At 42.7% G+C, this 72089-nt stretch overlaps 3 protein-coding genes across 5 annotated transcripts; all 3 read left to right on the top strand.

The window, feature by feature from the left end:
• The first annotated feature begins 29307 nt into the window (after positions 1-29307).
• On the top strand, positions 29308-31607 carry LOC127293074 (transcription factor bHLH18). Its single transcript, XM_051322626.2, has 4 exons — positions 29308-29433; positions 29577-29691; positions 29781-30677; positions 30800-31607. The coding sequence occupies exons 2-4, from the start codon at positions 29665-29667 to the stop codon at positions 30872-30874; spliced, it is 999 nt and encodes a 332-aa protein (XP_051178586.1). The 5' UTR covers positions 29308-29433; positions 29577-29664; the 3' UTR covers positions 30875-31607.
• A 7153-nt stretch (positions 31608-38760) lies between these two features.
• Positions 38761-46841, top strand: LOC127293073 (uncharacterized). Of its 3 annotated transcripts, XM_071818679.1 has the most exons (8): positions 38761-39128; positions 39278-39342; positions 39426-39509; positions 39745-42354; positions 42871-42986; positions 43236-43311; positions 43413-43541; positions 43663-46841. In XM_071818679.1, exons 1-4 carry the CDS (start codon positions 38858-38860, stop codon positions 39865-39867), a joined length of 543 nt encoding a protein of 180 aa, XP_071674780.1. In that variant the 5' UTR covers positions 38761-38857; the 3' UTR covers positions 39868-42354; positions 42871-42986; positions 43236-43311; positions 43413-43541; positions 43663-46841. The 3 variants fall into 3 exon arrangements, with proteins under 3 accessions (XP_071674780.1, XP_071674779.1, XP_071674778.1); XM_071818678.1 differs by having other exon boundaries at positions 42871-43311; positions 43413-43537; positions 43663-46839; XM_071818677.1 differs by having other exon boundaries at positions 42871-43311; positions 43663-46839.
• Positions 46842-62609: 15768 nt separating this feature from the next.
• LOC139839005 (uncharacterized) lies at positions 62610-63404 on the top strand. Its single transcript, XM_071829037.1, has one exon. It carries the CDS (start codon positions 62610-62612, stop codon positions 63402-63404), a length of 795 nt encoding a protein of 264 aa, XP_071685138.1.
• The last annotated feature ends 8685 nt before the right edge of the window (positions 63405-72089 follow it).

Raw genomic sequence — 72089 nt, 5'->3', positions numbered from 1 at the left:
TTTGCGTCGCGCGGCGGACGCGAGACTGATCGTTTTTTGTCCGCGCGTCCGTTTGCACCTTGGGGTGGCTCCAGCGGCGCGATGCATTTTCGCGTTTGCATGAAATATGAAGTTTCGAAACAACAAAATAATATTCAACGAAGTCATAGTTATTATATTTAAATTTTAAAAAGTCTGCATGCAAATAAGATAGTACTCCTCTAGGCATGATCTGCATGGCCAGCCAATGTCCATTGATGCTCAATCAGATCCGTTTGCAGCTGTTTGGAGACGTTCTCGTCAGTGACTTCTACATTCCTATGTAGATAGTCCTGCCAAGATGAAGCTCCAGGAAGTGGCGCAACCAGCTCACCTTGGAAATCCCACTGGTTCTCATTGCGGCCATCAGGACGCTCGTTCTCAACGATCATGTTGTGCATGATCACGCAGCATGTCATCACCTCATGCATGGTCTTCAGCGACCATGTTCTTGCCGGGTGACGGACAATTGCCCACCGAGCTTGGAGCACACCAAACCCGCGCTCCACATCTTTCCTGCAAGCCTCTTGCATCTTCGCAAACCTTCTCGTCTTCTCGGAGTTTGGATTACGGACAGTCTTCACCAATGTGGTCCAGTCAGGGTAGATGCCATCAGCAAGATAATATAGCTTGTCATATGCATTTCCATTGATCTCATAGCTCACCCGGGGAGCTTTGCCTTGCATGAGCCGGTTGAAAACCGGTGATCGGTGCAACACATTGATGTCATTGTTGGAACCGGCCATGCCAAAAAATGAATGCCAAATCCATAAATCTTGAGATATGACAGCTTCAAGAATGACAGTTCTTCCTTCCTCATGCCCGCTGTACGCACCCTGCCATCCAAATGGACAGTTTTTCCACTGCCAGTGCATGCAATCTATGCTGTCAATCATTCCTGGGAAGCCTCTAGACTCGTTGATAGACAGGAGGCGCCTTGTATCCTCAACAGTTGGCTCCCTACAGTAATACTCTCCGAATACGGCAATCACGGCTTGGCAAAACCTGTACATGGCCTCAAGACAGGTGCTCTCACCCATTCGAAGATACTCATCGAATATATCCGCAGGCATTCCATATGAGAGCGTGCGAATAGCCGCGCAACATTTTTGGTAGGAGGTGAAGCCTAACGCACCTGTTGCATCGCGCCTACATTGAAAGTAGGGGTCGTAGTTTCTGACGCCCCGTAGAATGATCAAGAACATGTCCCTTGACATCCTGTATCGGCGCCGAAAATATTTTTCCGGGAAGATCGGATTGGTGAGGTGAAAGTAGTCCTTGTGGAGGCGGGCCTGCCCTTCCACTCTGTTGCGCAACAGGTTTTTGGAGCGCCCCTTCACAGAGCCCCGGTGCTGCGGCCCCGGGTTAGAGGTGAACTCGTGGATCATGGAGGCCGCAGTAGTTGCCAATGTCTGCGTCGACTCATCGGACTCCTCATCGGAAGAGGAGTCGACGACCTCCGCGCGGAACTTATCCAACATCTGCCACATGTCCATCTGCGTGGGTACAAATTGCGGATCAATGGCCACGCACAACAGCGCCGAAAACACGAGTAGAAACCTACCGGCGCAATTGACCGAACAGGTCGTGGGCGGCGCGGAAGGGCGGCGCAACCGGGAGCGTTTCGCCCGAAAATAGCCGGCAGGTACGCGGCGGAGCACGCTCCTGCTCTCCCACGCGGCAAGAACAGAGCCGACGCCGACTACTGCGGTGCTACCGCCGTACGGCGGCGCTAGGGGTGGGGGTGGTGCCGTCACACTAGGGCAGGAAAGAAGGGGAACAAGAAGCAAATCGAAGCGGTCGATTTCGCTGTCCCTGACATGCGGGACCGGGTAAGAAATGGAGGACGCTCGGAGCGACCGCCGAGCGTCCGCCGCGACGCAAACCTGGCGCATATTTGGGCCAGGTTTGCGTCTCCGCGGACGGCCCGGTCACTTTGCGTCGCCCCGCTGAAACAGGCCCCAGACGCATTTCCGGTCACGGTGGACGAAAACGGCCGCTCAGCGACCGTTTGCGTCGCGCCGCTGGAGATGCCCTCACCACCGAGAAAGGTACTGTACAGCTAATTGTATAGTTCGGTACATCCCAACTCCCAAGACAGATCTCTCCAATATTACCCGTCTACGAGTTGGTAGAGATTTTCAGCTCCGGCAGCCGCCAACTCGATCATCTGCTTCCTAGCTCGAAAAGATTTTAGCGACATGCAATTACATAATATGCTATTATTATCAAACTCTGTACTGGATCTTCGATCCTGGGCACTGCTGATTTTCTTCGTCGTCAGGTGCCGGCTGGGTCTCCCCCGCGCGCGCATATCTCGATCGTGTTCCTGTGATCGCACGTAGTCCGGCCTCTATATCATAACTAGCAAATCGAATCAAATACTGCACCATGGCTATATGTTTATAGATTAATTAGCATCTCTCCTGCTCCAACTTTATCTTGTAGCAGATGATGTCGAATGTGAACACCAATTTATTGGTGAAGCCTAAAGCACACCCTCAGTCGATACCGTGCATATAGCCACCCAAGATGACATGGCTGTTTTTTTTCAAAGGAATATAAAATATTTGAAATATTTCATTCGGGTCACGGGTCCATTTTGTGAAAATACATTTTAAAATGTTAAAGAAATTCTAAAATGTTAAAGAAATTCGGGTCACGGGACAAGTTCGCCGAGTTCGTCGACGGCGTCGAGCCGGCGCAGTTGCAGCTACGGGAGGCCAGCTGCAACTTCTGCCGTTGGACCGTGGAGGTCCTTTTCGACGGGCAGGGCAAGATGTACCTGCACACGGGGTGGGACAAGTTCGCCCGTGACCTCGACCTCGAGTCCGGCTGCCAGCTCACCTTCCTCTACGAGGGGGACGGCGAGATGATTGTCAAGGTGTTCGACGACACAGCCTGCCGCAGGCAATACCACACCGACGACTCCGGATCCGACACCGATAGTTAGAACGTTGAGTGTTCTTTCTTTGCAGCGAATCTGGCTACGGGCCAATTGAAGCCGCTAGTGGAGGTTTCTGGATGTTCGCCTCATCGGTAGAACCAACAAGGGCACCATCTCCTCCCGCTGGATTTTCCAGTTTGGGTGATTGGGTGTGCCCTCGAATGTTCTTTCTTGGCAGCGAACATACGGAAATCAACACAACTGGCTTCTTCTTTTTTAAAATTTTATATTTGTGTCCACCATGGTTCAAATTATGTGTTAGTTTGTGTAAACCATGTTCCAAACTATGTGTTAGTTTGTGTAAAATCATGTTTCAAAATGTTATATTTGAAACTATGTTTAAATAAAGAAGAGGGAAAAAAGGAAAAAATGCGTCGCCCCGCTGGAGCAGACCCCAGACGCAAACGGACGCGCGGACAAAAACGGTCATTTTTGCGTCCGCAGCGCGACGCAAACAGACGCTCGCGGACATTAAAATGCGTCGCCCCGCTGGAGATGCCTTCAGGTTTAGCTCTTTCGATCTATGGGTCACATCTTCTGCGATGGTTGCTTCTTTGGTATGCTAGTCCTTTGGGGTCTTAACATGTCAGCTTCTCATGTATCTACTACAACAAGATCTACTACGAAAAGCATTTTTCGGCTCAGGTAGGGAGCTACTCTTTTTGTCCTATTATTTTGGGAAGACCATTCTTAAGACCTGCTGGTGATAATTAATATGATGAAATGCAACTCTAAATTGCCACTCTTGCAAAACAAGGCTAAGGAGCACTTCCCAAGGAAGAGGCCAAAGGTTACCAATGGAATCTCAATAAGGCCACACTATGGCATTAATGCGTGGAGTACAAAAATACATAAAAGGTATTAAAAGCATAGCTATATGGATATAAGGAGAGCGTTTATGAGAGGTAACCCGTTATGTATCTTTATTTTTTTAATACTCTGCTTTAGAGTTTTAGGTTTGTGTTTTTCACCTTTTTTTAATGAAGTGTCAGATAATATCTTTGGGTCTTATTGGATATTCTAGCTTATGGAGCTAATGATCCCCTCAACTTGGTACCTAGTGTCCAAGTTCTGTAAATTCGTTTGAAGCTCATAAATTTTCAGAAAAAATACCTAATGAACATCACTACACCTTTACTCAACATGGATGACACTATAGTCCTTGGGTCGGCGCACCCCCTTATGTTTCATATTAGTCATGCACGACTTTGAATTTTGCCTTCTTATTTTTTGTTCCTTGTTCATTGTGGTTGTGTGTACTAGAAATGCAGAAGCCATGTGCAAACTTTAGTTAATTGTATCGTCTTGATGCAATGTATAAAATAGTCTTTGTCGGAAAATAAACTTGTCAGCAAACTTTTTCACACATTTTCCGTAGAATGGCAGCAAAAAAAAAAAAGTGATTGCTGGTTTAACTCTAGTTTCTTTTTTGCGTGGATGGTATGTATGACTCTAATTAAATAGCACTTGCAGTCCAATTACCTCAACTCGCCATCCTTTTTTATGGGTTCAGAAGTGCTGGGCACTAGGCTAAATTGATTCTCTTTTAGCACATGGATCAATGCTTGCATGATCACACCATGAGCGCCTCTGCCCCCACTTGTCATGCACAGATCACACTTAACCCTAGACACCCTTGTAATGAGGTGTGTTGATCATGGTGTCCACTAGACCAACATGGCAATACAATGTTGCAAGTTGGTGCGCCAAATAGGCAAATTGTAGTACTAGAGTATTCCTCACAAGTTAATATACAATATATACCACCTGACAAGTCGGCTTGTCTAGCTGCACTTGTAAGATATCTAGTTGTCCTGACAAAAACAAATAATATAGTTAGATATAGTTAACATTGTTTGGCAATTGTCACTGACCATCTAGGCTGGTTCCGGTGGTGGTTTTCCTGTGATATAGGAATGTGTGAAATCTTATAGGAGCGCTCAACCAGGTACGAGCATTACCTATATCATACGGCCGGGGCACACAGACTGTCTTGGAGAGGTATTACCGTGCCATCTAGTAGTACTCCATGCAAGTAAACCCCGCATCTTCCGCCAAAGTACAGTCGAAGATAGCACGGCGCCAGATGTTTAGGTGTGCTTGGCAGCAGAGACCACTTGTACAAGAAAACCTGACTGCACAACGCATCAACTGTTGTTGCTATGCTCCGTTCAATCCAATTGCCAGAAACCAGTTGTAACTCTTAAGAAAAGGTAGCACACCACATGGCCGTGTAGAGAAGGTTCAGGTTTCTTAATCAGTGCTTCGCGATCTTCGAGATCTGTTGTGATATCTTGGATTGGCAGCAGCAGGAATCTTGATCAACAGCTTTGATAATGCAGATCATTAGTTAAGCTAATTCAGGTTGGAGTATGCAATTAGAGGATTTTAATAATGTTGTTGGGCAGTTTTATTAGATTGCTGGCTGTCACTGGGGAGGTACAAAAGAAAGTACCAATCATGTTGCTTGTAAACTCAATAAGTTGGCTGATCCATTATAGTAAATGGGATGTCGTGTAGGATTGTGATGGTTAGGCACACATGTGAGATATAGTAGCCAGCTCTAGATTTATGAGCTTTTGTCCAAAGCTTCAAGGGATCATCTTCGTAGAGGAAAGCCAACGGGAAGCGTAAGATCCCTGAAGATCGAATCTTCCTGCTTTGGATGGATACAGACAGACAGATGGTAGGTTACGTGGATCGGAGCCTGGAAGAATTCTGCATGCATTTGTGCGAACTGAAAGAGATGCAAACTCCATGGCCAACAGAAAAAACTATGTATCGGATGGTCTCTCTATTTTACTTTCCTGTTCTAAGTTTCAACGCTGTGGAACCTGACCGTGAGATCATCATCAGGGTCGATCATGTGTTCGTCGAATTTACATCAGTACATCACTATTGAACATGGTAAGACAACTCTTCACTTTCTTTTTATCAGATCTTATCGTAGCATCAAGCTAATATAACCCCAAGAATTCAAACCCGCTGGGCTTTGTGTACTATGTAGCACGCAACAAACGCATCGCATGCATGAAGTTACCAATCATGGAAGTAAAATACTACTACTTGTAAATACTCTATGGGGTTTGCTCCGGTACAACCCCCTCCCCTTCAAACTTAATAAAGGTAAATATTCTCTTTAGCCCTTAATTACCTAATTATTCGCGTGAGCCCCAAATTTTTACTCACGGCGTGGGTCGAGTTTATCCTGGAGAATGACAATGAAACCTACCAGTTGATCGATTCAAGTGCGCTGCATTCGTGTGTGTGCTAGCTACAAAGCAACGAAAGAGTAAAGACAGTAGTTGATTGAGTAGCTAGCTAGCTTGGCTACGTAGTATAATCGGACGGCCGGAGGCCAGCTTTGGACAGCGGAGAATCGCTCGACTACGTCGTCGTCTTCATTGCCGGACAATACTCAGCGACAGGGGCTTGACCAGCTTTCTCTTTGTACAGCTCGAGGTCCCCACCGGCTCTCTGCTCACAATTACCGGCTTCGCCTCCTCTACTTGCAGACACTAGAGCTCGTGCCGGCCAGCACCTGCTGGCGCATCACTTACCACCGGCGAGAGTAACGGGATGCCGACTACCATTGCCCAGGACGCTCCACCGCGGTGAGGGAGAGCTGCCGCAATGGGCAAGCCGGAAGCGCGTGCGCTGTCGCCGTTAACTCCCATCGTGTTAGCGCTCGTCACGCTCCGCGCTGGAGACGATATGTTCCTTTTCGTGGACTCTGCATTCACCGGCAAGAAAAAGCCACGGTGTCCGTCGTGAAGGTAGCGTCGTGGAGATCATGTCCTTTGTTTGTGGTGACATACGTAGGTAGAAGAGCCATATTTGTAATACAGGTTTTAATAGGGTCAGATCTTATTTTAAAATCAACTAAACACCTCAGTTATGAAGAGGTACGATTTAATCTCCACCGTTTATATTACTGAGTTTGGGGGAGGGGGTTGTACCGAAGCAAACCCCATACTCTATATTGTGGAAAAACCCATTGGGAAACAGGTCATAGCACATAAACAAGCAAGATGGCCAGCTCCATATAGTTGGGAGATAATCCTAACCTAATGCATTATTCATTGTGGCTGTTTAGAATTAAAAAGATGCATTCAGCCTCCAGCTAGCTGTTGTGCCTGAAATAATTTGTAGTTTTCTCCTGCAAAGTAGGATCTCCGTACGTGTCCGCATTATACCGTGGTGGTCCGTATACTCAAGTAAAGTACTCTACTTAAGGACTCCGAGACTAAACTAAAAGATCTGTATGATCCTCTCGTTTAAAAGATCTGTATGCGGGTCTGAATTACTCTAAGCCATGTCAGCACAATATCTTCTTGCAGGGATGCAGAAATTCCGTTTTGGGCATATTCTCATGTTCAAATTTTCCATTAAGAAGTGGAAACTGGAGCCGTAGTGTCGAAAATCGACATGAAAATGATATTTGGAACATATATATATTAGTTGGATCATGACGTGTTGGTCTGAAATTTTCTTCTGACGCAGGTGGATCTTTCTCGTGGAGCCAACACATAGGCATATCATCCTTGTTAACTGAGCTGAGATTTCTTTCTCGATATAAAAAGCTGCAAATTGTTGGTGATGCTTACCTCGGATATGCATCGATCATTCTTGATATACCGCAAAAGGATGTGTATCTACATTGTTGACTAAAATACTAGTAAAAGTTTCTCATATTGCATTTCGAAATCAAGGAAAGAAGAAAAGGAGCAACGCCATTCAGAAAGGATTTTAAAAAGTTCAACAACAAAAAGGTAACTTTTTAGACTTTCAAAACTTAGAAAATGCTTACACTTTATTATCCAAACGATAATGTAGCTAGCACATGTTGGTTCCCATTTTATATGGAAAAGAATCACTGCGAGTTTTACACAGGTTGATCTATACTGGAACCGAGTCTAACATTCTGGGATATTTTGTTGGGAGAATCATCTGAGTTTCACTTTCACCCCACATTTGATAAGCATGCATGATTAAGCTCGCGAGGACATGGCGTTGGACCCGGATCAAGCAAGATCGATCAACCACCTGGTAATTTTGACTTCACGTACTAGTTCGAGTACGTATCTACCCTGAAAATCTTTGGCCATGTGAGTATATCTTTGAACCACTGACTCCTCTAACTCTCCTCCTCCTAGATTGCTATGGTTTTGCCCCAAATGAACGCAAAAGGCGGCGCTTGGGGTGTAGCTTGCGTGGTGCTATGCATGGAAGGCAACAAGGCTTACCAGCAGATCGGAGGTTATTTTAGAGCGCAGAGGATCGGAGTTAGGAGGAGCATAGCGGATATGGATTGGTTGTTGCCTTGCTGGTGGCGAAGATTTTCTCCAGACAGCGAATCCCCCGCAGCGGCGTTTTGTTATTCAGAGAACAGATGAGAGAACCATGATTCCTGGGACTCTTATAAAACCTTAAACACGAATGGCTGCTCTCCCAGATTTCATATTAGGGTTTTGTCGCCTTCTCCTAATGTGGGTTTTGTCTCTTAATTGTTCATACAGTATTGTCTAGACGTGCTTTTTATTATCTTTGGCGACCAGGACCATCGAGCGATCTGAAGAACAAAGGGCGGAAACGGGGAAGCTGCTGAGATACAGGGTATTCAACATGTTAATGTTGCACCAATTAATGGTTGGTGGTGCATTGGCAGACGCGTAATGTGTAAAGTAGGGCGGTGTTGGATCGTAGTAATCGAAACCCTGCTTAATTCTGACAAATCATTACCTAGCGAAATGCAGAAATGTAGCAACTAGTAGAAAATAAAACGTAATCAATATACAACCAACAGTCCAAAATGGATGATTAGGTCTTTCCCTTTCATGGTTATCAATGAACTTCAGTGACAACTGACAGGAGACCCCCCATTCTCTACTCGGCTGATGTGATGTTTGTAATAGTAATACACACAAGTCACACCTGATCTGTCCAAAAGGAAAATATACATAGAAGTCTATGTGCCCCAAAATTAAATTGATAAAGCCAAATCGACCAGTCCAAAGATACATTGTTTTCACCAGCAAAAAAAAAGATACGGAGTACATTGTTTTCAAAAAGTTCATGTAACAAAGTAGACCGAAGATCAAGGTAAATAAGAAATGGAGAGCAAATCCACAAACACACTAAAAGGCACCCCTCCCCTGTAGCACCAACACGAGCATCAACCTGTGGGAGCAACCTCTTGCCACACGATGGGTTAGTGGTTTGAAAAATTGAAGAAACAAAACACACATGGTGAGAAGTAGCTTGGCATAATCGACATATCTAGGATAAGGAAGGCCGGAACTTGGAGCACCCTAAGGAAAGTAAAAGGAAGCAAGCTTGAGGCATTCTAGCCGGCTTGAAGGCTAGCTTGATAAAACATCAAAATCTAGGATAAAAATTAACAGAGGTTGGATTACCTTAGAAAAAAACTAATAGGAGTCACGCTTGGGACACCCTAGCCCGTGCGTGAAGGCTACCTTATAACACCGACATCCCAGTTCGTCGAGAACCCCCCCCCCCCCCCCCACCACCCCACCCGAATGTGACTTTGCCGTTTTAATCCGCATGTAAATTTATATGGCCTACAATTCTGATATTTGTCCCTTATTGAATAAAAAAAATGGTTGATGGCACATTATGAGTCGTAGAAATGGGCATGACTGAGGAATTTTTGTCTTGAACCGTAGCTATGTGACATCAACTTCACGTTTTTTTGCGCGGGTAATTCCTAGAAAACCCTAGGTTTTTCACATTGGAAAACACTCGATGTTGAATTTGCTAGAGGGTAAAGACCGAGAGTGGAGAAATGGAGGCCGAGCTACATGTAGCTCTTTATATTTATAAAATTTGAAAATCATATTTTTAAGTTTTAAGAAATTCTATAAAAAAACCACGGTGTAGCCAATGATGGAATCTACAAACATGCAAAATTTCAATGTAAAATTCTTAGTACCTAAGGCTACACAAAAATGATAAATGCGTGGATATGAGAATAGTGAATAGTGCACATTTTAAAACTATAAAACTGTCAGATTTTGTCATTTTTGTGTCGTCTATAATAAAAAGAATTTCACATTGAGATTTTGCACTTCTGTAGATTTCATCATTTTCTAGATTTTTTTCAGAATTTTTTTAAACTTAGAACTATGAATTCTAATTTTTTAAAAATAAAGGGATACATGTAGCTCGGACTCCGTTTGCAATTTTCGGTAAAGACTGTGTTATGAAACATTTTCCAGAGCAACAACCTTCATTCTTCTTAAAACACTGTCTGCGCGTTCTTGGCAATTGAAGCTTGCTGTTTTTGATAGACTGCGGAATATAATTGTATTGATATGCGGTAATTGGTAATTACATTGAGCCTCTTGGGCTGTTTATATAGTACTAGAGACTTGGAGGACAAGAAGCCTAGTAGAGATAGAATTGGAGTACAATCTTAAACTGCCTAATATAGCCTAGACGTGATATACTCTAACACCCCCCCGCAGTCGGATCGGTAGTGACGCGAATACAGCAAGAGCGTCACGGACGGTCCGACTGGAGCATAAGCCGAAGGCGCCGACTGGAGAGGGGGCCGGTGGATGATAGCCCTTGATGCCGATGTCGATGTAGCCGGTAGCCAGGGCGTTGTAGTCGCGGTCGATGGAGTCGTGTGTGATTTAATCGCCGTTGATGAAGTTGTTGATGTTGATGTTGATGTGGTCGGTGTCGTCTTGAGCCCGGGGGAAGTCGCCATAGTGATAAAATAAAAGGCGGCTGCAGCGGTAGTCAACTCGAGGTAGACGTAGCTGGATTTGTGGTAGTTGAGGTAGGCGACACGCTGCGCCGAACTTGCCGGGCTCGGGAGCGCGCCGGGGACGAAGGCACGCACCGGTGTTGCCGGTACCGGGCGTGTGAAGACAGGGACCACCATGAGCCATGCGCGCCAGAGTTGGATGGAGTAGCAGAGAAGGCCTCCGTGTACGGTCGGTTGCGCGCCGTATGCGCCGGAGTAGACGAAGTGGTTGCAAGAAGAAAATTGAGCACATGCGGTGCAAACAAAAAATTAGACTGCAACTCTGGCCGTATGGTCATTGTGGACGAAGATGATGAGGTGGTTGTCGATGGCGATTGAAGTGTAGCGATAGTAGATGTCGGGTATCGAACCCGTTTTATTCATCTACATGCAGGAGCGCGGCGACGCAGAACCCGTTGGCGTTGACGAAGACCTTGATTGGTGATGACGGCGACGATGCAGTACGTGCGGCACAGTGGTTGGTGTAGATGGTGGTTGGCGATGATGACCAGCGACGATGATGCGGCCCTTTGTTGATGGCGAGGCGCATAGTTGGGACGGGTGTCCCGGTTGGTGTTGGCGAAGATGATCCGACATGGTGGCGGCGTGCGGTCGAACAAGTCGGCGACGGCGCATGAAGGCATGGCGCGTGATGATAACATGACGAGCAGGCTATTTGGTGGCTAAAGAAAAATAGAGAAAGAAATAGATCTAAAACAAAATTTGCTAAACTACGAAACTAATCTAAAGAAAAACTAGCTACGAGATCTGATGCCCCCGGCGGAGATCACGGAGATCGATCTCCCCGGGGGCGGCGGAAGCGGTGGGTGGCTAAACCCTAGGTCGCTGAAAGAACCGCTCTGATACCATGATAGACTGCGGAATATAATTGTATTGATATGCGGTAATTGGTAATTACATTGAGCCTCTTGGACTGTTTATATAGTACTAGAGACTTGGAGGACAAGAAGCCTAGTAGAGATAGAATTGGAGTACAAGATATACTCTAACAGTTTTGAAAACGAAATATCCTTTCTAAAGCATTTTGTGAAGTTAAGGAGCCGCCAAAGTCAGAGCCGGGATGGCGAGAGAGAGCTAGTCATGGGACGCAGTACAATCACTCTCTGTAAAGTTAGCTTTTGATCGGTAGCCACCACCATGACCAGGTCCAAAATCAGGGATGGCGACCGCGTACCAGCTGGTAGCGCTCGCCTGTAGAGGTGACACGGCGAGGAGTAGGCCCAAGAATCCGGGAGCGAGCTAGCCCGCGCGCGAGACGCGGCACGTCTGAATCGTCGCCGCCGATTCGCCGAGGAGAAGAAGAAGAAGAATTAGAAGCCGCAAAAACCCAAAACGTGCAACACGACGCCCCCATCCCGCGTCAGTCAGCTCGCGCTGCCGCGTTGGTCAAGGCCGCGGGACGGCCGCACCGGTGGAGCAGCCGACGGGCGCCCCGTGTACACGCGAGACATACAGTGAGATATTTCTTCCGCGCGCGGCCGCGATCGGGGGAACGGCCGCGCGACCGGACGCCGGTGCGCGCGCGGTCCAGCAAGTCCAACTAATAACCAGCCAGCGCTTTCCCAGGTCGGCACGTACGGTAGGACTCAGTCGTCGTCGTCGTCCTCCTCCTCGAGCTCGGGTTGGTGATGGCTAAAGGCGATTGAGCCATGCCCATGCCTCCAACATTCTCGCTGATCGTGTGGCCACGGGCACTCCCGCCGGCATCGGTTGTTTTCCCATCGGCTTTCGGCTTATGTCGGCAGGGTCGATCGGGGATACTCAGTCGTCGTGCTGCCGCTACTACCTAGCTAGACTCGACGCGCGTGACGATCGATCGCCAATCCGGTATAACTCAACTTGGACATCGATCTGTCAGGAGAAAGAAACCAGACGAAAGGGACACTCACCACTGACTGTGTGGAAATTTGGGAGTGATCCATGGGAGCTTAATTAGCCAGCCTTCTAGATGATCCGGACCTTTTGGTCGTACCAGCATGCTATCACATCATCATTTGCGCGCGCGCGGAGGAATTCGGCCGCCATTTTCAGCTTCGCATGGCTGATGGGGATGGGGACTCGATCGTAAGCGTGGAGGTGGCAGCACCACAACCGAACCAAAATAACAGCATTCTTTATTGGAGGAAGTGCTACATTTTAATAATATATTCCTGGGCATGACAGGGAGATGAATATGCGATGAAGAACAATGCATGTGCAGTTTCCCCCCCCCCCCCCCCCCCATTTGAAGTCCATGACACGGGAGACACTTTAGAGTCTACGGATAGATATTTAGGGTCTACATATAGACGTTTCCAGTCTAGGAGAAACCATAGAGCCACCGCCACCAACGTTCCCACGGCCTACGCTCCCATCGTCACCGCCGAAAGAAGCGCCGATCAAAGGCTGTGCGGCTGGCAGCGGTGGCGGGCTCTCTTCCCCTCATGTGACAGGTGGCAGCAGGGGCCTCCTCCTTCTCGCATGGTGGGATCTCCGACTAGAACTTCGCGGTGTCTGTGGACGGCATGGCTCTTCTGGCGGAGATGGACATTGGGGCAGCAGCCCTGTACTTTCTAGGCATCTTTGGTGGCCGTGTGAAGATGGTGTTTCTGCTTGACACATGATCTCATTGATCGAGTCGTTGATGAGTTTCACAAGGATCCTCCGGAAATATTCATTGGGCGTTTAACGCGTGTAGATTGCTAGATTAGATGAGATTTGGTCATGTGCCTCCTTATTTCAGCCCTTGCGGCTTCAGGAGGGCATGACACGAAGCTTCATTACTTGTTGACATTATGGATATGTTATTGTTTACATTTCCATGGTGAAGACAGTTTGGAGAATGTGATGGCGGCTGAGGTCTAAGGCCTAGTAATGGTAGACCGAGCCTTCTAGGCGAAGAGGACTTCGCTTGGTGATTTCTGTCTCATCGCAGCGGGCACCGGAAAGCGGGACGGCAACACATGAGAAGTAAAATGTTTTATCTTTCAGGATGAAAACCAAAGGTCTTGCCTTAATTGATTGTGTCTACAAAGAAACATGATGAGGTTCATGTGAAATAAGGACGCAAAGCTCGGCCCCGACCCGGCTCTGGCGGTGGTGGCGGTACCCCCTCCATTGAATCAACGAGGGGGAGAAGAGAGTTTCCGCGGCAACATTCCATGGGAGGTGATGAAGCGCCGGTGGAGGAAGCCGGGCGGCACGACTACTTGGCCTGGACCTGAGGCTTTTCGTCGGTAGCCATGGAGGATTCGGTGGAGCGGTGGCGGCCTCTGCCCCCGGTAACGGTTTGGCGGTGGTACGCATGATCCGCGCTGCTGTCCTCTTCCCTGGTGATCCGGCAGGAGGGATTAGCGGCGTGGGGGCTGCTGATCTTGCTTTGTTTTTGGTGGCGGTCTTCGGGTTTCTCGCATGCGAGGATGAAGATCTTCCGGATGTCTGTTTGCTTTGATCTGGCTGGAGAGATGAGTTTCGGAAAGCTCCGCTAGCGAATGGAATAGTGCATCTTTTTCCTGGAGTTTGTTGGATCGGGTGGTATTCGGTCGCGCGAACCCATGTTTTTATTCCGACCGTTTGGTTCCGGAGGGAGCGGCTCGAAGCTTTATTCTGTGTTGACATCAGGTGACTTTTCGGTCCATGGTGAAGTCAAAAGAAGGAATATCATGAAGGCCGGATTGGTGGCCTGGTTAAAGGAGGTTCGAGTCAACGTGATGCTGAGGGATCTGCTTGGCGTTTCGGGCTCTGCGGCTGTGGTATGCATGTGGGGGTGGCAGCACAGGGGCAGTTCAGAGTCTTACCTCTCAGGGTGAAAACCCAAGGTCTGACCTTAACTGGTTATGCCTAGCAATGATCTTGTTGGAGGCATTGTTTTGAGAGTGGGGACTATCTTCAGGGTGAAAACCTAAGACCTTTGGTCGGGCGACGATGGCGCTGGTGCACTGTTCCCTTCTTGGTTGTACTTTAGGTGTTGTCACGGTGGTGGTTGTATTGCTGTTGCTAGGTCTAGAAGGCTGTAGCAGGACTTTTATTTGTTAGTTTTCTTTACTCTTTTTCGACTGTGTGCATCTGTACTGCTACTAGGGTGGGACGTTGTTGTAGAGGCTAGGTGTAATTGGTATCTTTTGATATTAATATATTCCCTTATCTAAAAATGTGAAAACATGCAGAAGAACGGCATATGATTGTCCACACGGCTTCCTGAATTCCTTGAAGACCCAAACTCTACGTGGTTTCTGAATTATCTGCTCCAAATTTTATACTTTTGAGGATACTTATTTTATCCATTAGTCTTAAACAATAGGCAAATATAGCTGTAAGGGAATCAAAATCTGCCAGTCCATACCAGTCCCTTTTGACTTAACCGTGCGCGCAACTTTCCCATGATCCCCCCTTCGATCACTTTGGTGGAGTAGTACTGGCATCGCCCATGAACCTTCCTCCCATAACCAAATAAAATACATACTCCGTATATCATATCATATCCACAGGGTGATCGAATAAGTTACTGTGATACCCTGTTCATGAGACATTATAGCCTAAGATGCCCATGCTGATGCTGATCCTGGAAAAAAAAATGGAGAAAATTACTGCAGAGATCAAGAAGCAAGTTGAAGGCCTGTCTAAGCTAGCTCATGTGGCCAGATCCAGTCAGGCCGCCAGTGAATTATATTTCCCAGCTTGATGATCAAATCACTCGAACCTCAACGTACAACACATGATCAAACAGTTTTTCTTCTGGTCCTCGTCACCTCCAGCGTGGACATGACCAATGCCAGGCAGTTTAGGTGACTTGTTTAATAGAGGGATCCCTAATTACCCTCTTTGTCATGCAGGCATGTGCCCCCATGTACAAACAAGCCGGTACCAGAGCCCAAACCTTAAGGTTGCATCTATCACAGGCCATGAGGTGGCCTCAAATGAAGATAAGCCTCATATATGCAATAATGTGTTTTTTATATGTGCCCCCTTGTCGTACGGTTTTTATCTTTGGAACAATAAAATTGAAGTAGTTGGTTGGATCTGCAGGTCTTGCAGATAGATGCATTGCTAGGAGAGGTATGGGAATTGACTTCATGGGTGCTAACGTTCAGAGTATGGGTGTTTTGATCCTAAGAGAGATTGCATGCTGTAGTGTTCCTGTGCACCCGGTAACAGATCAAAAGAACCAATTTGCAAGTTGAGGTGAGATCCGGTGTATTGTACTGTATTTGCCACCTACCAAGCAGATATTTTCAGTGCTTCTGGGATGTAAATGTATTGAGGTATTTTCCTCTGTATTTTTTTTACAAAGATCATATATCAATATGTTGGAGATACCAATTACACCTAGCCTCCGTAAAAATGTATTGTACTAGCGGCATTACGAATGCACACAGCTAAAAAAAAGAATTACATATAAAAAAATCCGCTACAGTGATCATTCCTTGAAGCAGCAGAACCAATTACATAAAACTGACAATGTTCTCACTCTCAAATCAACGCTTTCAACGAGGATATTGCCAGGCACAACCAATTAAGCCCAGACATTGAATTTTCACCCTGAAAGGTAATACTATGAACTTCTCTTGTGTGGTCGCCCCCACTAGCATATCGATGCTCCAAGTTACGAATCACCAAGCCAATTCCTCATCGCCACCGGAGTCGAACCACCATCGCTAGTCCTCAGATCTCGGCTTTCATAACATTCTCCACCAGAACTATAGAACGAGAATGTACCCCATGATATTAACAGCCAGCTGAGCTTCGAAGAGCTCCCTCTGAAACCAAACGGTGAGAGAGAAAACTCGGGTGGGCACGACCGAATCCCGCCTAATCCAGCAGTCTCTAGTGGAGTACTCCGGTGGTGCCTTTTGGGACACGCCAGATCAATGAGGTCAGGCAACCGGTAAGTCTTCATCTTGATAGGAGGAGAAACCCTAGGACCGCTACCATTATTCGCGAGATTGGCAGGCCCCTACGTCGCTCGTCGCCTCCATTCCGGATTGGCCTGAGAGGAAAGAGGCAATCCAGGCGCAAGGTTGCAATGTCAGCGATCCGAGGAGCCGCCAGGCCACGTCGCCTCGGCCGTGGCTGAACCAATCTGGCCAGATCGGCTTTAGCCTAGATCTCGGCACGATGATCTTGTACGCCACCATGCTCATTGAAGACTCGCTAGGGGCGGACCGCCTCGTCGTCACCGCCACACCAACGTAGGGCCTCAGGCCCCGGACGTAAAGCCATGCCGCCATGTGTTCCCATCGGAGTTCCCCCAACTCACGAGGAATCCCAGCAGGTCGCACCTCGCCATCCCAGCCGCCGTCTTTGATGCGGAGGGTGCCGCTACCGCTGCCGGCAAGGGTAGCGGTGGCGTCCAATGGGGCGTGGGTGGGGGCAGTAGGGGGTTTGAGGTGGGATGGCGGCTCTCCGCTGCCTGCAAGGGTACCGGTGGCGGATAGTGGGGCAGGGGTGGATGCAGTAGGGGGTTTGAGGTGGGAGAGCGTCTCCAGAGCCGCCCGGAAGGGAGCGACTCGAGAGGGTCGACTTGGGAGGATGTTTGCTAATTTTCCTCTGTATTAGATGTAGTTACTACAATTATGCTACACATGGACGCATGGATATGCAGGGTAACGTAGCATTCTATTTAAATGATGTATTTGGTTAACCATATGATTATGCACACGCACGAATTGTTAAGACTTTACTTAGCACGGCCAACGGTGCAAATCACATGTTTAGATCTCCAACTTGGCACAACATGTGTTCATTATTCTCTCTCCCCATGGTTGAAGTAACTTGGGGCGTTAACTCTTGCTAAAAGTTCGGAGCCAGATCACGCAATATTCAGTGGCCCTCTTTAAAATTTCTCAACCCCTTCTCTCACATCAACGGTTGGGAGTCCATGTTCGAAAAAGATTCAAATAACACTGAGAAAATCTTGAACAAATCCCTTGATTAGATCGTTTTATAAATCCAGCTTGCTTTGCCCATTGAAAATTGATTTTTCATTATATTAAGCTGTTAACTAATCCTATTGGTCGGCCTCAATATACACTTGCTTGTCCCCATGTGAGTTGGGCCCAAGGCATCATCAAAATCCACCAACAAATCTTTCTGGTGGGCAACAGGTTGCACTTGCACATATTATTTTGTTGCTCGTTAGTTGATTTGTTTGTTCCCAGGTTTAGTGACGGGCGTCTCCACTTTCGGCTGGGTGCTGAACGCTGAGTAGCAAAAACAAAATTTAATCGGTTGAAACCGCAAATATATCAAAACTAGTGTTGGTACTCAAACATAGAGCGAGGAGGCCGGCTCAAAATTATATTTGGTCAATGTGTCATGACTTCTATGGGAATTCATATCAATAGGAATAGCTAGTTTTTACGTTGGCTCGCCAAGTTTATCACAACCCTCTTTCTTTATCTAACCTTGAAACCGGCTATTCTTAAAAGGCATAGACCAAGATCGAATGTGCCATTGATAAGAAATAAAAATATCCAAAGATTTTCCATCGCACTACAACAAGTGGTCCTCCGAGCTGGGCGAATACTATGCAACTCACCCCACAATAGTCATGATACGTCTCAAACGTATCTATAATTTCTTATGTTCCATGCTAGTTTTATAACAATACTCACATGATTTATATGTATTTTATATCAATTATGACATTTATTGTACTAACCTATTAACAAGATGCCACAGTGTCAGTTTCTGTTTATTATGTCTGTTTATTGCAGAAAAGGCCAAAAAACCAAAGTGCTCGGAAAAATCCAGAAAAATCACATAAATTCTATTTCGCCGGAAGACTCACGGAGCCAGAAGGGCAAGCCAGGGGGAGGCCCAGGGCCTCCACACCATAGGCCGGCGCGACCAGAGGGGTGGCCGCCCCACCCTATGGGGTGGGCCCCTCGGGACTCTTCCGACTCCGCCTCTTCGCCTATATAAGCCCTCGTGACCTAAAAACTCGACACCAATTGACGAAACTCCAGAAAGACTCCAGGGGCGCCGCCGCCATCGCGAAACTCCAATTCGGGGGACAGAAGTCTCTGTTCCGGCACGCCGCCGGGACGGGGAATTGCCCCCGGAGTCATCTCCATCGACATCACCGCCATCTTCATCGCCGTTGCTGTCTCCTATGATGAGGAGGGAGTAGTTCTCCCCCGAGGCTGAGGGCTCTACCGTTAGCTATGTGGTTCATCTCTCTCTCCCATGTGATCTTTATGTGATCATGAGCTTTGTATCACTATTAATCTATGTGCTACTCTAGTGATATTATTAAAGTAGTCTATTCCTCCTCCATGATGTAATGTTGACAGTGTGTGCATCATGTAGTACTTGGCATAGGTTATGATTGTAATCTCTTGTAGATTATGAAGTTAACTATTACTATGATAGTATCGATGCGATCTATTCCCCCTTTCATAGCTATTGTTGACAATGTGTATGCTATGTTAGTACTCGGTCTAAATTGCAACGGTCTATTATGCACTCTAGAGGTTACTTTAATATGAACTCCGGATGTTGTGGAGCTTGTTTACTCCGGCTTGAGGTGTGCTTTTGTAGCCCTACACAATGAATGGTGTTTGTTATCCAACAAGAGAGTGTAGAAAGTAGCATTTATTTATTCAGTTATGTGATCAATGTTGAGAGTGTCCACTAGTGAAAGTATGATCCCTAGGCCTTGTTTCTAAGCATTGAAACACCGTTTTCAACAAGTTCTGATACATGTTTGCTTGCTGCCATTTTGATTTCAGATTGCAATTACTACTTACAATCATCCATATTACTTGTATTTCACTATCTCTTCGCCGAACTAGTGCACATATACATTTGACAAGTGTATTAGGTGTGTTGGGGACACAAGAGACTTCTTGTATCGTAATTGCAGGGTTGCTTGAGAGGGATATCTTTGACCTCTACCTCCCTGAGTTCGATAAACCTTGGGTGATTCACTTAAGGGAAACTTGTCTTTGTTCTACAAACATCTGCTCTTGGAGGCCCAACACTGTCTACAGGAATAGAAGCGTGCGTAGACATCAAGCTATTTTCTGGCGCCGTTGCCAGGGAGGTAAGGTAAAAGGTATTCACATCCTCCGACTACTAAGCTATTTCCTAGCACTGTTACCGGTGTGTGAGTGCTCGAAGCTATTTCCTTTAGATCCTGCAATTGCATCTTTTTGTTTCTTATTTTTATTTTTCACTAGTTAGGCATAATGGAAAATAATAGTGAGCTTTTTAATGTATTTCCTGAAATAAGACATGAATTGTGTGATGCAAAAATTAAAAAACCTATGGAACCTTATTTGCATGCTAGTAGCAATGTTATTAGTATGAACGCAATTACTGCTAATGCTATGGAGAAGTCTAAGCTTGGGGAAGCTAGTTTTTATGATCTTTTTAGCTTCCCATCTTTAGAGGAGAAAATTTGCTCTGATAATACTTTATCTCCCATATGCGATAACTCTAATATGCTTGTGATATTTTAAATCCACCTACTGAAAGTATTCCTTTCAAGATACCCATGAAAATTATTGAACGTGTTATGGATAACCGCTATAAAGGGGATGGAACTGTCCATCCTGGAGATCATTTACTGTTTTTGCATGAATTATGCGCGTTATTGAAGTGTGCAGGTATCTCTATGGATGAAGTGAGGAAGAAACTATTCTCTATGTCGCTGTCTAGTAAAGCGGCGCATTGGTATAAACTGCTGAAGGATGGGCATTCTCTTGGTTGGGAGGAAATTGTACCTCCTTTTATTCTAAATTTTATCCTCCTCATGAAGTGCATATTGATAGGAATTACATTTATAACTTTTATCCTCGTGATGGAGAGAGTATTTTCCAAGCATGGGGGAGATTGAAGTCACTAATGCTCAAATGTCCCATTCATGAGCTCCCCCGTAATGTTATTATTAATAATTTTTATGCAAGGCTTTCAGGACACCACAAGGACTATCTAGATGCCTGTTTGGAGGGATCTTTCACAAGCAAGGAGGTTGAAGCTAGGTGGGATCTTCTTGAAAGAATTCAGGAGAATACTGAAGATTGGGAGAACGACAAAGGTAAAGAATCAGGTATAAATTATGATTATGAATGCATTGAAACTTTTATGGATACTGATAAATTTCGAAATATGAGTGCTACTTATGGTCTTGACTCTCAAGTTGTTGCAAATCTTTATAAAGCTTTTGCCTCTCATTTTGAATTGCCTAGGAAGAATTTTGATAAGTATCATGAACCTTTTAAAGACGCTTGTATGAAAGATGAAACTGTTATTAATGATTGCAATAAACATGCCCAAACTTCTGAAAATACTATTTCTTATAAGCATGTTAATTTTTGTGGAATGCATAGACCTTGTGGAATTAATCAAATCGAAGATGAATATTGTATCCAACATAGGAATGAAAAAACTAGAAAGTGGTTTAGGGCTCTAGATGATCTTGGTGAAAAAGTTTGTGCACTCTATCCTTTTATTTGTGAACTTTGCCATAGAGTGGGTCATTTTAATTTTCAATGCTCCTCCAATGATAATTCGAACCCCATGAGTGCTGCAAATTTGTATTGTGATGATGAAATCCTTCTTAATTAGCATGATAAACTTACTTTATTTTTGGGGTGTGAAGAGTTATCAAGAAAAATTTCTCTGTTAGATATGAGTGACCTTGATATTAATAGTGTCCTGCATGGGTGTCTTTCTTATTGCATTGATAATTGCCATACAAATACTTACATACAAAATATTTTAGAAGATGACACTTTGCCAAAATATGATAGGACCGCTGTGTGTTTTAAACTTATTAATGAAAAGGAGGAATCTTCCCAAGTTTCTTCTATTGTTTCTGGAAATAAATCAGGTTATGTGGAGAAGCCTCCCTTCAAGCCTCTTCCTCCTAAAGAAGGGAACGAGGAGAAGGAAAAGAAGAAGAAGAAGAAGGGAACGAAGAAGAAGAAGACGGGAAATAAAAAGAAAGAGGTAACAACATATCCCTGCGTGTATGAGATAACGATAGGTAACCGTAAGTATGTTGCTCCTAATGATTATTATGATAATGAATCTGAGTACAATGATCTTCCTATGCCCTTTACCTACATTAGTGATCATGATTTGAAAGAGCACACTACTTTTGATATTGAAAATCTTTGGGAAACTAATTCTGAAAATGATGATGTTAATAATTGCCATAGTATTAGTATTATCCATGCTTCTTCCCATAATGATATAGAAAGCTCTAAGCTTGGGGATGAGGTGTTTGAAAATCCTTTTGCTACTGATGATTATATGTTTGATACATCTCCTTCTAGTAACAATGATGGTAAGGTTACAGATGAACATACTATGGAAGATAACTATTCTATTTCTTATGATGACACTATGCCTCCAATCTTTGACAATTATTATAAAGAATGCTATGACATAGGTTATAATTACCCTTATGAAACTTGTCATAGTTATGATGGGAATGCCAAAAACAATTCCCTTAGTATGCAACTTGTTTACCATGTTCAAATTCTTGATAATGATCCTGTTCCAATTACTATTAATGAGAATAATTCTTCTTATGCCAAAATTAATGATACTTTTATGCATATGAACCATGATAAGAATGTTTTAAGTGATGGTTATATTGTTGAATTTGTTCATGATACTACTGAAAGTTATTATGAGAGAGGGAAACATGGTTATATGCATCTTAATAATATTAAGTTTCCCCTCTTTATGTTGAGAATCTTGAAGTTGCGCTTGTGTTGCCTTTCTATGCTTGTTGCGTTATGCTTACATGACTTATTTATTTACAAGATTCCTTTTCATAGGAAGTGGGTTAGGCTTAAATTTGTTTCATACTTTCTTTTTGATGCTCTCTTTGCTTCAACTCTCATCCTTATGTGAGCATCATTAAAATTACTGAGCCCATCTTAATGGCTATAAAGAAAGCACTTCTTGGGAGATAACCCATGTTTTTATTTTGCTACTGTTTTGTTGTGTCTTGGAAGTTGTTACTACTGTAGCAACCTCTCCTTATCTTTATTTTATTGCATTGTTGTGCCAAGTAAAGTCTTTGATAATAAGGTTGATACTAGATTTGGATTTCTGCGCAGAAACAGATTTCTTGCTGTCACGAATTTGAGTAGAATTCTCTGTAGGTAATCTGCCAATTTACGTGAGTGATCCTCAGATATGTACGCAACTTTCATTCAATTTGAGCTTTTTCATCTTAGCAAGTTAAGTGCCCCAGAAAAATTCATCTTTACGGACTGTTCTGTTTCGACAGATTCTGCCTTTTATTTCGCATTGCCTGTTTTGCTATGTTTGATGGATTTCTTTGTTCCATTAGCTTTTAGTAGCTTTGTGCAATGTCCAGAAGTGTTAAGAATGATTATGTCACCTCTGAATATGTGAGTTTTTGATTATGCACTAACCCTCTAATGAAGTCTATGAGAAGTTTGGTGTGAAGGAAGTTTTCAAGGGTCAAGAGAGGAGGATGATATAATATGATCAAGAAGAGTGAAAAGTCTAAGCTTGGGGATGCCCCCGTGGTTTATCCCTGCATATTTCAAGAAGACTCAAGCATCTAAGCTTGGGGATGCCCAAGGCATCCCCTTCTTCATCGACAACTTATCAGGTCACCTCTAGTGAAACTATATTTTTATTCCATCACATCTTATATGCTTTACTTGGAGCATCTGTATCTTTTTATTCTTGTTTTTGTTTGAATAAAATCGGATCCTGGCATTCTTTGTTTGGGAGAGAGACACGCTCCGCTCGTTCATGTGAACACTGGTGTTCTTAGCTTTACTTTTAATGTTCATGGCGAAGGTTGAAACTGCTGCATTTATTGTTATTTGGTTGGAAACAGAAAATGCTTCATGTGGTAATTGGTATATGGTCTCAAATAATTTGATACTTGGCAATTGTTTTGCTCAAATAGATCATGTTTAAGCTCTTGCATCATGTACTTTGAACCTATTAATGGAGAACTACCATAGATCTTGTTGAAATTTGGTTTGCATGATTGGTCTCTCTAAAGTCTAGATATTTTCTGGTAAAGTGTTTGAACAACAAGGAAGACGGTGTAGAGTCTTATAATGCTTGCAATATGTTCTTATGTAAGTTTTGTTGTACCGATTCATACTTGTGTTTGCTTCAAACAACCTTGCTAGCCAAAGCCTTGTACTGAGAGGGAATACTTCTCGTGCATCCAAAACCTGGAGCCAAAACCTATGCCATTTGTGCCCACCATACCTACCTACTATGTGGTATTTCTCTGCCATTCCAAAGTAAATTGCTTGAGTGCTACCTTTAAAATTTCATTCCTTGTATTTGCAATATATAGCTCATGGGAAAGTAGCTTAAAAACTATTGTGGTAAAGAATATGTAGCTTATGTATCTTATTTCTTATAAGTTGCTTGTTGAGCTGTAACCATGTTTCTAGGGACGCCATCAACTATTTCACCTTTGTTGAATATCATGTGAGTTGCTATGCATGTTCGTCTTGTCTGAAGTAAGGGTGATTTATCATGATCAAATGGTTTGAGTATGCATATTGTTAGAAAAGAACATTGGGCCGCTAACTAAAGCCATGAACCATGGTGGAAGTTTCACTTTGGACATCAATCCTCAATCTCTTATGAGAATATTATCTGTTGTTGAATGCTTATGTATTAAAGAGGAGTCCATTATCTGTTTTCTATGTTGTCTCGGTATGGATGTCTAAGTTGAGAATAATCAAAAGCGAGAAATCCAATGCGAACTTTCTCCTTAGACCTTTGTACAGGCGGCATAGAGGTACCCCTTTGTGACACTTGGTTGAAACATATGCTATGCAATGATAATCCATGTAAATCCAAGCTAATTAGGACAAGGTGCAGGCACTATTGGTATACTATTCATGAGGCTTGCAACTTATAGGATGTCTTATGCATAACACATATGAATTATTACTACCGTTGACAAAATTGTTTCTATGTTTTCAAAATAAAAGCTCTAGCACAAATATAGCAATCCATGCTTCCCTCTGCGAAGGGCCTTTCTTTTACTTTATGTTGAGTCAGTTTACCTACTTCTTTCTATCTTAGAAGCAAACACTTGTGTCAACTGTGTGCATTGATTCCTACATACTTGCTTATTTGCATTCATCATATTACTTTGTGTTGACAATTATCCATGAGATATACGTGTTGAAGTTGAAAGCAACTGCTGAAACTTATATCTTCCTTTATGTTGCTTCAAAACCTTCTACTAAGAATCTATTGCTTCATGAGTTAACTCCTATGCAAGTCTTATTGATGCTTGTTTTGAAAGTACTATTCATGAAAAGTCTTTGCTATATGATTCAGTTGTTTAGTCATTATCTTTACCATTGCTTTGAATCATATCATTCATCTCATATGCTTTACAATAGTATGATCAAGATTATGTAAGTAGCATGTCACTTCAGAAATTATCCTTGTTATCGTTTACCTACTCGAGGGCGAGTAGGAACTAAGCTTGGGGATGCTTGATACGTCTCAAATGTATCTATAATTTCTTATGTTCCATGCTAGTTTTATGACAATACTCACATGATTTATATGCACTTTATATCATATTATGGCATTTATTGGACTAACCTATTAACAAGATGCCACAGTGCCAGTTTCTGTTTATTATGTCTGTTTATTGCTCGGAAAAATCCAGAAAAATCACATAAATTCTATTTCGCCGGAAGACTCACGGAGCCAGAAGGGCAAGCCAGGGAGAGGTCCAGGGCCTCCACACCATAGGCCGGCGCGGCCAGAGGGGTGGTCGCCCCACCCTATGGGGTGGGCCCCTCGGGACTCTTCCGACTCCGCCTCTTCGCCTATATAAGCCCTCGTTACCTAAAAACTCGACACCAATTGACGAAACTCCAGAAAGACTCCAGGGACGCCGCCGCCATTGCGAAACTCCAATTCGGGGGACAGAAATCTCTGTTCCGGCACGCCGCCGGGATGGGGAATTGCCCCCGGAGTCATCTCCATCGACACCACCGCCATCTTCATCGCCGTTGCTGTCTCCTATGATGAGGAGGGAGTAGTTCTCCCCCGAGGCTGAGGGCTCTACCGGTAGCTATGTGGTTCATCTCTCTCTCCCATGTGATCTTTATGTGATCATGAGCTTTGTATCACTATTAATCTATGTGCTACTCTAGTGATTTTATTAAAGTAGTCTATTCCTCCTCCATGATGTAATGTTGACAGTATGTGCATCATGTAGTACTTGGCGTAGGTTATGATTGTAATCTCTTGTAGATTATGAAGTTAACTATTATTATGATAGTATTGATGCGATCTATTCCCCCTTTCATAGCTATTGTTGACAGTGTGTATGTTATGTTAGTACTCGGTCTAAATTGCAACGGTCTATTATGCACTCTAGAGGTTACTTTAATATGAACTCCGGATGTTGTGAAGCTTGTTTACTACAGCTTGAGGTGTGCTTTTGTAGCCCTACACAATGAATGGTGTTTGTTATCCAACAAGAGAGTGTAGAAAGTAGCATTTATTTATTCAGTTATGTGATCAATGTTGAGAGTGTCCACTAGTGAAAGTATGATCCCTAGGCCTTATTTCTAAGCATTGAAACACCGTTTCCAACAAGTTCTGCTACATGTTTGCTTGCTGCCATTTTTATTTCAGATTGCAATTACTACTTACAATCATTCATATTACTTGTATTTCACTATCTCTTCGCCGAACTAGTGCACCTATACATCTGACAAGTGTATTAGATGTGTTGGGGATACAAGAGACTTCTTGTATCGTAATTGCAGGGTTGCTTGAAAGGGATATCTTTGACCTCTACCTCCCTGAGTTCGATAAACCTTGGTTGATTCACTTAGGGAAACTTGTTGCTGTTCTACAAACCTCTGCTCTTGGAGGCCCAACACTGTCTACAGGAATAGAAGCGTGCGTAGACATCAAGTCACTTCAACACACTAATGGTATATAACGTATAATGCCCAATTTTAGTAAAACTATAAATTTTTTATCTCTAGTTTTGTTCCTCCAACTATTCGGTGTGCTCAGTTTTATCTCCAAACTCAACTAGCAGACAAGACTATTAACTTTCAATACCGGAAGTATTTCTCGTTAGCTGCGGTAAAAGTGGTATGCCAAATAAGGAGATGGCGATTTTGCAAACATGGTGATTTGTTGACAAATTCAATTAGGAAACTAAAAACCCTATTATTTTAGGAAATAATGGAAACTAAAATTATTGTCGGAGTATCAGAAAGAAAATTAGATTATAAAATTAGGCACTAATTCTAATACCTAACTCCTCAATGGAAAAAATATCGAAAGCCAAAAAAAATCCTAGTGGTAGTAAGAAATAAAACAATGACTACTAATGAATCTTATGAAAGAATAACACATATAACAACTCACAATACTATTGGAAAACATCATAGTCAAACAATTTACAACTACTAGTCGGACAAACAGAAACTACTCAGCATAGCTAAACGAATATGGAAACATAGGATAAAAGAAGGAAATCTCAAATATCCAAATAAATAAGATAAGTTCCATGAATTGTTTTAAACTAAGAAGTTCAAAATAGGTGGAATAATTGACTAGTATGCATTTCTGGCTCCCGAGCTCAAGTGATCCTTCTATTTTTTTTTAACTGGAAATCATGTTCAATTAAAAGCTTTCAAATTTGTAAAATAATCTGGATGTACTCAATGATATATCCTACAAATATGATATATCCTACAAATATGAATAGTCTCAAATTAAAATAGTTTGTATTCCAGTTAAGAAATAAATAGAAAGTATGTATCTGAGTAGAGTGAACAATGCATGTTTTAAGCACTAAATAATTATTGGATTTCCTTTTTTGTGTACCTAGGAATTACCAGAACTTATGGTTGTGATGTTGCAAGATGGTAGCATATATCCTGGACTACATCTAGATTTGTTTTATAATTTTTTGTAATTTTGACACATGAAATTTGATCTTTCTTAGAGATAACTAGATCTTGGGAGCCAAAGAAAATCTTCGATAATTAACACTATATTAAAAACAAAATAAAATTCAACAAAGGTCTAGATAAATGAAGGAACATTCATAAAAATCAAGAAAAATAGTGAAATTATTTTTATTAGCTATTTTAAATACCTATTTTCCCATCGCTTTCACTTTTAAAATATTTATATTTCAAAAAAAAGGATACACATTTCGCCCATAAATCATGTTTTCTTCAAATTGACACTTTTTCCTTATGTTATGTAACTTCATATTACACTTTAATTCCATAATCATTATTTTAGCTTTTCCAATCGTTTTTATTTTATCTCCTAATTTGGTCACTATGTGTGGAAAATTATTCTTCTATTCTTTGGCTGGGCTTAGAGACCCATTATGTTTGGTTGCCAATCTAACATGTAATGAATTTTATATGAACAAAAACTACACAAGAAAACCTCGACAGACCAAAAGAAGACCCTTTCCTTCTATTAAAGAGCTTGTAGAAATTAAAATGTGCGCCTGGGTATTACAAGGGCATATATTGTAAAGTTGTGAAACCAGTTTCATTTCCATCAAACAAAGAAGTTTCTATAGATATAATTTATTCCTACAATGGGAAAATCCAAAACCGAATTTAATGGCTTTTGTTTCTTGTCTACATTGCAAATTCAATTGACTATGCTTTCAAAGTACGAAGATAAGTAATACAATATCTTCCTCTAATTTTGGTGCATTATGGGGGGGGGAGCTCTAGAAACAATTTACTGAGATGAAAATATCTAATTCACAATATATTGCCTGTCCTCTGGAATTTATTGTTTTGGACATTAGAGGTGTTCAAAATGTACCTTTTACCACTGGTTTCTTTTGAAGTATATAAAAAGTGTAACTTGTAGAAGAATTTTGAGAGAATACACACATGATTTTCATTTATCCAATCAAAATACATTTGAAGACATTAGTATGTACTGACTATATTCCCGTCTGAAATGACGGGTTTCACCAAACTTAAGGGAGTATGTCATATCGTATCAAACATCATTTTTTTATTTTTGTGAAATCACATGTCACATACATATATAACTGATTGGATCCATGTAAGTGTTTATTGTTATATTTGAGAATTTTGAATGCTTGCTTGCCTCCCGCTGAAAACGGACAGAAATATATTTGCTGGTGATACGGACAATCTCCAAAATCAAGTTCAAGTAGGCTCAAACTATTCCTGTACAACCCACAGGCCCGTGCGACGCAACACCAACCGAACACTGCTAGAAACGACAAAAGCAGAACCAAATATTTCGGATCCTCGGTGTGTATATTTCACACATCCTCTGGCCGATCTCCTTGACATCACCATGAAGTAATACAACGAATTGATATATCCTTCTGAGCCAATAAAAATGCTGCGGAGAGAAAGTGGGAGAGCAATAATCTATAGTACCAGCTAGACTGGCAAAATACAACCACGATGGCCCCTCGAAATCTTTTTTATAAAAGGGGCACGTACACGGGATAGGTGACTCAAGCCAGCCACCATTCGTACAGTCTAAGAGGCTCGAACCAAGGAGTAGTTCACACCCAACCAAGAGGCCTTAAAATAGTCTCATTCCCCTAATCCCAAAGGTTATATAAGCTGGTGCGGCTTGCGTCGTCTTCCATTGGTGCGAAGCAAAGGAAAGGGACCAAGCTGACCTCTCTCTCTCTCTCTCTCCGAAGGTTGGTCTCTCTAGTTCTTGGCCTCAGCTTCTTCCTCCTCCCTCCCTCCACTCATAATCAACACACATGCACAGAGACGTCGCAACAGCCTCAGCTCGAGCTTACACATTGCATTTTTACTAACTGCTGTGCGTTCTGATCAGGATTCAGGCCAACTCATAAAGAAACAATTTGCCATCTTTAGCTTGGAAGCGATCGAGGCGTTTAGATCGAACAAATTTATATCTCCGAATGGCGACTCAGTGGTTCTCCAATATGGTAATTTACTCATCATCTTCTCTTTGTTATATGATTGCACTAGCAGTCACCTTGTGACTAATCGTGTGTGGTCTTTTTTTGGCGCGCAGGTGATGGACGAGCCGAGCTTCTTCCACCAGTGGCAGTCGGACGCGTCGCTGGAGCAGTACACGGAGCAGCAGATCGCCGTGGCGTTCGGGCAGGGTGAGCTGGAGGCTGCTGCGCTGATGCACCAGCAGGAGCAGCAGTACGAGCACCGGCCGTGCAAGGCGGCCAAGCTGAACACCACCAGCTGGGACTCGTGCATCACGGAGCAGGGCTCCCCCGCCGACTCCTCCTCCCCGACCATCCTCTCCTTCGGCGGCAGCAACGCCTTCGCCAAGACGGCGCCTCAGCCCCCCACCGCCGCCTACTACGGCGTCAAGCCCAAGCAGGAGGTCGACGCCGCGGCGGCCGTGGCACCGTTCCACAAGCGGAGCTACGACGCCATGGTCGCCGCCGAGCCCGCCAGGGCGGCGCCGATAACACGCCCCGCCGCACAGAACCAGGACCACATCCTGGCCGAGCGGAAGCGCCGCGAGAAGCTCAGCGAGCGCTTCATCGCGCTGTCCAAGATCGTGCCGGGCCTCAAGAAGATGGACAAGGCGTCCGTGCTGGGCGACGCCATCAAGTACGTCAAGACGCTGCAGGAGCAGGTCAAGGGCATGGAGGAGGTGGCCCGGAGGCGGCCGGTGGAGTCCGCGGTGCTGGTCAAGAAGTCCCAGCTAACCGCCGACGAGGACGACGGGTCGTCCTGCGATGAGAACTTCGAGGGCGCCGAGGCCGGCCTGCCGGAGATCGAGGCACGGATGTCGGACCGCACCGTGCTCGTCAAGATCCACTGCGAGAACCGCAAGGGCGCACTCATCGCCGCCCTGACCGAGGTGGAGAGCCTCGGCCTCGCCATCATGAACACCAATGTGCTCCCCTTCACCGCCTCCACCCTCGACATCACCATCATGGCCACGGTCAGCTCTCTCAATCATCTCATCTCTTCTTAATTTATTACTTGTACATGTGAACACAAATTAATTAACATTTAGATGGTCTTACACTCTTACTGATGTGTTATTCTGATGATAATCTGCAGGCCAGTGATGACTTCTCCTTATCTGTCAAGGACATCGTCAGGAAGCTAAATCAAGCCTTCAAGTTGTCCCGGTGAAGGACCTGCTGCCTCCTGATCATCAAGTCTAATTTAGATCTTTGGTTTCTATTTCCCTCCTTTTTTTCATCATTAGCCTAGGCTAATGGTTTTAGGTTCTTCCCTGCTGGTGCTTCTGAAGAGAGTTTGCTTGCAGTCCCCAACACAGTGCCCCTCAAAGATAGCCATTTCCACCTTTTTTTTGCCTAAACACCTAGTTACACTTCTATTCTCAACCTCCTTTTTTGCATGGTTTGATCTAATCACTCCATGTTCTTGGGAGAGACTAGACTGTTAACTAAGAGACATGTCTTTATCTAGGGCTAGTTACCAAGGGGAGTTTGACTTCTACAAACCTCATTTTTCATTTCTCCCCTTCACTTCATGATTTTGCCCTGTCACCCTGTTTTTTCAATGAGAGGATTGAGTTTTTCAAACCCAAACACACCTTTGCCGTCCTCTCAATCCTACCACCAAAAAGGCTTCAGATATCTGTGGAGAAAATGGCGTCGTCTTTTTTTTCAGCACTGATGGTGGACTTTTGCAAGCCTTCGATTCAGAAGTAGTAGAGCAGGGTGTTCCTGTTTTTCAGGGTACTAGTACAAGTTGGTCCCAGCTTTGATGAACCCTTTGCTTGTAGTTTCCTTGTGAGTTTTGTTGTAACAGGATCAAGATGTAGCTCCATCTGTACCCTCTTGTTTGCTTGCATACAAGTACAAAGAATAAATAAATATATGCTCGGTTGTTAACTTCATGGATCTCTTGGTTACATGTCCTTTCAGCTAAGATATGTCTTTCTTAATATTGAAATATATCTGCCCGAATTGTTTATGTGCCAGAATCGTTAAACGATCTTGTATATTTGCCTGGATAGCACTATCATATTTATTACCTGTCCACAAATCAATACCAAATTACAAGGAGGGCTCTTCTCTTTTCATACATAAAAATAATAATGGAACCATACATTTCAGACTAGGAACATAGGGCACGTGTGTGTGTATGTAGATTAAAACGGCGGCGTTGCTCTATTCATGCAGAACCGATCGTATTCAGACTGTTTTACAGTTTCTCCCTCAAAGTGCAAGGTGCTTTATATCTTGCACAGGTATATCAGTTTAAACAACTGTGCCTGATTCAACTCATTTTTTCGTTTAAGAATGGTCCATAATTCATGTTACTATACAAGAAGGTGCTTAACAAGTATATCAGTTTAAGGACCGGTGCTTGATACAGCTCATTTCTCGGTAAAGAAATTCATGTTGCTATAGAACAACCATCTGTGCAACCTAGTTGGCAGGATCGACGATCTATTTATAAGCCCATGTATTGTAAATGCCCTGAGGCAGTATAGGAAATCGATCTTGGGAACAATTGAAAATGAGATAAGTGCAAGGTGCTTATTTCTTGCACAATTATCAGTTTAGAGACCGGTGCCTGATATAACTCATTTTTCGGTAAAGTATGGTAGGGAGTACATAATTCATGTTACTATACAACAACCATCCGTGCAACCTACTTAACAAGATCGATGCCGATCTATTTTACTAGACATCTCTCTTAAGCATCTGTACTGTAAATGTTCTAAGGCAGTATAGGAAATCTTGGGAACAATTGTAAATGAGATACACTCCTAACGAAACTCAATTCCATGTGGTATTGTTCTCAACTCTACCCCCAATACTACATCTCATTGTTCTCATCATATATTTTGTTGGGAACTTAAAAGCCTGCAACCTTCAGCATGACAACATGAGATGCTTTTGGAGTTCCCAACTTGGAAGGATACTAGTAATATAGTAGTACCCCTACAACCTTAACATATTTTGCTGTGCCACGTTACAGCTAAGTGGCTTGACAACTAAGCCCTACCATCTCCCCCAATCTGGCGATTAGTCAACTAGAAACCTACCTTGCTGTGTTGCAAGCAGGGCTTATTTGCAAGCCAGAGCATCTGATGAAATCTCTCACTGTATTTGTTAAGCCCACACAACCACTAAATCTGAGCAAGTGGTGGGGGCAACCTCTGCATTTCTGCAAGAGCAGTTTTGTCTTACGTGAATTTCTCGCTGAGGCATGATTGAGGTAGCAAGGCAGGATCCTATTTTTTGCTGGGCCAATGGGCTGGGCAAGATCTGACTGAAAGACTTGCCCTGGGATTACCTGCATTTTTAGATTGCTGAAACCGTCGCTCTCAAACACCGTCACTGATCGCGATGTTGTCCCCTGGAATTAGCTGCTCAACCAATGGAAATCACCCGGTTTGGTCGCCGGTAAGCAACATAATCAATACTTCTGTGGAAACTCGTAAGTAGCATAATTTTAGATGAAACATTGTGAGAAATGGTTTCATGTCCTGCCAAAAGAACTGGCTTAATCTTGTTTCCCGGGTCAAAGAGAGGAGGAGAAACATTTTGAGCAGCGAGGACAGGAGGATCCAGTGAGGAGGTGTTGACGCGTAACCGGAGGTTGAGATCGAACGGTCGGCCACGTTGAATCAGCCTACACACGGCCGGCGCTAGAAAAGAAAGAGAGGCAATTAGAACGTTGGGAGCTTAATAGGCAAAGAAACAGCGGCGAGCGAGCGTTTCAGACGCGTGTTTGGTTTCGACAGTAGCATGGCTGTAGCCTGTAGGCTGGTCAAGTGGTCATCGCCTGAATCATCCATGTTGTGAATTTGTAACGTCTATGCTCTGCGTCGACTTCGGTTCATAAAAACAGGAGGTCACTCAGTAGAGCATCTCCATTTCGAAAAAAAACTCAGTAGACCATCTGGATTTTATCGCAAAGTTGTGCAGGTATTGCCTTTTCTTCAAGTGACCCAGTGACGATTGCTGTTCACTAGTGCTGGTGAGCTTTTTCTGGTGGGGTTCTGTTCACTTAGAAAAAAAAAGAACAGAAAAAAGGCTAACATGTTCCCAGTCGTCCCAAACTCCATCAAACGGCCCATGCATGGCGAACCCTATTCTCCGCTCAACGCGGACTTTATCTCGTTCTCCGCGTACCCGTTTGTCGGATGGGCCTGGCCCAGCAAGTCTTCGCTTACGCGCAGGTGTTCTTTAAGTTCCCGACTCGTTCTTCGTGTTCCATCACGTTTACCTAGGTTCTTCTGCCTTTGATTATAGCCGTTTTTATTCCTTTTTAGTTATTTTCTTGTTTTCTTTCGTTCAATTCTTTTTTATCTAAACGCTTTTTTCCTTCTGATTTTTCTTCGATTTTCTCGGGTTTTATGAACTTCAAAAAATTTGAACATTTTTTAATTTTGAACCTTTTAATTTGAACAAATTTTATTTACACATTTTTCGTATTTGAATATCTATAAATCTGAATTGTTTTAGTCTAAACATTTTCTCAGATTCGAACTTTAAAAAACATTTTTTTAGATTTGAACATATTTATAATTATTTTTAAAAAAACCCAAAATTAAAGGAAATAAAAAAAGAGATGCGGTACCTTTTATTGACACATATTTGGAGCGGACCAAAAGGAAGAACTTCGGGCGGAACTACGCTCACTCCCTTTTAGTCAGATCTGGTTGAGGTGTAGTGAGTTTCTCTTTTCTCTTTCTCGTCTCCCTTCTATTTTTTGTTGGATTCTTCGTCTAGTTATTCGCTTCCAGCGACGAGCGCCATGGTTTTATTCGTTTCCCCTTTAATTTAGGTTTTGCTTGTCGGTTTTTGTGAACTTTTTAAATTTTGAACCTTTTCAAATCTAAACAATTTTGAAGTTTGACTTATTTAGATTTGAACTTTTTTGAATTGTATTTGAACGATTCTTAATTTTGAACATTTTTTAATCTGAACAATTTTCGAGTTTAACTATTTTGAATTTGAACAATTCTTAAGTTTGAACATTTTTAGTTTTGAATTTTTTAATATGAACATTTTTTAGTTTGAACTTCGTATTTGATCTTTTTTTTGAATTTTGAATAATTTTTATTTCGAACATTTTTCAATTTGAAACGATTTTCATAATTAATTTTTTTAAAATTTGAACATTTTTTATATTTGAAGTTTGAACTATTCTTTTTTTTTTTGAAATTTTGACAACTTTATTACTCAATCAACACACGGTCCTTAACAATTACAGGAATGATAAACACAGGAGGGTTCGAAAACCAGAAAACTTTAACCCTCTCCAAAGAACCATGGCGAGCAAGCTCATGTGCAGCCTCATTAGCTTCTCGCGGGCAATGTCGTATCCTTGCCTTGCCAAGCACCGTCAACAGGTGCCTACAATCATCAATAACCACCGCACTAGTGCCTCTGAACTATTCTAATTTGCTCGTGCGAATATAGAAATCCAATCGCAAAAAAATGAAAGTCACTCGGAGACACTTGAACCGAGAATTGACACATTCACGCACAAGCAAATCGTGTGACAGTGAAAGAAATACGCGTTGGCAACTTAAATGGACCAAGCCCATAAATACCGATGGTTTGTACAAGGGTATGCGGAGCCAATGGTCCGCTCCACTTAAAGAGGACAATAGGCTCTCCCCCCATGCATTTCGGCTGTTGGATTTGCTGCGTGACATCTAATACATCATACCTAAGCCCAAGTCCAAGTCCAATGGCCTACTCATGTCCTCGCACATCTCGAACTTCGGTAACGACCTCTTAGAATTGAAGAATTTTATATTTAACGAAGGTATTCAGTGTGAGTTTAAAAGGAAAAAAATAGGGTTTTCCTTTATGTTACATTCCATATAAAATAATCCATTGACTCTAGTCTTTTGAAAAAGTTTCATTCTGCTTGTGATGCAACATGCCGTGCATATACAAACAAGAATGAATCAATTGCGCATAACATTTCAATTTTGCGTTTTTCCTATCCATGTACTCTTGGAATTCTATGCATGATAATTTCAACTTGTCGTGCCTCTAGAAAATGCAATTTCCCAAGCATGTCTAACCAACTACCATATTATTCAATGTAACCACAAAAAAACTGGATTAAACGTGAACCGTTACGTACGGGACTCTAGGAGGAGGCGATGCGAAGGCGGCCAGTCCATTTAGGGTGACATCGTTGATCCGCTTCACCTCTGGTGGCCTTGGGGTCTTGAAGGTGTGGCGGACCACAGCCTCTCGTCGGGGGGAGGGTTTTTGTTTTTTGTTAGGTTGTGTTGATTGTCTTCTTCGGGATGGTGAGGTGGGGTTACATCCTAAAGTCAGAATGAAGTTCTTCTCGTCCTATCCTCGCTCTGATAGTGCGTCAAGCATCGGTGGAGGGCGCGTGGAATCGTGTGCCCGGTGGATCTCCTAGGATATGGTCGATTTTCGTGGTCGTTGGTGTGGTTTCGTATTAGTCTCTTCCAATGGTGTTCCGTGGAATTAGCTGCTCAACCAATGGAAATCACCCGGTTTGGCCCCCGGTAAGCAACATGTAATGACCTTGGATCGGGTAGGATCCTAAGTCTCTGGGATTAACATGCTAGTCCCTGGATCATAAGCTAGCACTCACAGTCGATGAAATATCATGTAAAACACAATGTCATTATTACACGAATCTAATAAATACAGAGTTTAATTTATTACAACTTTGCATAGCTCAAGGCTAGCTCAAATAAAAGCGACGAAAAACTTAAGATAAATTAAGTCCATCAACGCCACATGCTCATTGAGTGTAGACCCGCGATCCTAGCGCACCTTTCATCAACCTTCGTATTCTGCACATGAGTGCAGCCAATAGAATTGGTCAATACTTTGAATGTATGACAAATTACACCAAGAAGGGGGAAATTGACTAAATCTACATGCGAGGCAGATAAGAGGAGGCTTGAGGTATATTTGTGTAAAGCCAATTTTCACAAAGTTAGAGAGAAAATCTTTTACCCTACTTTGCAAAATTTTGATAAATAATATTGGCCGAGTGGAGCACATGGATATTACACACCAAGTGTCCAAATCAACCTAACACTTGGATATGACACACCAAGTCCCGAGCACTTGGATATTACACACCAAGTTTCCAAAAAACCCCACTTATGAACGATATTACACACGCCATAGGGTTTTAAAAACTTCTTTGAAAAGAGAGAGGAAATCATTTAGAGGCTCCATCCTTCAGATGCTCAAATTGTCCTTTTACCGTGGACACGGCTGATCGATCAGGTTAACACTCTCGAGAGGTTGCGCTCTTTACCCACAATTCACAACCAAGCCTTTTTGCCAAAATTGTTCATCTTCATTAAGGCCAGGACTAGGTCACGACGAAGCTTTTCCTTAGTAGCCCCTCTACCTTCCGGATCCGCCAGTGCCCAAAATTCCTCCCAATGGCGGTACCCAGGCGAGGTTTCCCAATAAGTACTTAGCCAAGACAGAGCCCATATTGTATTGTGGTTGCACTAGAAGCTTCTGACATCTGGAACATGGCAGACTTCTTTGATCCTGGGCGGCAGTCCTCCACCAATCTCCACTCGTTGTCCCGACAAAACCATTCCACCCAGAAGAAAACTTTGTTTTATTTTGAAAAAGACTTTTGGGAGTAAAGTTGCGCTCATAAACAGAGCTCAGGTACTTAGAAATTTTCTTTTGTACCCATCCGTATTTATATGGCACTTAGAAAAATTTAGGGATTCCTATGACCATGATATCAAGTGGAAATATTTCTAAGTAATATTTCTACTCATGGCAATCTACAAAATAGCACGCGAACTTGTAAAATATTTACCAAGTAAAATCTACCAAAACATTCTACACATGCATACTAATCATTTGAAGGAAAAAAGACATGCATAGTAGAAAAATTGGGACAAACATATGAACAAAGGTGTAACCTGCCTTGATCCGAACAGCACTCTAAACAATATTTCTCCTCAGCAGCACTCGCGCACTCCGCACAATCTATCGCAAAGGTAAAAATAATAATTTTAATGAATAATCAATGCAACAATAATGTTTCACACTATATGCATGCATGCAATTATGATATAAAATACTTAAATTTTGACCAAAAATATTATGCATCAAGTCTAACATGCAGGGACATCCCACACATTGATTTCCAACATGTATTAACTAAATAACTCCAATTATGTTCAAGATGAGGTTTAATATCCAATATTACAAACGTGAAAATTAGTTACTTATAATTTGAAAATTCCAACTCCAAAGTGTAGATAATAAGATTCTGAAACTAAAGAAAAAAGAATCGATCAAAACGGAGTTACGGTTATTTAATTATAATTTTCGGAAGTATTCAGATTTTGGTGTTTTAAGCGGAGACGTGGCGCGTCCCGATGCATCGGATCTTGATTAGACGGATGTGGCGCTCCTCGGCTTCAGGTTCGGCTGGACTTCGGCTGGCGGCTTGGCTCGCTTCAGCTTGGCTCGGCTTCAGTGGCTCCGGCGACACGTGAACAATTTAACATGCTAATATACTAAATTCAACTTTTAACTGATAAATTCAAAAATTCTTTAATTTGCAAAATTAGTATCAGCGGGTAAAGAATTTAATTACGAATCCATCGCAAGAACAAACATCTAAATATAAGGTCCAGATTTAAAGTTACAAATTTTTGAAGTCTAACATGAGACATGAGCTAGCAGTTTTCTGATCCGATAGATCACATACGCGACGCGATTTTTTTTTATTTTTTTTTAAAGGGTGACAGATTTGAAAATTCTATAATAAGAAAATTTTACACCAGCAGATAGAGAATTTAACCATCAAACTAATGTAAAAAAATTAACTAAAACGAAGATCTAAATTTAAAGTTATGTTTTTTTCAAAGTTTTGCCGTGAGCTAGTAAGCATTGGAATTGAGAACAAGCAAAAGCAAGTGCGTGACCGCTTGCCCTATCTGGGAGCGCTCCGCGATAGACTCGCGTGCGCGGGTTGGGCGTTGGGCGATAGACACCTCGCGTGACTTGGCCGGCGCCCTGACGCACCGTGGAGTGCCAGTGAGCTCCCTCGCATCTCTTCGTCTCCATTCTTTTCTTCCTCTCCCTTTTCCCTCTGAATAATCCACTTCTTTTGTAGGAGCAGATTTGGGGCTCCATGGGCATGGAGCAGCACCGTCGGCAGATTACTCTCCCGTTCGTCTCGCTGCCGCCACTCCTCCGACCCTCGCCAACCGTCTGGCTCATCTCTTTTTCACTGGGAGCAACGAGCACAGCCGTGCGACGGACGAGTGACATAGCCCTGCAACGAGCGCCCGGCGACTGCTCCTTCATCCCCATCAGCCAGGTCACCACGCTGGTACCTCCGCTCCCACCTGTGCAAGCCACCTCGTCGGCACGTCCGTCCTCACCGGTCAATGCGATATTAGGTGCCCCTGGTCTCCCATTTCCTCTCCTCCTCCCCCCCTCCTCACATTCTTATATCCCCTTCCCAATTCATGTGTGATGTATTTTGTTCTTAATTTTGGTTAATTCATTACATAGTTCATTGTTGTTTCCCGTGTGATTGGTATGCTAGCTACGGATTGTTCTGTGAGCATCAATCAGTCTGGATGGACAAATCTCTCATCAAACATTGGCAAGGTTATTTTCTCATGGAATTGAACAATAAAAGCCTATATGGTTCTTTGATCCGACTAATTTGGAGGCCAATGATTCTTTTTCAGGACAAAAGAGGTGGACACATTCATTGGGAGGCTTTTAGATATTCACTCAAAGATGGTGTGCCTTTACAATTGCCTTACACCAAGGTATTTGTTTTCAGCTTAACCTGAAAACATTTTTTTGCTTACAGGGTCATTCAAATTCTTCTTTATACAAGGATAGGGTTTATTCATATGACTAGCTTTTGCGATGATCTTTTGGATAATCTAACCATGAACTTAACTCTGTCAAGAAGGGCATTACGAGCCTTCTGAATTACTCAAATTATGTTTGTCTTGTTTCTGTGTGGATTCATTTGTATGTTTATGTTTATGTGCTCAGAACCAAATGAACTGCTCATCTAGCAGTTGGAGCAAACCTACAAAGCTAGAGCACGAGAAAATGATGACGTGCATAACCTTTTCTATTTCTATAGCATTTTCTTATCTACTGCAGATTCTATAATGTATAATCTTAGATTCTTAGGTATACCTTTCAGCTGTAACATCCCTGTTTACCAGCTGGGTAAAGCTGTACTTCCTCTGTCCCAAAATATAAGATGTTTTAATTGGCTAAAATAGCCTACCAAAATATCTTATATAATGGAACTGAGATAGTAGAATATATATTTTTGTGTAATACATGCTTTTGCTGCCGAATTTTCGCCAATAGCACATCACAGGTATTTGCAAGGAGACACACAATTCTACTTGGTGCTGTTATTCGTACATTTGTTGCCCTTCTGCAACCATCATTGAGAAGGCTCGGCTATGTGAAATTAGAAATGCATTTGAGCATTTTTGGTTTCCTCTTATCCCCATATATATTGCTATTGAGATCCTTCCAAATTGGTGTTTGACTAGACAAACAGGAGGTCAAGTTTGTTATAGCTGGGACTTTGAATAAGGAATAAGAAACATATTTTATGGCTTATAAGGCCTTTACCTGAATCTTCTGTATTTTTGTTTATTTAATTTATTGGTCGAACATCAGACCTTCAATATGGTAGTTTTCTCTATTTTCAGCAGGATTGACATTTGATTTGGTGTAACAAAAATACAAGTTCAGATTTGATCTGGCATGCACGACCATCATTAGTATCTTATCAATTGCTGCAATTTAATTAGTCAATAGAATGCCTGATGCTCTCGTACGTTCCAATCCAATCTTTCTGCTTCACACACAAAAACCGGTCTATGAACCTAGCATAGAGGAACTATGCTCTTGAAATGATGAGTATTATAATAATCATTTGAGCGCATTTTCTAATTCAGGAATATTCATTATCAACTTGATATGGTTATAAGCCCTATGTCCTTCGTTTATGAACGTATCAGTACCACTACCTCCTAGAGGAAAATGGGCACAAGTAAAAAGTTCTCCTTTGTAGTTAGGACTGGTTCTGTGCCCCCAACATTGGACTGTGTAGTATATGTTATATGTTATTGCTACCGACTAAATGGGAAATTTGTATGCACTTGCGGGCATAGTGAGTTGGAGATTTGCAGGATAGCTCAACCGGAAGGCTACATTTTATCTGCTTGCATATTCTCGTAGGTGTACAAGTTTCCAGTCTGCTTATCTATTCCTCGTCTAAGATGGCACCCAGTTCTAGAGACCATAAGAGATTTTTTTTCTGAAGTATGATACCACATTACTTTGCATGTTTACAAGATGTCATTGGCCAGTCCGGCTTCTACCATTTTACCTTCGCGCTTTTTAAAATTCAGAAACATAATGTATTTGTAACAAAATGAACACCTATGTAGGATTACAAAATAATCTCCCTGTGATTCATTCAGAATCTACCCAAGAAGCTATTCTGTGGATTTTGATTCAGATTCATATGTATACTTCCATGATGATTTGGTCAAATCCACCTTCCCGGGATAGTCTTGGAATGAGTTGTTCTAGCAAGTGCTTTTGTTTTGCTTAAGCGCTTATTTGCTGCCCTAAGAACTTCTTAACTTTTGGCACGTGCTAAATGAATGAAAACTACTTTGTTCCAGTGCTAGATTAGCTTACCTTCTGTCAGATCCCACCCAAAGGACAAAGATAGATGACATTCCTGATTTACTTACTGTTGTTTTCATTACTATATCAGAAGCTTAATAATTATCTTGTCTTATGCAGAATACAGTGCAACTGTTCAAAACTTGTAAGTTTATAGATGATGTTTGGTAGCGTGATTTAATATGGTACCCAGTTCTAGAGACCATAAGAGAATCTTTTTTTCTGAAGTATGAGACCACATTGCTTTGCATGTTTACAAGATGTCATTGTCCAGTGAGGCTTCTACCATTTTACCTTCATGTTTTTAAAAATTCAGAAACATAATGTGTTTGTAACAAAAATGAACACCCATGTAGGATTACAAAAATAATCTCCCCGTGTATTTTATTTCATGTCAATGTCCTGGGATTCATTCAGAATCTACCCAAGAAGCTATTATGTGGATTTTGATTCTGATTCATATGTATACGATGATTTGGTCAAATCCACCTTCCTGAGATAGTCTTGGAATGAGTTGTTCTAACAAGTGCTTTTGTTTTGCTTAAGCGCTTATTTGCTGCCCTAAGAACTTCTTAACTTTTGGCACGTGCTAAATGAATGGAAACTACTTTGTTCCAGTGCTAGATTAGCTTACCTTCTGTCAGCTCCCACCCAAAGGACAAAGATAGATGACATTCCTGATTTACTTGTTGTAGTTTTCATTACTATGTCAGAAGCTTAATAATTATCTCGTCTTATGCAAAATACAGTGCAACTGTTCAGAACTTTTAAGTTTATAGATGATGTTTGGTAGCGTGATTTTCTTACAATTTCCCCTCTTTATGCAAGCAATACTAAGTATGAGAAGGTTGTCCATCAAGAATATGAGTCTGCAATGCAGGAACTGAGCGCCATAATTCCTGTTTGGGAGAAATAAACTTTCATAAAAACAGCTATAAGGTATATGAACTTTGTAATTACTTTTTCTGGGAGGATTTTCTCATTAAATGATATACCTGTGATAAACTACCGACAACGACTTCCCCTATCTTGGTAGTTCCATGTTGCTATGACTTTGTACTTTTCTGTTATTTTTTCTGCTAACTGCATTTTCTTTTGTTTGTTTGTTATAAACTTGATAATTAACATTGCAGCATTTCCATCTAATGCAGGTCTATCGTAGTGCTTTATTTGTCTCATGTCTATTTCCTAATATTGTTTTCTTTTTCTGTTGTTACCTAATGACAGCTAGAATTTGATGCAGCTGCAATGTGGGTTTTTTTTTTCGAAATTGGTTGTTTCTTTATTGAATTGCTTTGTGAACTTGGGTTTCGAACTTTGCAAAAAATTGGTTCTTTTAATATTTGTTTGTACTCAGTTTTTGGCACATTTGTGTTCTCTAGATGGTATCATTTCGAGCTATTAATCATTGAAGAATAATTCCGAAAAATAACTTTGCCATATTAAACGATGCAGCGACCTTTGTCATACCTTAAAGTGGGATATTTGACTGCTTCTCCAGCAAACAATGCCTTTGCACCACACAGATTGGGAGGTCGCAATTTGTTTCAAACCATCAGGGACCCCAGCAGGTTTATCCTTGTTGCATTGGGCACTTATTCCTGATGATAGTCGCCTGCAGTTTGGATGAATGTGGAAATGCTTTCCTGAGAGTTCACTCTATGCTCTCACCCTTTATTTATTTTGTACTATTTTGTTTTGCATGTGTAGACCACCAGGTCACTTGTGTACTAATTAGTTTAGATGTAATCTGGCACTCAGCCATTATGTGCTTATTGACATGCGCCTACTGCGCTTTTTGCCAAATTATATGTTCCCAGAATTCCATCGAAAAGCCAGGAGATTGGGGCCCGCCTCCTTACAATAATTGTTGTATATCTAAAAAATTGTTCTCGTGTAAGTTGCTTAACACCTGATCTGATGATTATATTGAAGGAGCATAGCATCAGCAATTAGGTGTCGTGATTAGCTTGTACCTGACTCAGCAACTAATGCAGGTTGTTGAAAAGGACAGGGATGGCCAACTTGCATAGAAACTGAAGAATAAATTGAACATTTCTGTTGAAGGAAACAACAAGGAATCTATCTAACTTGCTGAGTTGAGGCGTATAGACTTTCTAATGTAGGTTAGCATCCATGCATGCCAATCTTTTCACCAGTCTCTGAAATACTTATTTTTTTGAGCTGCTTACGGTTTTGAGTATCTTTTCTTAGAAAACATTGTCTTCTTCTGAACGTGTTTTGTAGGGAGACTCTGAAGAAGCCGTGGTGGCAGAGTTGCCGTCGAATCAATAAATTGGGTTTTACTTCCCTCGAAGACTGTTGCGATCCCCTATACTTGTGGGTCATCACGACGTCAGGGCTAACAACACCGCCTATGTTGTAGGCGATGTTGTGAGAGCCATTGCGGCGGAGGCAGAAGATACGCTTCCACAGAGCCCAGTTAGGATGAACTCCGAGGAAGCACTCGCAGAGGGTTATGAAGATAGAGACATGAAGGATGGAATTGGGAGTCAGCTGATGAAGCTGCAACCCGTACACAAAAAGAAGGCCGCGGAGGAAATCATGAATGGGGGTAGAGAGGCCGCGGATAAGATGGTCAACAAAACTGACCCGATATTCGATAGGAGGCGAAGGATAGCTTTCTTCGCTGGGGAAGAGCAGCGCCTCTTTCTTCTTCATCAATCCAAGTTTTTTCATCAGGTTGATGTCCTGATTGGAAATCTTGGATCTTTCCCACTCCGTCGTTCTGAGATCTGGCGTCGTCATCTTCGATTCAGGAGTGCTATGCCTGGTGAGTCTGGTGCGTGGTGGCATGAACAATGGCAGAAGCAAAAGTGAAATTGTGGATGAGCTCAGGAAGTGTTGGGCGCAATGGGGGATTTTTGGAGAGAGAACAGAGGTGCGGCGCGGCGAAGTGAAGACCAGAGGAGGAAGACGACCTGTTATAGGAAGCATGCGGGTTGATGCACCGTTGGATGGAGCGGTTATGATCTTGATGGATTACATGTGGCTTAAGGGGTAAAGTGGTATTTTCGCAAGGATGGAACTGGACAGGCGTTGCAGCGCGCGTGCCAGAAAAAGTGGAGGACGTGTGCCCCCACTTGCGTAACGTGTCAACCTGCCGCGGATTTTGGGTCCACCAGTCAGTGACAGGATAGAGATCGTGTTTTCCGGTAAAGAGGTCGTGGCTAACGTCAGCATTGATGTCATTTTAGCAGAGGAATTTTTCGACAGTGACGATACGAAGACTGGTCAAAGAATACAAGTGATGATAATTTCGAGAGCTTTCGGTCAAATACAAGTTTTTGATCAAATGCTCGGAGGCTACTCTGGAAAAAAAAAATTCGAGTATGACAAAATAGAAATGGCGAGAGCCTATGATCAAAAGCAAGCATTTGTTCATAGCCTCGGGGGCTACTCCCATCCGGAGCGCTGGTCACGCACCCGATAGAACTAAAAAGCTGAAGAAAGGATGACAATATAGCGACATAAGGCGTTAAAATGTCGAGCCTACAACCAAGTACAAGTCCTTGGCTGTAGCCTCGGGGGCTACTCCCATCGGAAACGCTGTTCGCGTGCCCGATGAAATTATAAAAAGTATAGTGAGCATGTTTCGAGTTATACAAATAACTCTACATATACTCCCATCGGGAAGGCAACATAAGTCATATGTTGACTCAATAAAATGTGCTATTCCAGCAGTCGAAACAGGACTCGACAATATATTCTCAGAGCGCCTAAGTTGCGAATAATCTCTGAATGCCGCAAAACTTTGCGAAGGTAAGACCCCATATCCGTTCTGAGCGGCGTGGCACCGTCTCTGACGTCGGTTCGCTACTTGTTTCCGTATCAAAAGATACGAAGAAAAATCTTAACGGACGTGTTAGGTACCCGATAAAATATGACTGGGACTCGACAGATGGTAAGACCTTAAGCGGCACCTGTCGAGTTAACACCAGTATCCCGAGATCATGTCCAGGGACGTGATCTTGAAGTAGGTTTTTGCGGATTGCCACTAGAGCAGTTAACTAGTACCTGATCCGTCAGATGAACTAGAATTACCATTATCCCTGTACAATATAATTTCATATCCAAAGAAATGTGATAAACTTGGCAGAGTTATTGTATGATTATAAAGTTGGAGATTTTTCCTGATTCTTCGATTCAAGCAAAATCTCGGGAGCTACTGACATAGGCATCCCCAATGGGCCTGCCAAATATGGTACCCGGGGTTTACTGAAGGCCCACGAGTCGAAGAATGTGAAGCCTGGAAGCCCAATTGAAAAGATAGAATTGTATTAGGAATATCGACTTGTAACTATTACGGGGCGGGTCAGAAACCCTCCCGGATTCTGTAACTTGTGTGCTACGAATCCCTCGGCTCCGCCTCCTATATAAGGGGGAGTCGAGGGACAAAGAAGGGATCGAATCTACTGTCAACACAACCCTAGTTTCTTAATCGTCGAGTACTTTTTGGCTGAAACCTTCGAGATCTACTTGCCCTCTACTTCCAACTAAACCCTAGTGTACAATACGTAGGCATTGACAAGTTAATCCCTTGTCACTAACAACCCAACATGATTTTACCTTTGAAGCCAGAAACCACAGATCATCAGGGCAGCCTCCTGCTAGCCTGCAAGTCAGTTACCAAAAAATAAATTTCTTTACATATAGGACTGGCATTAGAAACTAAGCATGAATTAAAACTAAACTGATCTACATCTATGCCGCCCCACTGTCGGTGCAGCTCGCCTGACCATCGCTGCCCTGTCGGTCAGCGCCAAACCCCGATGCGCATGCCTCAACACCGGAGCTGCCTTGCCCGTCGCCACTGATACGTCTCAAACGTATCTATAATTTCTTATGTTCCATGCTACTTTATTGATGATACTCACATGTTTTATACATACTTTATGTCATATTTATGCATTTTCCGGCACTAACCTATTGACAAGATGCCGAAGAGTCAGTTGCTGTTTTCTGCTGCTTTTGGTTTCAGAAATCCTACGAAGGAAATATTCTCGGAATTGGACGAAATCAACGCCCAGGGTCTAACTTTTCCACGAAGCTTCCAGAAGATCGAAAGGGAAACGAAGTGGGGCGACGAGGTGCCGACACAACAGGGCGGCGCGGCCCAGGCCTTGGCCGCGCGGCCCTGGCATGTGGGGCTCTCGCGTCGCCCCCTGACCTACCCTTCCGCCTACATATAGCCTTCGTCGCGAAAACCCCAGTACCGAGAGCCACGATACGGAAAACCTTCCAGAGACGCCGCCGCCGCCAATCCCATCTCGGGGGATTCAGGAGATCACCTCCGGCACCTTGCCGGAGAGGGGAATCATCTCCCGGAGGACTCTTCATCGCCATGATCGCCTCCGGAGTGATGTGTGAGTAGTTCACCCCTGGACTATGGGTCCATAGCAGTAGCTAGATGATTGTCTTCTCCTCATTGTGCTATCATTGTCGGATCTTGTGAGCTGCCTGATACGTCTCCGACGTATCGATAATTTCTTATGTTCCATGCCACATTATTGATGTTATCTACATGTTTTATGCACACTTTATGTCATATTCGTGCATTTTCTGGAACTAACCTATTAACAAGATGCCGAAGTGCCAGTTGCTGTTTTCTGTTGTTTTTGGTTTCAGAAATCCTAGTAAGGAAATATTCTCGGAATTGGACGAAATCAAAGCCCAGGGGCCTATTTTTCCACGAAGCTTCCAGAAGTCCGAAGGAGAGACGAAGAGGGGCGACGAGGGGGCCACACCCTAGGGCGGCGCGGCCCCCCCCCTTGGCCGCGCGGCCCTATGGTGTGGGGCCCCCGTGCCGCCTCTTGACCTGCCCTTCCGCCTACAAATAGCCTCCGTGACGAAACCCCCAGTACCGAGAGCCACGATACGGAAAACCTTCCAGAGACGCCGCCGCCGCCGATCCCATCTCGGGGATCCAGAGATCGCCTCCGGCACCCTGCCGGAGAGGGGAATCATCTCCCGGAGGACTCTACACCGCCATGGTCGCCTCCGGTGTGATGTGTGAGTAGTCTACCCCTGGACTATGGGTCCATAGCAGTAGCTAGATGGTTGTCTTCTCCCCATTGTGCTATCATTGTCGGATCTTGTGAGCTGCCTAACATGATCAAGATCATCTATCTGTAATTCTATATGTTGCGTTTGTTGGGATCCGATGAATAGAGAATACTTGTTATGTTGATTATCAAAGTTATATCTATGTGTTGTTTATGATCTTGCATGCTTTCCGTTACTAGTAGATGCTCTGGCCAAGTAGATGCTTGTAACTCCAAGAGGGAGTACTTATGCTCGATAGTGGGTTCATGCCTGCATTGACACTGGGACAAGGATGTAAAGTTCTAAGGTTGTGTTGTGCTGTTGCCACTAGGGATAAAACATTGATGCTATGTCTAAGGATGTAGTTGTTGATTACATTACGCACCATACTTAATGCAATTATCTGTTGCTTTGCAACTTAATACTGGAAGGGGTTCGGATGCTAACCTGAAGGTGGACTTTTTAGGCATAGATGCAGTTGGATGGCGGTCTATGTACTTTGTCGTAATGCCCAATTAAATCTCACTATACTCATCATGATATGTATGTGCATGGTCATGCTCTCTTTATTTGTCAATTGCCCAACTGTAATTTGTTCACCCAACATGCTGCTTGTCTTATGGGAGAGACACCTCTAGTGAACTGTGGACCCCGGTCCAATTCTCTTTACTGAAATACAATCTACTGCAATACTTGTTCTACTATTTTCTGCAAACAATCATCTTCCACACAATACGGTTAATCCTTTGTTACAGCAAGCCGGTGAGATTGACAACCTCACTGTTTCGTTGGGGCAAAGTACTTTGGTTGTGTTGTGCAGGTTTCATTTTGGCGCCGGAATCCCTGGTGTTGCGCCGCACTACATCCCGCCGCCATCAACCTTCAACGTGCTTCTTGGCTCCTCCTGGTTCGATAAACCTTGGTTTCTTTCTGAGGGAAAACTTGCTGCTGTGCGCCTTCCTCTTGGGGTTCCCAACGAACGTGTGAGTTACACGCCATCAAGCATATTTTCTGGCGCCGTTGCCGGGGAGATCAAGACACGCTGCAAGGGGAGTCTCCACTTCTCAATCTCTTTACTTTGTTTTTGTCTTGCTTATTTTTATTTACTACTTTGTTTGCTGCACTAAATCAAAATACAAAAAAATTAGTTGCTAGTTTTACTTTACTTGCTATCTTGTTTGCTATATCAAAAACACAAAAAAATTAGTTTACTTGCATTTACTTTATCTAGTTTGCTTTATTTACTGTTGCTAAAATGGCCACCGCTGAAAATACTAAGTTGTGTGACTTCACAACCACAAATAATAATGATTTCTTATGCACACCTATTGCTCCACCTGCTACTACAGCAGAATTCTTTGAAATTAAACCTGCTTTACTGAATCTTGTTACGCGAGAGCAATTTTCTGGTGTTAGCAATGTTTCCACTTCTAATGCAAAGCGCGAAAAACTGCCTGAAACTGCTAAAACTGCTGAAACTGCCTGTGATAAAGCCGCTGAAATTTTTTCCAACATTGGGGATGATGATCCTATTGCTTTAGATTATAATGGTTTGAATTTTGATGATTGCCACATCTCTGAAGTTATAAAGTTCTTGCAAAAACTTGCTAAAAGTCCTAATGCTAGTGCTATAAATTTGGCTTTCACGCATCATATTACAAATGCTCTCACTAAAGCTAGAGAAGAGAAACTAGAGCGCAAAGCCTCTATTCCTAAAAAGCTAGAGGATGGGAGCCCATCATTAAGATGAAGGTTAAAGATTTTGATTGTAATGCTTTATGTGATCTTGGTGCAAGTATTTCTGTTATGCCTAAGAAAATTTATAATATGCTTGACTTGCCACCGCTGAAAAATTGTTATTTGGATGTTAATCTTGCTGATCATTCTACAAAGAAACCTTTGGGTAAGGTTGATAATGTTCGCATTACCGTTAACAATAACCTTGTCCCCGTTGATTTTGTTGTCTTGGATATTGAATGCAATGCATCTTGTCCCATTATATTGAGAAGACCTTTTCTTCGAACTGTTGGTGCTATCATTGATATGAAGGAAGGTAATATAAAATATCAATTTCCTCTCAAGAAAGGTATGGAACACTTCCCTAGAAAGAGAATGAAGGTACCTTTTGATTCTATTATGAGAACAAATTATGATGTTGACACTTCGTCTCTTGATAATACTTGATACACACTTTCTGCGCCTAGCTGAAAGGCGTTAAAGAAAAGCGCTTATGGGAGACAACCCATGTTTTACCTACAGTACTTTGTTTTTATTTTGTGTCTTGGAAGTTGTTTACTACTGTAGCAACCTCTCCTTATCTTAGTTTTGTGTTTTGTTGTGCCAAGTTAAGCCGTTGATAGAAAAGTAAGTACTAGATTTGGATTACTGCACAGTTCCAGATTTCTTTGCTGTCACGAATCTGGGTCCACCTCCCTGTAGGTAGCTCAGAAAATTAAGCCAATTTACGTGCATGATCCTCAGATATGTACGCAACTTTCATTCAATTTGAGCATTTTCATTTGAGCAAGTCTGGTGCCATTTTAAAATTCGTCAATACGAACTGTTCTGTTTTGACAGATTCTGCCTTTTATTTCGCATTGCCTCTTTTGCTATGTTGGATGAATTTCTTTGATCCACTAATGTCCAGTAGCATTATGCAATGTCCAGAAGTGTTAAGAATGATTGTGTCACCTCTGAATATGTCAATTTATATTGTGCACTAACCCTCTAATGAGTTGTTTCGAGTTTGGTGTGGAGGAAGTTTTCAAGGATCAAGAGAGGAGTATGATGCAACATGATCAAGGAGAGTGAAATCTCTAAGCTTGGGGATGCCCCGGTGGTTCACCCCTGCATATATCAAGAAGACTCAAGCGTCTAAGCTTGGGGATGCCCAAGGCATCCCCTTCTTCATCGACAACATTATCAGGTTCCTCCCCTGAAACTATATTTTTATTCCATCACATCTTATGTGCTTTTTCTTGGAGCGTCGGTTTGTTTTTGTTTTTGTTTTGTTTGAATAAAATGGATCTTAGCATTCACTTTATGGGAGAGAGACACGCTCCGCTGTAGCATATGGACAAGTATGTCCTTGGTTTCTACTCATAGTATTCATGGCGAAGTTTCTCCTTCGTTAAATTGTTATATGGTTGGAATTGGAAAATGATACATGTAGTAATTGCTATAAATGTCTTGGGTAATGTGATACTTGGCAATTGTTGTGCTCATGATTAAGCTCTTGCATCATATGCTTTGCACCCATTAATGAAGAAATACATAGAGCATGCTAAAATTTGGTTTGCATATTTGGTTTCTCTAAGGTCTAGATAATTTCTAGTATTGAGTTTGAACAACAAGGAAGACGGTGTAGAGTCTTATAATGTTTACAATATGTCTTTTATGTGAGTTTTGCTGCACCGGTTCATCCTTGTGTTTGTTTCAAAAAAGCCTTGCTAGCCTAAACCTTGTATCGAGAGGGAATACTTCTCATGCATCCAAAATACTTGAGCCAACCACTATGCCATTTGTGTCCACCATACCTACCTACTACATGGTATTTTTCCGCCATTCCAAAGTATATTGCTTGAGTGCTACCTTTAAAATTCCATCATTCACCTTTGCAATATATAGCTCATGGGACAAATAGCTTAAAAACTATTGTGGTATTGAATATGTAATTATGCACTTTATCTCTTATTAAGTTGCTTGTTGTGCGATAACCATGTTCACTGGGGACGCCATCAACTATTCATTGTTGAATTTCATGTGAGTTGCTATGCATGTCCATCTTGTCTGAAGTAAGAGAGATCTACCACCTTATGGTTAAGCATGCATATGTTAGAGAAGAACATTGGGCCGCTAACTAAAGCCATGATCCATGGTGGAAGTTTCAGTTTTGGACAACAATCCTCAAATCTCAAATGAGAAAATTATTAATTGTTGTTATATGCTTATGCATAAAAGAGGAGTCCATTATCTGTTGTCTATGTTGTCCCGGTATGGATGTCTAAGTTGAAGAATAATCAATAGCGAGAAATCCAATGCGAGCTTTCTCCTTAGACCTTTGTACAAAGTGGCATAGAGGTACCCCTTTGTGACACTTGGTAAAAACAATGCATTGTGATGATCCGGTAGTCCAAGCTAATTAGGACAAGGTGCGGGCACTATTAGTACACTATGCATGAGGCTTGCAACTTATAAGATATAATTTACATGATACATATGCATTATTACTACCGTTGACAAAATTGTTTCATGTTTTCAAAATCAAAGCTCTAGCACAAATATAGCAATCGATACTTTTCCTCTATGGAGGACCATTCTTTTACTTTCAATGTTGAGTCAGTTCACCTATTTCTCTCCACCTCAAGAAGCAAACACTTGTGTGAACTATGCATTGATTCCTACATACTTGCTTATTGCACTTATTATATTACTCTATGTTGACAATATCCATGAGATATACATGTTACAAGTTGAAAGCAACCGCTGAAACTTAATCTTCTTTTGTGTTGTTTCAATGCCTTTACTTTGAATTATTGCTTTATGAGTTAACTCTTATGCAAGACTTATTAATGCTTGTCTTCAAGTGCTATTCATGAAAAGTCTTTGCTTTATGATTCACTTGTTTACTCATGTCATATACATTGTTTTGATCGCTGCATTCACTACATATGCTTTACAAATAGTATGATCAAGATTATGATGGCATGTCACTCCAGAAATTATCTGTGTTATCGTTTTACCTGCTCGGGACGAGCAGAACTAAGCTTGGGGATGCTGATACGTCTCCGACGTATCGATAATTTCTTATGTTCCATGCCACATTATTGATGTTATCTACATGTTTTATGCACACTTTATGTCATATTCGTGCATTTTCTGGAACTAACCTATTAACAAGATGCCGAAGTGCCGATTCTTTGTTTTCTGCTGTTTTTGGTTTCAGAAATCCTAGTAAGGAAATATTCTCGGAATTGGACGAAATCAAAGCCCAGGGGCCTATTTTTCCACGAAGCTTCCAGAAGTCCGAAGGAGAGACGAAGAGGGGCCACGAGGGGGCCACACCCTAGGGCGGCGCGGCCCCCCCCTTGGCCGCGCGGCCCTATGGTGTGGGGCCCCCGTGCCGCCTCTTGACCTGCCCTTCCGCCTACAAATAGCCTCCGTGACGAAACCCCCAGTACCGAGAGCCACGATACGGAAAACCTTCCAGAGACGCCGCCGCCGCCGATCCCATCTCGGGGGATCCAGGAGATCGCCTCCGGCACCCTGCCGGAGAGGGGAATCATCTCCCGGAGGACTCTACACCGCCATGGTCGCCTCCGGTGTGATGTGTGAGTAGTCTACCCCTGGACTATGGGTCCATAGCAGTAGCTAGATGGTTGTCTTCTCCCCATTGTGCTATCATTGTCGGATCTTGTGAGCTGCCTAACATGATCAAGATCATCTATCTGTAATTCTATATGTTGCGTTTGTTGGGATCCGATGAATAGAGAATACTTGTTATGTTGATTATCAAAGTTATATCTATGTGTTGTTTATGATCTTGCATGCTTTCCGTTACTAGTAGATGCTCTGGCCAAGTAGATGCTTGTAACTCCAAGAGGGAGTACTTATGCTCGATAGTGGGTTCATGCTCGCATTGACACCGGGACAGTGATGTAAAGTTCTAAGGTTGTGTTGTGCTGTTGCCACTAGGGATAAAACATTGATGCTATGTCTAAGGATGTAGTTGTTGATTACATTACGCACCATACTTAATGCAATTGTCTGTTGCTTTGCAACTTAATACTGGAAGGGGTTCGGATGATAACCTGAAGGTGGACTTTTTAGGCATAGATGCAGTTGGATGGCGGTCTATGTACTTTGTCGTAATGCCCAATTAAATCTCACTATACTCATCATGATATGTATGTGCATGGTCATGCTCTCTTTATTTGTCAATTGCCCAACTGTAATTTGTTCACCCAACATGCTGCTTGTCTTATGGGAGAGACACCTCTAGTGAACTGTGGACCCCGGTCCAATTCTCTTTACTGAAATACAATCTACTGCAATACTTGTTCTACTGTTTTCTGCAAACAATCATCTTCCACACAATACGGTTAATCCTTTGTTACAGCAAGCCGGTGAGATTGACAACCTCACTGTTTCGTTGGGGCAAAGTACTTTGGTTGTGTTGTGCAGGTTCCACGTTGGCGCCGGAATCCCTGGTGTTGCGCCGCACTACATCCCGCCGCCATCAACGTTCAACGTGCTTCTTGGCTCCTCCTGGTTCGATAAACCTTGGTTTCTTTCTGAGGGAAAACTTGCTGCTGTGCGCATCATACCTTCCTCTTGGGGTTCCCAACGAACGTGTGAGTTACACGCCATCACTGCCTAACATGATCAAGATCATCTATTTGTAATGCTACATGTTGCGTTTGTTGGGATCCGATGAATATGGAATATTATGTTATGTTGATTATCAATCTATCATCGATGTGTTGTTTATGATCTTGCATGCTCTCCGTTGCTAGTAGAGGCTCTGGCCAAGTCGTTACTTTTAACTCCAAGAGGGAGTATTTATGCTCGATAGTGGGTTCATGCCTCCATTAAATGGGACAAGGATGAAAAGTTCTAAGGTTGTGGATGTGCTGTTGCCACTAGGGATAAAACATCAATGCTTTGTCTAAGGATATTTGTGTTGATTACATTACGCACCATACTTAATGCAATTGTCTGTTGTTTGCAACTTAATACTGGAAGGGGTGCGGATGCTAACCCGAAGGTGGACTTTTTAGGCTTAGATGCATGCTGGATAGCGGTCTATGTAATTTGTCGTAATTCCCAATTAAATTTCACACCACTCATCATAATATGTATGTGCATTGTCATGCCATCTTTATTTGTCAATTGCCCAACTGTAATTTGTTCACCCAACATGCTATTTCTTATCGGAGAGACACCACTAGTGAACTGTGGACCCCGGTCCATTCTTTACATCGAATACAATCTACTGCAATACTTGTTCTTACTGTTCTCTGCAAACATCATCATCCACACTATACATCTAATCCTCTGTTACAGCAAGCCGGTGAGATTGATAACCTCATTGTCACGTTGGGGCAAAGTATTTTGGTTGTGTTGTGCAGGTTCCACGTTGGCGCCGGAATCCCTGGTGTTGCGCCGCACTACACTCCGCCACCATCAACCTTCAACGTGCTTCTTGGCTCCTACTGGTTCGATAAACCTTGGTTTCTTACTGAGGGAAAACTTGCTGTTGTACGCATCACACCTTCCTCTTGGGGTTCCCAACGGACGCGTGTTGTAAGCGTATCAAGCTCTTTTTCTGGCGCCGTTGCCGGGGAGATCAAGACACGCTGCAAGGGGAGTCTCCACTTCCAATCTCTTTACTTTGTTTTTGTCTTGCTTTATTTTATTTACTGCTTTGTTTACTTTCTTATATCAAAAACACAAAAAATTAGTTACTTGCATTTACTTTATTTACTATCTTGTTTGCGTTCTCCATATTAAAAACACAAAAAAATTAGTTACTTGCTTTTATTTTATCTAGTTTGCTTTATTTACTACTGCTAAAATGAATACTCCTGAGAACACTAAGTTGTGTGATTTCACTAGTTAGGCGTAATGGAAAACAACAGTGAGCTTTTTAATCTATTTCCTGAGTTAAGATATGGATTGTTTGATGCGAAAATTAGAAAACCTATGGAACCTTATTTGCATGCTAGTAGCAATGATATTAGTATGAACGCTTTGAACACCATTGTTGCTAATACTATGGAAAATTCTAAGCTTGGGGAAGCTAGTTTTGATGAGCATGATATTTTTAGTCCCCCAAGCATGAAGAAGAAAATTTACTTTGATGATACTTTACCTCCTATATATGATGATTGCAATGATGACTATCATATTTTCAGTCCACCTACTATTGAGGAGAAAATTAATTATGATTACAATATGCCTCATATATATGATGATTATGGTGATGATAATAATAATGATAGCTACTTTGTTGAATTTGCTCCCACTACAATTAATAAGAATGACTATGCTTATGTTGGGAGTAGTAATTATTTTATGCATGTAGCTCATGATAAGATTGCTTTATGTGATAGTTATATTGTTGAGTTTGTTTATGATGCCACTGAAAGTTATTATGAGAGAGGGAAATATGGTTATATGCATCTTAATAATATTAAGTTTCCCCTCTTTATGTTGAGAATCTTGAAGTTACTCGTGTTTTATCTTCCTATGCCTGTCACTTTGTTCTTCATGAATTTGTTTATTTACAAGATTCCTTTTCATAGGAAGTGGGTTAGACTTAAATTTGTTTCATACTTGCTTTTTGATGCTCTCTTTGCTTCAACTCTCGTTCTTATGTGAGCATCGTTAAAATTACTGAGCCCATCTTAATGGCTATAAAGAAAAGCGCTTATGGGAGACAACCCATGATTTTACTTCTGCACTTTTGTTTTATATTTGAGTCTTGGAAGTTGTTACTACTATAGCAACCTCTCTTTATCTTTATTTTATTGCATTGTTGTGCCAAGTAAAGTCTTTGATAGTAAGGTTCATACTAGATTTGGATTGAAACAGATTTCTTGCTGTCACGAATTTGAGTAGTATTCTCTGTAGGTAACTCAAAAAAATCTGCCAATTTACGTGAGTAATCCTCAGATATGTACGCAACTTTCATTCAATGTGAGCATTTTCATCTGAGCAAGTTAAGTGCCCCAGAAAAATTTGTCTTTACTGACTTTTCTGTTTTGACAGATTCTGCCTTTTATTTCGCATTGCCTATTTTGCTATGTTTGATGGATTTCTTTGTTCCATTAACTTTCAGTAGCTTTGTGCAATGTCCAGAAGTGTTAAGAATGATTATGTCACCTCTGAACATGTGAATTTTTGATTATGCACTGATGCTGGCGCGCAGTTAACGTGCCCGTTGGGAACCCCAAGAGGAAGGTGTGATGCGTACAGCGGCAAGTTTTCCCTCAGTAAGAAACCAAGGTTTATCGAACCAGTAGGAGTCAAGAAGCACGTTGAAGGTTGATGGCGGCGGAGTGTAGTGCGGCGCAACACCAGGGATTCCGGCGCCAACGTGAAACCTGCACAACACAACCAAAGTACTTTGTCCCAACGTAACAGTGAGGTTGTCAATCTCACCGGCTTGCTGTAACAAAGGATTAGATGTATAGTGTGGATGATGATGTTTGCACAGAACAGTAGAACGAGTATTGCAGTAGATTGTATTCGATGTAAAAGAATGGACCGGGGTCCACAGTTCACTAGTGGTGTCTCTCCCATAAGAATAAGTATGTTGGGTGAACAAAATTACAGTTGGGCAAGCAGCACGCACACAGATTATTTGTGTTAAGATAAGAAAGTCAACTCTGTAAGGCCGGCTCTGGCGATATGGGCGACCCCGCCCAGCCGCCACCGCCGCCACCCTACGAGAGTCCGTCGGAACGCCGTAGGGCGCACAGAGAGTCAAGGCGTGGTACGAGGCACGTCCGGAAGGAAGGATCTCCAGGAATCCAGTCCCGATACGGGAAAGGTGAGGCGATGGGCGCCGCCATAAATCCCCACCTTACAGGTAACCTAGATCGCAAAATTCTGAAGCCAATCGAGCGTTGGGGTCTCGTTCCTGGAAGCGAATCTGATCGCACAAGGTTGGAGGCAAGGGAGATGGCCGGAAGGAAAGTCTCTTCAACCGCCGGCCTGAACAATGGTGGATGTAAGAAGGATAGCGGTGTCCAGGCTCCCGGGAGAGATGGTGCTGCTAAGATGGGACAGGCAGTTCGCGGCGGAACAACATCAGGCGACAGGCAAACGGAGAAGATGCGCGCGGCGACGTCTCCAGTGGGGCTACTAATGGCGCCGCCGGGAGGTGGGGGCGAAAAAGGGGGTCTCGATGAGAGACCTACCCACCCGAAGCCTTCTGGCGCTGCCGCGGTAGCCTCTCTGCTACGCCAGCGAGCGCTCCTTGGCGGGGACAGAGCGGAGGCGACTGATGGATACTGGGATGATGGGGAGGCTATGGAGGAACCAGGATTCAGGCAGGGAGCAGAGGCGCAGATTGGTGGCATTGTTGACATGGAGGACGATGTATACCTTGAATTTGATGAGGAGGAAGAGGTGAAGAAGGACCCTGGTGAAGCAGTAACATGGCAACTCATGGCAAGGTACATGGCTACGTTTAAACCCAATACAAAAGCTTTGTTTACCAAACTTGCGGAGGAAGCCTGGCACTTACGTACTGGCCTTGATTATGCTGAGAAAGGAAAGAACTATTACATGATCACCTTGTTCTCCAAAGGAGATTATGATTTTGTGAAAAGAGGAGGACCCTGGATTTTTAAGCAGCATGCTCTGATTGTCAAGGACTTTGATAATTCAGTCCAGCCGTCTGCGATCAAGCTTGATGCTGTCCCGGTCTGGGTGCGTATATATGATGTGCCTTTTGGGAAGCAAGACGAGACATGGGGGATGCGGTATGGAGGCGGCCTAGGGGAGGCACTGGAGGTCGATGTCCCGGACTCGGAGCTGAAGAAGCAGGAGTTTCTTAGAGTCAGGGTGAATCTGCCCTATGACCGCCGTTTGCAAACCCAGCTTACCACCGGTGTCAAGGGCAAACCCAGAGAGGTCAAAGTTTTCAAATTGAAGTATGAAAGAGTTCCTTATTATTGCTCACACTGTGGTTTTATGGGCCATAAAAAGGATGACTGCGAAAAGAGGAGAATTGGTACACCCTCGCTGGACTATGATGCTCATGAGTTGCGGTGCAGCCCTTTTAAGAAATTTGAGCATCGTAGCCACTCTATCCCTCCGGCTGGTCACCCATCAGCAAGGCGTGGGATTAGCTTTTCGAGCTATGGTAGTGCAGAATCCCATAAACGCTTTGGCCAGGAACATGGGCATGAAGCTAGACGAAGTAGCCTAACACCTGATCCTACTCAATCACGGGCAGGATCTGTTGACCACGACATGCCACCTCTGGTGGATGATATCGTCCCTGGAGTGATTGATGGGTATGGCAGAATCATTGGACAAGCTACCTCGGCTCCTGGACCTGTGCTTGATATGCACCGTGTGGTGGACGCTGATGGTTTTGAGGGGAAGGAGGTGGCAGCACCTCCGGAGGAAGAACTGAACCTAGTAGCTAAAGTAGATGCAATGCAAATGGAGGCTAACCGGATGAGGAAGGGACAGGAAGGGCAGGTTCAGAAGGTTCTGGAAGATAGAGATGCGTCCCAACCTATTGTCCAGTTCCCCGAAGAAGACAACCCATGCGAGGGCCATGGCACTGATAATTTTCAGATTACCATGACAGATGACATGATGATGCATATGCAGCAGCTACAAGCAAAGGCAACCAGTACCATTAGTGGAGGACGTGTTCTGTCTTCAAAGGAGATGATTCCAGCTATGAGAAATTTATCAAACCTGCAAGTTTCATTCGGCTCAGCTAGTGATACTCCTATGCCACCAGCTGACTCGGTCCTTGGCAAGCGAGGAGCAGAGGAGAGTGAAGTCCAGGGTGAGAGGCTAGAATTATCCTTGGGTTTAAATTATGGCGCCAAAGAGGATGGAGGAATGTTAAAGAAGGGGAAGAAGCAGGCTGTGGAACAAGATTTATCTGCAGCTAGGAGCGTGGAGTTGGTGTACAAGCGGAACAAGAAGCAAACTGCAACCGGGCATGAACCATCCGGGAAACTGGCGAGACCAAATGTGTGGTCTCGCCAGGGACAATGAGTTGTATAGGCTGGAATTGTCGAGGGGCTGGAGGGACCTCGACGATTCAAGAGCTAGTTTCTCTCTCCCAATCTTTGCGTCCTAGTTTAGTTTTCCTTTGTGAAACGAGAAAGAAGAAAAATAAAGTTCGTGGTCTTAGGAGTCCTTTAGGCCTCAGGGGTTTTGCTGGAGTTAGTAGTGAGGGTATGACTGGAGGGCTTGCCCTGTTTTGGCATGAAAGTATGTCAGTTGAAGTCAAGGAGATGAATAAAAAAATTATTGATGCGTATATTCGTATGTCCCCTGATGCGCCGATGTGGAGAATCACATGTGTGTATGGCGAACCCCGAGTCGAGAATAGGAATAGAGTCTGGTCTCAATTACAAAATCTAAAGGGCCAATCAGATCTCCCATGGCTTGTACTAGGAGACTTCAATGAGGCTTTGTATCAATTCGAACATTTATCCCACACACCACGAAACGAGAATCAAATGATGGCTTTTAGGGATACGCTGCAGGTCTGCGGCTTAGTTGACCTGGGGTTTACAGGTGTGCCTTTTACGTATGACAACAAAAGACAAGGAAACAAAAATGTCAAAGTTAGGCTAGATAGAGCCGTAGCTGATAGTAGCTGGAGGAATATTTATTCAGATTATAGTGTCAAACATATTGTGTCACCATGCTCTGACCATGTCATGCTTGTAGTGCATATGAAACATGAGCAGATGATGCCGAGAAGGAGGCCAAGCAAGCAATATGAAATATTCTGGGAACGTGCAGGTGAGCTCACTGAGATCATTGAACAGGTCTGGCAGGATGATGAGGAACAAATGAATCTTTTGGGTGTCATGAAGAACTTGAAAACAGTAATGACAAGGCTGCAAGGATGGAGTAAACAAAAATTTGGTAATGTAATCCGGGAGCTTGATAAGAATCGCAAAAGATTAGAGCAACTACTGTTGCATGGCGATGAGCCGGAGGAGATAAGAAATATATCTGATCACATTGATGAATTGCTTTACCGTGAGGAAATGCTATGGCTCCAACGTTCCAGAATAGCATGGCTCAAAGAAGGGGATCGGAACACCAGGTTTTTTCATCAGAAGGCAGTTTGGCGTGCTCGAAAGAACAAGGTAAAGAAGCTGAAAGATGATCAAGGTGTCTGGCAGGATGAACCAAAAGAGATGGAGAGGATGACTAATTCTTATTTTAAAGATCTGTTCACTACAGACCCTTCTATTGATGATAGTGAGGTTTGCCCCCTCTTTGATCAAAAGGTTACTGAGGAAATGAATGCTGATCTGACGCGTGAATTCACTGATGAGGAAATCTCTGATGCACTCTTTCAAGTTGGTCCCTTGAAAGCACCGGGACCAGATGGTTTTCCTGCCAGATTCTATCAACGAAACTGGGGAACTATTAAACAACAAGTCATTGGAGCAGTTAAGAGATTCTTTGCAAGTGGGACAATGCCAGAAGAGGTAAATGAAGCCACAATTGTATTAATTCCCAAAGTAGATCATCCAACTGAGCTCAAGGAATTCCGACCTATCAGTCTTTCCACGGTGGTTTATAAGATTGTAGCCAAATGCTTAGTGAACTGATTAAGACCTATACTGGGTGATTTGATCTCTCCGAATCAGAGTGCCTTCGTTCCGGGAAGGCTCATTACGGACATCGCTCTTATTGCCTTTGAGTGCCTCCATTTTATTGAACATAATAAGAATGCGACAAATATTTTTTGTGCCTACAAATTAGACCTGTCGAAAGCCTATGACAGGGTGGATTGGGGATTTCTAAGAAGAGCGATGGAAAGATTGGGTTTCACTCACAGGTGGATCAACTGGATAATGGAGCGTGTGACCACGGTGAGATATTTAGTAAAATTAAATGGAACCCTTTTGGAGTCGTTCTTGCCTTCTCGTGGTCTACGACAAGGTGATCCTCTATCTCCCTTTCTTTTCCTTTTTGTAGCTGATGGTCTTTCTGCCTTGCTACATAAAGATATACAGGACAATAGGTTAACACCGCTGAAAATATGCCGAAGAGCCCCAGGGATATCACACTTGTTGTTTGCAGATGATAGTTTGCTATTCTTTAAAGCTGAACCACAAGAGGCCAGGCGGGTGATGCAGGTCCTGGAGAAATATAGCAGAAGCACAGGCCAGCTCATAAACCCAAACAAATGCTCCATTTATTTTGGGCAGGCCTTGGAGGAGAATGTTAAAGTCCAGATCAAAAATACCCTGCGAGTTACAGAGGAAGCATTTGAAACCAAGTACCTTGGCTTACCTACTCCGGAAGGAAGAATGTCTAAAGGAAAATTCCAAAGCCTTCAAGGGAAATTAGCAAAGAGGGTGTTGCAGATTGAGAATCACATGGCACAGGGAGGGAAGGAAGTTTTCATTAAAGCAGTGGCACAATCACTACCAACCTATGTGATGGGGGTATACAAACTACCACTAGGTTTATGTGAAGATCTTACCAGGATCATTAGAGACTTTTGGTGGGGCTCGGAGAAAGGAAAAAGGAAAATGCACTGGGTGGCATGGGACATTATGCTTAAGCCAAAAATCAAAGGAGGCATGGGGTTTAAGGATATGAGGATTTTTAATCAAGCTCTTCTTGCGAGGCAAGCGTGGAGACTCCTCCAAAACCCCGAATCCCTATGCGCCCAGGCATTACGCGCCAAATATTATCCTACTAGCAACCTTATAGATACTGTATTTTCTGGCAATGCGTCTTCAACATGGCATGCCATTGAGTATGGGTTGGAATTGCTGAAAAAGGGTGTTATATGGAGAATTGGCAATGGGGCTAGTGTGAGAATCTGGTGAGATCCCTGGATACCTAGGAATGACTACTATAAAACAATCTCCCCAAAACGAAGATGCAGGTTGAAATGGGTGTCGGAATTGCTTAACCCAGATGGCTCCTGGAACACTAACCTACTGCAGACATACTTCCAGCCTATTGACATCACTGAGATCTTGAAGATCAAAACTTCCAGTAGAAATGATGCAGATTTTGTGGCTTGGGGGCCGGATGTAAAGGGGATCTTCTCAGTCAAGAGTGCCTATTCATTAGGAATGGAACACCAAGAACGAGAGAGGGACGAGGGAGCAACAAGTAGCAGGCCGGATGGAGCTAACAAGGAATGGAAGCTAGTATGGCAAAATCCAACGCCTCCCAAAGTCAAAACCTTTGCCTGGAAACTGGCTCGTAATGGTCTAGCCACGCAGGTGAACATGAAAAGAAGGAAGATGGAGGTCTTGGCCAAGTGCCGAATATGTGGTCAGGGGGACGAAGACACTTTCCATGCTCTAGTGACTTGCCCAGAGGCTAGAGGCCTATGGCATAGTATGAGGCAGTGTTGGGATCTTCCATCCCAGGAGATGGTGTTAAACTCTGGAAAGGAATGGGTCCTTCATCTGCTTGCCAGGATAAATGAGACTCAACGTATGATGGTCATGATGGTGCTGTGGAGAGCGTGGCATGTGCACAATGAACTGACACACGACAAACCAGCACCGCCGATTGAGGCCTCCAAGCGCTTCCTGTGCAGTTATGTTGATACCTTGTTAATGATTAAACAGTTTCCAGAAGCTGATGCTTGCAAGGGTAAACAGGTGATATCATACTCAGGAAGAAGGGCGACACACAAGGCAAAGGATCAGGAGCCAAAAACCATGAAACAATGGTCCAGACCGCAAAGAGGGCGACTCAAACTGAATGTGGACGGGAGCTATATGCAGGGTACAGGGCAGGCAGGTGCTGGCATGGTACTCCGTGATGATAGAGGGGAGGTTATTTTCACCGCTTGTCGAAGCCTACAAAATTGCGCTTCGGCTTTAGAAGCTGAATTGGCATCTTGCCATGAAGGGCTCAAATTAGCCTTAGTCTGGTCGGCAGAACCGATAGATCTGGAGATGGACTGTGCAACGGCGGTGACTATGCTCCTGTCAAATGAGAACAACCATTCATCTCTAGTGCATCTAATCAGAGACATCAAAGCAGGCTTGGGGGAGAGGGATGTTGCTATCAAGAAAATAGACAGAAGCCAGAACGTAGCTGGACACATCATGGCAAAGAGGGGAAGAGAAGCGAGATTAACTCAATTTTGGTTTAGAAACTTTCCTGATGTGCTCACTGATGTTGTTCGCAAAGACTGTAACTCTGTTGCTACGTAATATAAACTTGGCTTCCCGCAAAAAAAAATTACAGTTGGGCAATTGACAAATAAAGAGGGCATGACCATGCACATACATGTTATGATGAGTAGTGTGAGATTTAATTGGTCATTACGACAAAGTACATAGACCGCTATCCAGCATGCATCTATGCCTAAAAAGTCCACCTTCAGGTTATCATCCGAATCCCCTCCAGTATTAAGTTGCAAACAACAGACAATTGCATTAAGTATGGTGCGTAATGTAATCAATAAATATATCCTTATACATAGCATTGATGTTTTATCCCTAGTGGCAACAACACATCCACAACCTTAGAACTTTCTGTCACTGTCCCAGATTTAATGGAGGCATGAACCCACTATCGAGTATAAATACTCCCTCTTGGAGTTACAAGCAAAAACTTGGCCAGAGCCTCTACTAGCAACGGAGAGCATGCAAGATCATAAACAACACATAGATGATAGATTGATAATCAACATAACATAGCATTCACTATTCATCGGATCCCAACAAACGCAACATGTAGCATTACAGATAGATGATCTTGATCATGTTAGGCAGCTCACAATATCCAACAATGATAGCACAATTAGGAGAAGACGACCATCTCGCTATTGCTATGGACCCATAGTCCAGGGGTGAACTACTCACACATCACTCCGGAGGCGACCATGGCGGTGAAGAGTCCTCCGAGAGACGATTCCCCTCTCCGGCAGGGTGCCGGAGGCGATCTCCTGAATCCCTCGAGATGGGATTGGCGGCGGCGGCGTCTCTGGAAGGTTTTCCGTATCGTGGCTCTCGGTACTGGAACTATTATCGACGAAGGCTTCTTATAGGCGAAGAGGTAGGTCAGGGGGCGCCACGAGGGGCCCACACGCTAGGCCGGCGCGGCCAGGGCCTGGGCCGCGCCGCCCTGTTGTGTGGCTGCCTCGTCGCCCCACTTCGTATCTCCTTCGGTGTTCTGGAAGCTTCGTGGAAAAATAAGATCATGGGCGTTGATTTCGTCCAATTCCGAGAATATTTCCTTACTAGGATTTCTGAAACCAAAAACAGCAGAAAACAGCAAGTGGCTCTTCGGCATCTCGTTAATAGGTTAGTGCCGGAAAATGCATAAATATGACATAAAGTATGTATAAAACATGTAGGTATCATCAATAAAGTAGCATGGAACATAAGAAATTATAGATACGTTTGAGACGTATCAAGCATCCCCAAGCTTAGTTCCTACTCGTCCCGAGTAGGTAAACGATAACAAAGATAATTTCTGAAGTGACATGCCATCATAATCTTGATCAATACTATTTGTAAGCACATGTAATGAATGCAGTGATCCAAAGCAATGGTAAAGACAATGAGTAAACAATTGAATCATATAGCAAAGACTTTTCATGAATAGTACTTTCAAGACAAGCATCAATAAGTCTTGCATAAGAGTTAACTCATAAAGCAATAAATTCATAGTAAAGGTGTTGAAGCAACACAAAGGAAGATTAAGTTTCAGCGGTTGCTTTCAACTTGTAACATATATATCTCATGGATAGTTGTCAACATAAAGTAATATGATGAATGCAAATATGCAAGTATGTAAGAATCAATGCACAGTTAACACAAGTGTTTGCTTCTAAGGTGGAAGGAAATAGGTAAACTGACTCAACATAAAAGTAGAAGAAAGGTCCTTCACAGAGGGAAGCATCGATTGCTATATTTGTGCTAGAGCTTTTATTTTGAAAACAAGAAACAATTTTGTCAACGGTAGTAATAAAGCATATGTGTTATGTAAATTATATCCTACAAGTTGCAAGCCTCATGCATAGATTACCAATAGTGCCCGCACCTTGTCCTAATTAGCTCGGATTAACATGGATTATCATCGCAATACATATGTTTTAACCAAGTATCACAAAGGGGTACCTCTATGTCGCCTGTACAAAGGTCTAAGGAGAAAGCTCGCATTGGATTTCTCGCTTTTGATTATTCTCAACTTAGACATCCATACCGGGACAACATAGACAACAGATAATGGACTTCTCTTTTAATGCATAAGCATTCAACAACAAATAACATTCTCATAAGAGATTGAGGATTGTTGTCCAAAACTGAAACTTCCACCATGGATCATGGCTTTAGTTAACGGCCCAATGTTCTTCTCTAACAATATGCATGCTCAAACCATTCAACTCATGATAAATCACCCTACTTCAGACAAGACAAACATGCATAGCAACTCACATGATATTCAACAAAGGGTAGTTGATGGCGTCCCCAGGAACATGGTTACTGCACAGCAAGCAACTTAATAAGAAATAAGATACATAAGTACATATTCAATACCACAATAGTTTTTTAGGCTATTTGTCCCATGAGCTATATATTGCAAAGACAAATGATAGAAATTTAAAGGTAGCACTCAAGCAATTTACTTTGGAATGGCAGAGAAATACCATGTAGTAGGTAGGTATGGTGGACACAAATGGCATAGTTTTTGGCTCTAGGATTTTGGATGCATGAGAAGTAATCCCTCTCAATACAAGGCTTAGGCTAGCAAGGTTATTTGAAGCAAACACAAGTATGAACCGGTACAGCAAAACTCACATAAAAACATATTGCAAGCATTATAAGACTCTACACCGTCTTCCTTGTTGTTCGACCCTTACTAGAAAATATCTAGACCTTAGAGAGACCAATCATGCAAACCAAATTTTAGCAAGCTCTTTGTATTTCTTCGCTAATAGGTGCAAAGTATATGATGCAAGAGCTTAAACATGATCCTTATGAGCATAACAATTGCCAAGTATCAAATTATTCAAGACATTCTACCAATTACCACATGTAGCATTTCCCGTTTCCAACCACATAACAATTAACGAAGCAGTTCAACCTTCGCCATGAACATTATGAGTAAAGCCTAAGGACATATTTGTCCATATGCAACAGCGGAGCGTGTCTCTCTCCCACACAATGAATGCTAGGATCCAACTTTATTCAAACAAAACAAAACAAAAACAAACAGACGCTCCAAGTAAAGCACATAAGATGTGACGGAATAAAAATATAGTTTCACTAGAGGAACCTGATAATGTTGTCGATGAAGAAGGGGATGCCTTGGGCATCCCAAGCTTAGATGCTTGAGTCTTCTTGAAATATGCAGGGATGAACCACCGGGGCATCCCCAAGCTTAGAGCTTTCACTCTCCTTGATCATATTGTATCATCCTCCTCTCTTGATCCTTGAAAACTTCCTCCACACCAAACTCAAAACAACTCATTAGAGGGTTAGTGCATAATCAAAATTCACATGTTCAGAGGTGACATAATCATTATTAACACTTCTGGACATTGCACAAAGCTACTGAAAGTTAGTGGAACAAAAAAATCCATCAAGCATAGCAAAACAGGCAATGTGAAATAAAAGGCAGAATCTGTCAAAACAGAACAGTCTGTAAAGACGAATTTCTAAGAGGCACCAGACTTGCTCAAATGAAAATGCTCAAATTGAATGAAAGTTGCTTACATATCTGAGGATCACTCATGTAAATTGGCAGAATTTTCTGAGTTACCTACAGAGAATTCAGTCCAGATTCGTGACAGCAAGAAATCTGTTTCTGCGCAGTAATCCAAATCTAGTATGAACCTTACTATCAAAGACTTTACTTGGCACAACAATGCAACAAAATTAAGATAAGGAGAGGTTGCTATAGTAGTAACAACTTCCAAGACTCAAATATAAAACAAAAGTGCTGTAGTAAAATCATGGGTTGTCTCTCATAAGCGCTTTTCTTTAACGCCTTTCAGCTAGGCGCAGAAAGTGTGTATCAAGTATTGTCAAGAGATGATGCATCAACAGCGGGGTTTGGACTTTTCTCAACCATGCATTATATTTTGTATATGTAAGTTTCAGAGGCTCCCTTTTCATTAGTCTTAGGCTTGCTATTCTCATCAAACAAATTTTCAGGGACAAGCCAAGCATAATTATCTTCTAGAGCTTCATGCATTCCTAGGAGCTTGCAAGGTATTGGTGTTTTAATCTCCCCACCATCATTAACATTATGAGTATACTTTATTCTATCCATGTACATCTTTTCAAGTGTTCTTTTAAAATCGGTGAACATACCAAGCCTCTTATGCTTAATAAAAACTTTTCTAGCTTCTTTAGCTATATCTTCAAATTCTCGATCAAGGACTTTTAAAACAAAATCTCTCTTTTCTCCCCTCTCCATATCAGAAAGTGTAAGAAACATATGTTGTATCATGGGGTTGAGACTAATAAATCTAGTTTCTATCATGTGTACCAAACAGGCAGAGGCACTTTCATAGGTAGGGACAGTTTTTGCCAGGGGTATATCTTCAAGATCTTCATCCATACTAACATGGGTGAAAAATTCTTCTATATTATCTCTTCCAATTATAGACCCTTCTCCTACATGTATATCTTTTAAAGTAAAATTAGGAGGAAACATGATGAAATAAGTAAAGCAAATGCAAGTAACTAATTTTTTTGTGTTTTTAATATAGAGATTGCAAACAAGACAGTAAATAAAGTAAAGCTAGCAACTAATTTTTTTGTGTTTTGATATAATGCAGCAAACAAAGTAGTAAATAAAATAAAGCAAGACAAAAAACAAAGTAAAGAGATTGGAAGTGGAGACTCCCCTCGCAGCGTGTCTTGATCTCCCCGGCAACGGCGCCAGAAAAATCTTGATGCGGGCGCAGTTAACGTGCCCGTTGGGAACCCCAAGAGGAAGGTGTGATGCGTACAGCGGCAAGTTTTCCCTCAATAAAGAAACCAAGGTTTATCGAACCAGTAGGAGTCAAGAAGCACGTTGAAGGTTGATGGCGGCGGAGTGTAGTGCGGCGCAACACCAGGGATTTCGGCGCCAACGTGGAACCTGCACAACACAACCAAAGTACTTTGTCCCAACGTAACAGTGAGGTTGTCAATCTCACCGGCTTGTTGTAACAAAGGATTAGATGTATAGTGTGGATGATGATGTTTGCAGAGAACAGTAGAACGAGTATTGCAGTAGATTGTATTCGATGTAAAAGAATGGACCGGGGTCCACAGTTCACTAGTGGTGTCTCTCCCATAAGAATAAGTATGTTGGGTGGACAAATTACAGTTGGGCAATTGACAAATAAAGAGGGCATGGCCATGCACATACATGTTATGATGAGTAGTGTGAGATTTAATTGGGCATTACGACAAAGTACATAGACCGCTATCCAGCATGCATCTATGCCTAAAAAGTCCACCTTCAGGTTATCATCCGAACACCCTCCAGTATTAAGTTGCAAACAACAGATAAATTGCATTAAGTATGGTGCGTAATGTAATCAATAAATATATCCTTAGACATAGCATTGATGTTTTATCCCTAGTGGCAACAGCACATCCACAACCTTAGAACTTTCTGTCACTGTCCCAGATTTAATGGAGGCATGAACCCACTATCGAGCATAAATACTCCCTCTTGGAGTTACAAGCAAAAACTTGGCCAGAGCCTCTACTAGCATCGGAGAGCATGCAAAATCATAAACAACACATAGATGATAGATTGATAATCAACATAACATAGCATTCACTATTCATCGGATCCCAACAAACACAACATGTAGCATTACAGATAGATGATCTCGATCATGTTAGGCAGCTCACAAGATCCAACAATGATAGCTCAATTAGGAGAAGACGACCATCTAGCTACTGCTATGGACCCATAGTCCAGGGGTGAACTACTCACACATCACTCCGGAGGCGACCATGGCGGTGAAGAGTCCTCCGGGAGATGATTCCCCTCTCCGGCAGGGTGCCGGAGGCGATCTCCTGAATCCCCCGAGATGGGATTGGCGGCGGCGTCTCTGGAAGGTTTTCCGTATCGTGGCTCTCGGTACTGGAACTATTATCGACGAAGGCTTCTTATAGGTGAAGAGGTAGGTCAGGGGGCACCACGAGGGGCCCACACGCTAGGCCGGCGCGGCCAGGGCCTGGGCCGCGCCGCCCTGTTGTGTGGCCGCCTCGTCGCCCCACTTCGTATCTCCTCCGGTGTTCTGGAAGCTTCGTGGAAAAATAAGATCCTGGGCGTTGATTTCGTCCAATTCCGAGAATATTTCCTTACTAGGATTTTTGAAACCAAAAACAGCAGAAAACAGCAACTAGCTCTTCGGCATCTCGTTAATAGGTTAGTGCCGGAAAATGCATAAATATGACATAAAGTATGTATAAAACATGTAGGTATCATCAATAAAGTAGCATGGAACATAAGAAATTATAGATACGTTTGAGACGTATCATGCACTAACCCTCTAATGAGTTTGTTTTGAGTTTGGTGTGGAGGAAGTTTTCAAGGATCAAGAGAGGAGGATGATACAATATGATCAAGGAGAGTGAAAGCTCTAAGCTTGGGGATGCCCCCGTGGTTCATCCCTGCATATTTCAAGAAGACTCAAGCATCTAAGCTTGGGGATGCCCAAGGCATCCCCTTCTTCATCGACAAATTATCAGATTCCTCTAGTGAAACTATATTTTTATTCCGTCACATCTTATGTGCTTTACTTGGAGCGTCTGTATGTTCTTGTTTTTGTTTGTCTGAATAAAATTGGATCCTAGCATTCATTGTGTGGGAGAAAGACACGCTCCGCTGTTGCATATGAACACGTATGTTCTTAGCTTTATTCTTAATGTTCATGGCGAAGGTTGAAACTGCTTCGTTCATTGTTATTTGGTTGGAAACAGAAAATGCTACATGTGGTAATTGGTACAATGTCTTGAATAATTTGATACTTGGCAATTGTTGTGCTCATGTTTAAGCTCTTGCATCATATACTTTGCACCTATTAGTGAAGAAATACATAGAGCTTGCTAAAATTTGGTTTGCATGATTGGTCTCTCTAAAGTCTAGATATTTTCTGGTAAGGGTTTGAGCAACAAGGAGGACAGTGTAGAGTCTTATAATGCTTGCAACATGTTCTTATGTAAGTTTTGTTGTACCGGTTCATACTTGTGTTTGTTTCAAATAACCTTGCTAGCCTAAGCCTTGTATTGAGAGGGAATGCTTCTCGTGCATCCAAAATCCTTGAGCCAAAAACTATGCCATTTGTGTCCACCATACCTACCTACTACATGGTATTTTCTGCCATTCCAAAGTAAATTGCTTGAGTGCTACCTTTAAAATTCTATTCTTTGTCTTTGCAATATATAGCTCATGGGAAAAATAGCTTAAAAACTATTGTGGTATTGAATATGTACTTATGTATCTTATTTCTTAATAAGTTGCTTGTTGAGCGATAACCATGTTCCTGGGGACGCCATCAACTATTACTTTGTTGAATATCATGTGAGTTGCTATGCATGTTCGTCTTGTCTGAAGTAAGGGTGATTTATCATGAGTTGAATGGTTTGAGTATGCATATTGTTAGAGAAGAACATTGGGCCGCTAACTAAAGCCATGATCCATGGTGGAAGTTTCAGTTTGGACAACAATCCTCAATCTCTTATGAGAGTATTATCTGTTGTTGAATGCTTATGCATTAAAGAGGAGTCCATTATCAGTTGTCTATGTTGTCCCGGTATGGATGTCTAAGTTGAGAATAATCAAAAGCGAGAAATCCAATGCGAGCTTTCTCCTTAGACCTTTGTACAGGCGGCATAGAGGTACCCCTTTGTGATACTTGGTTAAAACATATGTTATGCGATGATAATCCATGTAAATCCAAACTAATTAGGACAAGGTGCGAGCACTATTGGTAATCTATGCATGAGGCTTGCAACTTATAGGATATCTTATACATAACACATATGCTTTATTACTACCGTTGACAAAATTGTTTCTTGTTTTCAAAATAAAAGCTCTAGCACAAATACAGCAATCCATGCTTCCCTCTTCAAAGGGCCATTCTTCTACTTTTATGTTGAGTCAGTTTACCCAATTCTTTCTGTCTTAGAAGCAAACACTTGTGTTAACTGTGCATTGATTCTTACATACTTGCATATTTGCATTCATCATATTACTTTATATTGACAACTATCCATGAGATACACATGTTATAAGTTGAAAGCAACCGCTAAAACTTAAATCTTCCTTTGTGTTGCTTCAATGCCTTTACTTTGAATCTATTGCTTTATGAGTTAACTCATATGCAAGACTTATTGATGCTTGTCTTGAAAGTACTATTCATGAAAAGTCTTTGCTATATGGTTCAGTTGTTTAACCATTGTCTTTACCATTGCTTCGAATCGCTGCATTCATTACATATGCTTACAATAGTATTGATCAAGATTATGATAGCATGTCACTTCAGAAATTATCTTTGTTATCGTTTACCTACTCGAGGACGAGTAGGAACTAAGCTTGGGGATGCTTGATACGTCTCAAACGTATCTATAATTTCTTATGTTCCATGCTACTTTATTGATGATACTCACATGTTTTATACATACTTTATGTCATATTTATGCATTTTCCGGCACTAACCTATTGACAAGATGCCGAAGAGCCAGTTGCTGTTTTCTGTTGTTTTTGGTTTCAGAAATCCTACAAAGGAAATATTCTCAGAATTGGATGAAATCAACGCCCAGGGTCTTATTTTTCCACGAAGCTTCCAGAAGACCGAAAGGGAAACGAAGTGGGGCGACGAGGCGCCGACACAACAGGGCGGCACGGCCCAAGCCTTGGCCGCGCGGCCCTGG

This window comes from Lolium perenne, chromosome 4 (assembly GCF_019359855.2).
Source record: "Lolium perenne isolate Kyuss_39 chromosome 4, Kyuss_2.0, whole genome shotgun sequence".
Classification (NCBI taxonomy): domain Eukaryota; kingdom Viridiplantae; phylum Streptophyta; class Magnoliopsida; order Poales; family Poaceae; genus Lolium; species Lolium perenne.
Note: the sequence above shows the minus strand (reverse complement) of the source record. Positions and strands in the feature narration are given on the sequence as shown.

Excerpts from the sequence above, each read along its gene's own strand:
- LOC127293074 (XM_051322626.2), top strand. The coding sequence starts at position 29,665 with ATGGCGACTCAGTGGTTCTCCAATATG. Across the intron at positions 29,692-29,780 it reads CTCAGTGGTTCTCCAATATG|GTGATGGACGAGCCGAGCTT; the intron begins GTAATTTACTCA and ends TTTGGCGCGCAG. Across the intron at positions 30,678-30,799 it reads ACATCACCATCATGGCCACG|GCCAGTGATGACTTCTCCTT; the intron begins GTCAGCTCTCTC and ends GATAATCTGCAG.
- LOC127293073 (XM_071818679.1), top strand. The coding sequence starts at position 38,858 with ATGGGCATGGAGCAGCACCGTCGGCAGATTACTCTCCCGTTCGTCTCG. Across the intron at positions 39,129-39,277 it reads ACCGGTCAATGCGATATTAG|CTACGGATTGTTCTGTGAGC; the intron begins GTGCCCCTGGTC and ends TTGGTATGCTAG. Across the intron at positions 39,343-39,425 it reads TCTCATCAAACATTGGCAAG|GACAAAAGAGGTGGACACAT; the intron begins GTTATTTTCTCA and ends ATTCTTTTTCAG.
- LOC139839005 (XM_071829037.1), top strand. The coding sequence starts at position 62,610 with ATGGTGTTAAACTCTGGAAAGGAATGGGTCCTTCATCTGCTTGCCAGG.